The sequence below is a fragment of the Zalophus californianus genome, chromosome 6 (assembly GCF_009762305.2).
Source record: "Zalophus californianus isolate mZalCal1 chromosome 6, mZalCal1.pri.v2, whole genome shotgun sequence".
In the NCBI taxonomy this organism is placed as follows: Eukaryota; Metazoa; Chordata; class Mammalia; order Carnivora; family Otariidae; genus Zalophus; species Zalophus californianus.
In genome coordinates, this window is record NC_045600.1 from 28,380,011 (window position 1) to 28,442,116 (window position 62,106).

General features: G+C 45.5%; 1 protein-coding gene and 1 pseudogene across 6 annotated transcripts; one reads left to right on the forward strand and one right to left on the reverse strand.

The window, feature by feature from the left end:
* The first annotated feature begins 2,539 nt into the window (after nucleotides 1-2,539).
* Nucleotides 2,540-59,835, forward strand: ZFYVE1 (zinc finger FYVE-type containing 1). Of its 6 annotated transcripts, none has more exons than XM_027570923.1 (12): nucleotides 2,540-3,471; nucleotides 4,807-5,741; nucleotides 29,798-30,302; nucleotides 35,044-35,258; nucleotides 49,272-49,378; nucleotides 51,382-51,490; nucleotides 52,036-52,133; nucleotides 52,230-52,347; nucleotides 54,074-54,244; nucleotides 55,012-55,192; nucleotides 55,715-55,828; nucleotides 58,233-59,835. In XM_027570923.1, exons 2-12 carry the CDS (start codon nucleotides 5,229-5,231, stop codon nucleotides 58,463-58,465), a joined length of 2,364 nt encoding a protein of 787 aa, XP_027426724.1. In that variant the 5' UTR covers nucleotides 2,540-3,471; nucleotides 4,807-5,228; the 3' UTR covers nucleotides 58,466-59,835. The 6 variants fall into 6 exon arrangements, with proteins under 6 accessions (XP_027426724.1, XP_027426726.1, XP_027426725.1 ...); XM_027570925.1 differs by having other exon boundaries at nucleotides 5,140-5,741; XM_027570924.2 differs by lacking the exon at nucleotides 2,540-3,471 and adding an exon at nucleotides 3,612-3,720.
* LOC113909588 lies at nucleotides 26,896-27,222 on the reverse strand (annotated as a pseudogene).
* Nucleotides 59,836-62,106: the final 2,271 nt, after the last annotated feature.

Genomic DNA, 62,106 nt, shown 5'->3' on the forward strand with positions numbered 1-62,106 from the left:
ATAAGCACATGAAGAATGAAAATGAATAAAAACAAGCAACAACAGTGGCAAGTGAGTGGCTCAGTCGTTAGGCTTCTGCCTTTGGCTCGGTCATGATCCCAGGGTCCTGGGATAGAGCCCTGCATTGGGCTTCTGGTTCCACGGGAAGCCTGCTTCTCCCTCTCCCACTCCCCCTGCTTGTGTTCCCTCTCTCGCTCTGTCTCTCTCTGTCAAACAAATAATAAAATCTTAAAGAAAAAAAAAGGAACAACAGAAATGGGTCTCATAATTCCAATTATCTGTTAAATAAAAACTATTTTTTTCCATTATTATTGACATATTTGGCTTACATAGTAAAAAACTTCAAGAATATAAATTTGTTTTGGGGCGCCTGGCTGCTCAGTCTATGGAGTGTGTGATTCTTGATCTCAGGGTTGTGGGTTTGAGCCCCACATTGGGTGGAGAGATTACTTAAAAATAAAATAAAATAAAAAGTACAGGGGTGCCTGGGTGGTTCAGTTGTTTGAACGTCTGACTCTCGGTTTTGGCTCAGGTCATGATCTCAGGGTTTTAGGGTCATGGGATTCAGCCCTTCATCTGACTTCACCATCAGTGCGGAGTCTGCTCGAGATTCTCTCTCCCTCTCCCTTTGCCCCTTCCCCTTTCCCCTCTGCTCTTTCTCTTTCTCTATCTCTCTCTAAAATAAAATTTTTTAAAAAAGTACAAATGGCGTGCCTGGGTGGCTCAGTTGATTAAGCATCTGCCTTTGGCTCAGGTCATGGTTCCAGGGTCCTGGGATTGAGCCCCATATTGGGCTCCCTGCTTAGCGGGGAGTCTGCTTCTCCCTCTCCCTGGGACACTCCACCTGCTTGTGCTCTCTCACTCTCTGTCAAATAAATAAATAAAATTTAAAAAAAAGTACAAATGGATTTAAATGAAGTCTCTCTTCTTCCTCACCTTGGTTATACTCCTTGGAGGCAATAATTTTCCATGGTTTTACGGGTGCTTATTACAACTTTAAAAAAATAAACTTTAAAATGGGTATCCTTGGGGCGCCTGGATGGCTCAGTCATTAAGCGTCTGCCTTCAGCTCAGGTCATGGTCCAGGGTCCTGGGATCGAGCCCTGCATCGGGCTCCCTGCTTCGCGGGAAGCCTGCTTCTCCCTCTCCCACTCTGCCTGCTTGTGTTCCCTCTCTCGCCGTCTCTCTGTCAAATAAATAAATAAAATCTTTAAAAAAAAATAAAATGGGTATCCTTGGCTTCGGAAGAGAGTATCATTTTATTCCCAGAATATATCCTCATTTTATAATTAGGAGTATAAAGCAAAATATTAAGCCTACAAAAACTTACAGTGTCAGTCTTAGGAATTAAACCCTCTAGGGAATTTTTCTTTTTTTTTAGATTTTATTTATTTATTTATTTATTTATTTATTTATTTATTTTGTTTTAGAAAGATAGCATGGGCAGGGGGAGGGGCAGAGGGAGAGGGAGAAAGAGACTCTCACACAGACTTGGTGCTGAGCACAGAGCCCCACATAGGGCTCCATCTCACAACCCCAAGATCGTGACCTGAGCCGCTTAACTGACTGAGCCACCCAGGTACCCCTTCTAGGGAATTATTAAGAGCCTAGCTCAAGATCTATTCTCTGAACTTATTAAAAATCCCTCCCCCCCTTTATTTAAAAAGATTTTAAGTAACCTCCACACCCAACACAGGGCCCGAACTCACAACCCTGATATCAAGAGTTACACCCTCTGCTGACTGAGCCAGCTAGACGCCCCTAAAATCCCTCTTAAAAAAAAATAATGGGGCACCTGGTGGCTCAGTTAAGTGTCTGCCTTTAGCTCAGGTCACGATCCCAGGGTTCTGGGATGGAGCCCCACGCTAGCGGGGGTCTACTTCTCCCTCTCCCTTTCCCACCGCCTCTCTTCCCGGCTGTGGGAGCACTCTCTCTCTCTCTCAAATAAATAAATAAAATCTTTAAAAAAAAAGAAAAGAAAAGAAAATCTCTTTTCCTTTTCCTGCTTTGAAACTTTGAAGTTTTAAGGTGCTATAGACAGCTTAGTTTTTAATATCCTGGTTTGTGATAAGCATGGGAAAAAAAATTCTCAGTCATTTGTGCAGTTAGCCCAACTGTTGGCTATCTGCCCAGTCTTGAAAACATAATTTTCAGCAATATAACCCTTATATGTGGCTCACACATTATTACATAGATTTGGTTTTACTATTGGTCTAATTATGTCCTTTGAAACATAAAAGAGTATGTGACTAAGTCGGGAGATGGATTCTTGTCCCAGCTTTGTCAATAATTTGCTGTGTGACTTGGCAAGGCCCTTAACCTTAGTTTTCTCTACTGGGTTAACAATTATCAAGATAGAATCATAGAACGTTAGAATTGGCAGAGACTTCAGAATTGATAAAGTACAATTCCTTTATTTCATGGAGGGCTTGAGTGATTTACCCAGGAGCTTTCTAGAACAAGCACTCAGTCTCCCGCATCTCAGACCAGGGCTCTTTTTATTACATCAGGCTTACTTTCAGTGTCGTTCCAAGAAATAAACAGAAAACCCCCGAAAAGTGAAAGCACTAAACAAATATATGGCTTTTTAAGAAAAGCCAGATAACAGTGTTAACCATTAGCCTGCACCGTAGCCCGCAAGCTTGTCTGAAAATGAACCCCGTCTAACTTAAAGATAAAATGCAGAAGTTCTAAAACTATGTAGGAGGAGGTCGAAAAGTAAAAGGTAAGGGAAAAAAAATTCAGCTTGAACACCCATAAAGGGAAAACAAAACTCCAAGAAGAGTAAATTCTCTTATCATTTCTTTCTGGTCTTTTCCTAACTTGGGTAAGGTGAAATCAGGGAAGAGGAGATCGCCTGTTTCTACACATTTCTGAAGGAATCGTGTGCAATATGGGTTCGTGAAATCGAATTATTTGCCTCAACCATACTACACATTACATCAGCCGTCTAATTTAGCGCCATTCCCTCTCAGGCCACTACCCAAACCAACGCGCTGAAATCGTCGAACACCGCAGTCAATGCAAAAACTCCAAGTCCCGAAACGCTCGACGGCCAATCTTCACCGCCTCCTCACAAGAGCAGGCTTTTTGATCCTGGGAGTTGTAGTCATTCAGAGCCTTGATTTCCGGGATGTGAGTAAGGACGCACGTCCGAGGAACTACATTTCCCAGGAAGCTGTGCGCGCCCTTCTCCGCCCTCGCCGGCGTAGGACTCCACCTCCTCCCTCTCCTCTCTCCCTCGACTGCACTGCTCACGCCTTCCTGGTAGTCTGAGCTGGGAGAAGTTCACTCGATCAGCTGATCCCAACTGACAACAGGAGAGGAGGAAACCCGGGAGGCAGAGAAGGAGGAGGGGGGGCGGAGATGGAGATGAGGATGGATCCACCGGTGTCCTGAGAAACAGCCCCCGCCCCCGCAGGCGCCCTGCGGTTCCCCGACACCGCCTCACCGCGGCCGAGCTGCTCCGTGGTGGGATCCCCGGGCCGCCGCGGGCGGGGAGGGAAGGGCACGGCCCAGCGTTGGGCGAGCTATATAGTCCTGGAGCTCCGGCTGCCCCCGGTGGCGGGGGGAGCGGGTGCGGCTGGGGTGGGGGTGGGGTGGTATAAACAATGGATTCGGCTCTAGCCTCTGCTAGCGTGGGGGCGGATTTTGGGGGACCTTCTTTGTTTAGACTCTGCTCGTGCCCCTCGGGTTGTGGTGGTGTTGCCCGGGAGAAAGGTAGGGTGAGGAATCCCCGGCTGGAGAGAGGTGTCGAGGTGGGGGCCCGAGTGGGCAGATTGTTTGCTTGGCCGGTCGGGCGGTAAGGTGTTCTTTTGAAGGTTGATTTTATATTTTTCTGAATTGTGGCAAATTTCGAGTTTTGTTTCCGTTGTGGGAGCTGGTTGGGCATGGGTGAGGTTAGGGTGTAAATAAGGTCTCCTAGTCACTCCCTTGCCTTCCTCGTTTGTCTAAAAATAAGATTGATAGATTGATTACTAGAGGGAGGACTTTACATTTCGTTGGGGTATTAGAATGGAGGTCAAGGCTAAGAGGGGTTAAGAATATAATTGTAGAAGTGACAAAAGCCTCTTTCCTGCTCCAGTTATCTTTTTTCCCTTTTTTCTTTTTTAAGTTATTTTTAAGTTAGTTTTTCAGTGACAGAGAGAAAAATTATTTGTTATAACTCACTGCAGGCCTGGCTTTGCAGTGGGCCTTAGAGGAGGAATTCTGTCTCCTGTTGCTCCCTTTTTTTGCAATCAGAGAAGGGACAAAAGGAAGTACAATAATTGTTTTTTATTGTTTTTAAACATGACATGGTGACTTTTGTTTCCACGCTTAAGGTCCTTCATAGACATTTGTCTAGAGTTGAAACAACCTAACTAGATCTGTCAAAGGCTTTGATGGAGCTAAAGTCTACATTATTACCATTCCTTTAGATTTTTACAGGCCTCTTTATTCACCTCTCGAGTGTGTGCTGCAGGTTAGGGGAGTGCAGAGGGTTGTCCCTCCAAGCACTGTTTGCTTAATGATTTTGATTCTGAATTTAATAACTGGATGAATAGAGAATTTCAGTCTAAAATGAAGAGACAAAGTCTCTGAAATGCCTTGGGCCTAGAGATAGTGGCTGGTTTCAAAGGGAGGAGGCTTGCCCATGATTTTGAGAAGAAATTTCTGGGATCAGAAGTAGCCTGTATAAGTTTTATAGCAAGAATGAGATTTCTCTCAGGAGTTCTGGCCTCTTACTTAACCACAATCTTTTTTTTTTTTTTTTAAGGTGACTTCTGTTTTTGGATTAGTGAAATACTTTTCCTTCCTCTATTGTAGGTATTCCCTGAAATATTGACTTGAGGTTGGATTATATTGCAGAGCTCCTGACCACTGTCTTTCACTACCAAACCCTTGTGGCTGAGGCCCAACTGATGAGCCCACCTCAGTGAACCTATCGGATCTCTCTCAGATAGCCCTAAGAGACCCTTTAAGTAACTTTGACCACAACTTTGCTTGCACTTTATGGAGGATAAAACCATCAAACCAAATCAACGTTGCTGCTGACACAAGAATCTTGGAGGCAGAAAATTAAAAATTCCGACATTTGTGAGTGTGTGAAGAATTCTGATAGGACACCAAAGGTTTGTTTTTGTTTTTGTTTTTTTTAAGGTGTTCAGGAATCCATTGAAAGTTCTCTGCAGTCCTCAGACTCAAAAAGCCTTTGTCTTCACTCCTGGGGAAAGCCCAGGGACTGGTCTATGGTGGGTGATTTCCTTGCCAATCTGAGTATGAGTGCTCAGACTTCCCCAGCAGAGAAGGGCCTGAATCCGGGGCTGATGTGCCAGGAAAGTTACGCCTGCAGCGGGACTGACGAAGCGGTCTTTGAGTGTGATGAGTGCTGCAGTCTGCAGTGTCTCCGCTGCGAGGAGGAGCTCCATCGGCAAGAGCGCCTGAGAAACCATGAGCGGATAAGGCTCAAACCTGGCCACGTCCCTTACTGTGACCCCTGCAAGGGCACCAATGGGCATTCGCCGGGTATTAGGCAGAGGGCGGCTGTGAGGTGCCAGACCTGTAAAATCAACTTGTGCTTGGAGTGCCAGAAGAGGACTCATTCCGGGGGTAACAAAAGGAGACACCCCGTTACTGTGTACCATGTCACTAGGGTCCAGGGGCTCCTGGAGGAAGAAGAGCTGGATGAGGAGACCAGGAGGAAGAAGATGACCGAGAAGGTCGTGAGTTTCCTCCTAGTAGATGAAAATGAAGAAATTCAGGTGAGCCTGTGGGTGAAGTGCGAGTCCTGTGGTCGTGCAGCAGATCTGTTGTTGGAAGGTAGCTCTCAAAAGGAAAAGTCCAAGAAGAGCTTGCATTTTGATCGTTAAAGGGCGAGACCCCTGAAAGCTTAAGTTGGGTGGAGTCAGATTTCGGCACTTACTGGTTGTGTGACCTCGGGTTGAATTACTTTCTCTCTCTGAGCCTTAGTTTTGTCATCTATAAATTGGAGACAGTGCCTACTTCTTCGGGTGGTTGTGAGGATGAAATGATACCATGTGTGTAAAGCCTGTTGCATAACAAATGCTCAGAACATGGTAGCTGTTGTTGTTACCGTGTTACTGGGGTTATTGTGAGGGAGACCCGACTCAGATCAGCTTTCTGAGTGAGAGTGCTTGGCAAGTTAATAAACGGGACTGATGAGGGGTGCATGTGCAGGGTAGGAGACACCGTGGGTCCTCTCGGAGTGCCAGGCAGCAAGTCATAAAGCTGCTAGCTCAATTTAGAGAGGGGGGGTGGTCTTTAAAAAGTGGCTTTTGATAAGGAGAGTATTCTGCCAGTTGGCCTCTTCTTTTCCTGTATGGGCTGATGGGAAAAGCCAGTGAGGGCACCTGCCATTACAGAAGGACTGGAGAATATTTGATTGCATTCCGAGTTGGGGCAAGGGTAGGGTGTGATGGAAGCAAGCCGGGGAGATCGTGGCGTGTGACAGTTGGGGGTGACTATGGAAGGGGTGGTATAACGTTTATACTTTCCAGTGAAAGTAGTATAATGTCCAGACTTTTGAGTGAAGACTGCTTGAATTCTCTGCTTGCTTCTCCACTCAACTGTGTAATCGTGGAGAGTGATTTGAGCTTTGTGCCTCAGCCTCACTTGTACTTCCCAGTAGTAATTGAGAAGATTCTGAGAGAGAGTAAGGAATGGAAATGGAAGGGCCCTTGTCACAGGGCCTGGCACAGAGTGTCCAGTACCAGCTCCTTGTTTCTGTCAGTGTCATGGGGTATTTGTCTAAATTGACTGGGTACTTTTCAGCAGTGATGACTCCTCAAGTCTCCAGGTTGGGGGAGAACCTTTGTAAGTTGCTGTTTGACAACTCTCCAGTTGCCCACTAAGAATTTTTCAGCTCTGTCTTTTTCCTCCTTGGTAAGGTTATAGAAATGCATTACATCATGATTCCATTGTCAGCTAAATACTTTGCTAACACAGACTTCTTTATTGGCTGAGAGGGACTAATGGAGTTATGGAAGAGTGACCCAGATCCCAGTCTGCCTCCCTTGTTAGCAATAATGTCTTCATTAGGGTTATGCTCTAATTGGGTGACTGTGGACTAAATATTTTATAAATGGAACACTTGGACTTCGATGATTCTTTTTGGTTTTGCCACCAATTCAGCCTATGGAAAGCCATACTTTGGATTGGTGTCACTTTCGTAAAGCAAGAGGAAGATTTGGAATGAACCAGTAATCCTCATGGATGTTGTGTTGGCACCAAAAAGTATTTTTTGAGGGGAGGAGGGTGTGTATTTTTTTCTTTTTGTGCCATTGATACATGTTCCTTAGTAGAGAATTAGGAAAAATATATGCAAATGTAATGAAGAAGACAAATCCAGCTACCCAGAGATTATATTTGTTCTTTTTTCTTGCAGTGTACAATAATGTATGTAATTGGGTTGTTTGTAAAGATTCCTCCTGCTTTGCTTTCCTTCTTAAACACTGACCACTTCCCAAGAAGTAACAATTTCTTAAGCTTAAGCAGCCCTGGTTGGGGCTAATGGATTAGACATAGAATTTATTCTTTTTAGGTGGTGATTTGTTCTCCCAGAGTCACAGTGGAAAAATACTTTGAGAGGATGTCTGGTTCTGTTTTCTAATGTGAATGTCCAAAACAATTAGGTGATTGTCTAATACGAATCTAGATTATAAATTCAGCCAGCATGTGAACTCCTGGAGAGCAGGACTGGGTCTTAGGCCCTGTGTCATGTACAATGGTAGGTAGGCACATTGTCAGCGCATAAATACCTGTTGATAGGTCAGTGATGTCTCATTTCAACTTTGGTTTTTAAAAAAAATGGGTATCATGCACATACCTAGTTAAAACCTAAAATAACATAAAAGGGCATATGATCGCAAGAGTTTCCCTCCTACTCCATCCCCTTAGTCTCCTCCTTTAGAACAATCACCATGAGCAATGAACTACATGCCCTTTTAGAGTTTGACATGTACTTATTAACATATGTAAGTATCCTTTTTATTTTTAAACAAAAATGAAATCTAATATGCTTACTGTTCTGTCCCTGAGCTTTTTTTCACTAAAGGATACATCTTATTGCTATAGCAGTACATCTTATCAGTACATTGAGGTCTACCTCATTATTTAAAGGCTGTCTACTATTTTGTTGAATGGGTTTTCTGTAATTTGAGCCTGTTAGTGGAGACTTGAGTAGTTAAAAACAAGGATATGTTGAATATCCTGTGAATCTATTTAGAAGTGGAATCTCTTTGTCAAATGATATGTGCATTTTATTTTATATATTTTATTTTTTTAAAATTTTATTTATTATAGAGAGAGAGCACCCATGTGCAGAAGGAGAGGGAGAAGCAGACTCCCCACTGAGCAGGGAGCCCGACCATGTGGGGCTTGATCCCAGGACCTGGAGATCATGACCTGAGCTGAAGGCAGATGCTTAACCGACTGAGCCACCCAGGCACCTCTAATATGTGCATTTTAAATTTATAGATACTACCAAATTTCTGAACCTCATTTTCTTAGCCTCTGAAGTACTTCAGTGAGTTCCCTGGGTTCTGATCTTGACAATAGCTAAAATTTAAAAGCTCTTACTTTGGTTGTTAGGAACTGTTAGGAACTGTTCTTAGCACTTGTTATTCTTATTCTTATTGCTTATTCTTGGTTCTATGGTTCTATGGTTCTATGGTTATTCTTATTGCTGTGGTAGCCAATTCCCACACATTTAGCGGCTTAAAACAACACAAATTAATTTTCTTACAATTTGGAGGTCAGAAGTCCGAAAATGGGTCTGTGTGGCTGTGTTTCTTGTGGGACTCCAGGGGAGTATTTCTTTCCTTTTCTAGCTTCAGGAGGCCACCTACATTCTTTGGCTTGTGGCCCCATCATCTAGCTTCAAAGATAGCAATGTAACATCCTCCAATCCCTCTTTCTGTCTCTCTGCTTCTATTGTCATATGTCCTTCTTGGCCCTCTTGCCTCCCTTTTACAAGGACACTTTGATTAAGTTGGACCCACTTGGATAATCTAGCACTGTCTCCTGCTTTCAAGGTGTTTAATGCAGTCACATCTGTAAAGTTCCTTTTGCCACATAAAACGAGCTATTCAGAGCTCTCGGAGATTAGATCGTGGTGAGTAGGGGGTGCAGTTTCAGCCTACCACACCTCATGAAGTAAGTTGTAGTCAGTTTGGGCTGCTGTGTATGATAGAATACCATATGCCATTAAATTAGATACCATTCAGTAGCATATAAACAACAGAAGTTTATTTCTTGCAGTTCTGGAGGCTGGGAAGTCCAAGATCAAGGTGCTAGCAGATTCGGTGTCTGGCGATGACTGACTTCCTAATTCACAGACAGCCATCTTCTCTTCTCTCTATGTCGTCAGATGGTGGAAGGGAGTTCCAGAATCTCTTTTATAAGGGCACTAATCTTATTAATGAAGACCTCACTTCATGACCTCATCACCTCCCAAAGACCCCACCTCTTAATACGGTCACTTTAGGGGTTAGATTTCAACATGAATTTTGGGGGAACACAAACATTTCATTTATAGCATTGTGTTTTATAGGTGAGGACATTGAAACACAGAGATGAAGTAACTTGACAGGATCAAGTTACAGTAAGTGGCAGAGGGTTTGAACAGAAGCATCAGGCTCTAAAATCCTTGCTGTAACTATGACACTCCAGTTGCCTCTGACCAAGTCTGTTAAGCTTTCTGATTAAGCTTTATATGGCCAGTACCATCAGCTCATCAATTCCTCAGGGCTGCTGTGAGGAGCAAAGAAAGCACAGCTCTATAAAATGCAAGACAGGGTTTTTGAACTGTTTACTCACAATAGTAAAGATTCTATGAGTTAGGCCCCATCTTCATTTTTCTTTTTATGTTTCTAGGCATTTGTGGGTTTTGACCATTTTCAGTTTTGTCCATAGGAATTATTTTAGAAGCTCGTAGGCTGTAACATATGTGGGGTTTTCTCAAATTCTTTGGCCTAGTGTCCCCTAAGATTTGTTGCTTATGGTTTAAGTGTTATTCAGTTTCTTTTGGGAAACCTGAAAGTGCCTTTTAGAAACAAAAAAGTTCCTTTTAGAAGTGTGAGTTTTATCGTTATCTTGTTATTTGAGTGTGTACTCTAGTGCTAAATTTGAGGAGAGACTGGCTTTTGGTCTCAGAAGCAAGAATTCATTTGTGGCTCTTAAATGGACACCTTTGGTGTTATTAGCCAAAAGCATTCATTAATTGATCACAGTTATTGAGCATATACTGTGTGCCAGGCACTCTCTAGGTTCCAGGGGTACATGGCTAATAAGACTTGGTCCGTGGCATCATAGACTTACCATTCAAGCAGGGAAAGCGGAGTTTACATGTATAAAACGCATAAAAAGGGGTCAGGTGTAGTATTAAGCAAGAATGACTTGGAAGCTGCTTGTGCAGGATGATCAGGGAAGGTTTTATTGTAGAGATGACTTTTAAGCAAAGACCTGATGGGTACTACCACCTGGAGAAATAGACCTTCAGGCAGAGGGCAGTGGGAACAAGTAGAAGGTGGATGGGATGTTTGGGGTATAGGAGGAATGCCAGTAGGGTTGGAGAGAGCGGACAGAGAGTGGTAAGGGCAGAAGCACAGAGGTAAATGGGTTCCAGAGCATGTGGGGCCTTGCAAGCCATAGAAAAAACCTTGGCTTTTAAGTGTAATGGGAAGCACCAGACTGCTTTATGGTGGTAAGTCACATGATCTGATAGAAGTTTTCAAGAAATGGCTTCAGTGTAAAGACTAGATTGAGGTGACTGGTAGGGGTGGGGCAAGAAGAAAAGCAGGGAGACCACTTAGGAGGCCATTGTAGAAGATAAGGTGAGAGGTGGCTTCGATTTGGTGTCACCGTTGACATTGGGGAGATGGAAAGACACTGATGAGAGCTTCTGGGTTGGTGAACACATGGTCATTGTGGGGAGGGGTGTGCCTGGAGAGGGCATGGAAGCTCCTCACCCTTTCCCCATACCTCTCCCTACGCAGCTCTGCATCTTGCTGTTGATTTGTATCCTTTATCATATCTTTAATAAACTGGTAAGTATTTAAAAAAAAAAAAAGAAAGACTGATGAATTTGGGACAAAATTTGGGTGTAAAACAGGAATGCTGTTACAGAGTGGAGGGTGAGGAATGAGAGAACTTTCAGTGGTGACTTGACTCCGTGGCATTTCGTTTGTGCAGATCTCACCAGCTTAATACCCTGTGTCTTATTGATTTGATAAAACTAAAAGTCTTTAAGAACCTGATTCGTACAATAAAGAGTTAATGTCATTTGGTATTATCTAACACAGTGGTTCTCAACCAGGAGTGATTTTGCTCTCCCAGAGGGCATTTGGCAATGTTGAGAGACATCTTTGGTTGTCACAACTGGGGGATGTGCTACTGGCTAATGGGTAGAGGCCAGGGTGTTGGTAAATATGTTACAACACATAGGGCAGCCCCCCACAAAAAGAATGATCTGGTACAAAATGTCAGTTGTGCTGTGATTGAGAAATTGATATAACGGATGAAGGTTTGGTCTGATAGATCTATATTCTGGTGACATGGCAAACATACCAGGGGCAAAAAGTTTAAGCTCTGCACCAGTTTTTCCTCCCTCTCTTGATTCTCTTTGCTCCCCAGAAGTAATGTAGCTGAAATCAGTATTCTCTTTTGGCATACTTGGCAACCTCTCCAGTGAAATGGTTACTTTCTTCTGTGTTGTATTCATTGATTTTTATAGGCCTCAGTTTAACTGTGCTAGGAAAACCAGAGGACTTGCAGGTCCATTATTTTTTTTTAAATTTTTTATTGTTATGTTAATCGCCATACATTACATCATTAGTTTTTGATGTAGTGTTCCATGATTGCAGGTCCATTATTTAGAGTCCATAATAAGTAAATAGTCCACACTGATAAGTCATCCATAAGCTCTTGAACTTAGAGACAACACCCTTAGCAAATAACTCAAAGGTTAGAAGACTAAGTTCTTTTTTTTTTTTTTAAAGATTTTATTTATTTATTTGAGAGAGAGAATGAGATAGAGAGAGAGCATGAGAGGGGAAAGGGTCAGAGGGAGAAGCAGACTTCCTGCTGAGCAGGGAGCCCGATGTGGGACTCGATCCCGGGACTCCAGGATCATGACCTGAGCCGAAGGCAGTCGCTTAACCAACTGAGCCACCCAGGCGCCCTAGAAGACTAAGTTCTGACAATTGGATTTCTTAGTGGAGGAAGACGATAGTATTTTCCTATTTGTTGTGTCTTGTGAGGGATTCAGACATCCTGTCTTATCTGAATGTTTACCGGTCAGAGAAAAAAGTGAACAATTGTTTTTTTTTATTCATATGCATATCTTTAAACCCCATATAAGTTTTTCTTTTTTTCATAACCACCCCATTCTCTTCTTTGTCCCTTTTCTACAAACTTCCTTTGGCTGTCTTCTTTCTGAGAAAGTAGAGCAGCAAACTGATGAGACATTTCACCTGTTTCCCTTTCATGGTTACTGACCCCTGACTAGGACATTAGGAGAGCCTAGGAGCTTCTCATGCCAAAGACTCCTCAAGGGAAGTCCTCTCACGCTGAACGTGCAAGGTGATAAGGAAGCCCGTTGACCTAGGAACAGTCAGTGAGAAGCTAAGCAAGCGTCCACTGGGGCAGGCCTTCCTTGACTCAGAGATCTACAGTCTTGGCCCACTCCGAAATGGGAGGCCAAAGTGAGCCTTCTTCATTCCTTCTTCAGCACAGTGGTGGACTTTCTCTCACTGAGACCGTGCCTTTAAGAAGACCCATCACGTTGCTTGGCTGCTTCACTTGTTTACAGTCCCAGAATAGTGTGGCTCAAAATACTGAGACTTGGCTTTTTTTTTTTTTAATTGGTTAAAGGAGACATTATTCTTGTGAGATTCTGGAATGGAAACCAGCAGAGCATGTTTTCATACTGTATGGGAACCCTTGACCACAAACTGGCTCTGCTGGTCTGCCCCATTTTTGTTCCCCTTCTGTCTTGGACTTAATCTGCTAGTGACCCCTCTGGCCTCGTCCTCTGCTTCCTGGTCTAGGGTACCTTACCGGGGCCTGGTCTTACAGACAGGCTGGCGGAAACCCTTGAGGACTTAATTTTGGCCAACAGGTCATGAGCCAGGGGAATCAATGTAAATTGTGGAACTTCCCCATTTTTGCTCTGCACATGGCCACACCATTACAGTGTAAGGACTAGTTTTGGTGCTGTGGCTGGTTAGCCTTTGGCAAGTTCTGGTCAGTACGTGGATGTATGTGCTGCAGTATTAGTTCTTGGGTGCCGTATAAGAAAATATAACAAAAAAACCATAGATCTGCTTAGGGGCTGTCAAAATCATAAGCAATAATTGGCTGAGTAGCAGAGGCTCCCTCCCCCATCACTGTTTTTTGCTTCTAGAAACCCAAGGAAAAGCCCCTTTTGCTTGGTAATAGTCAGGAGAAGGCATTGTATGGAATTACAGGGAAATGCAGGGTTGAGGATGACTCAGGCAAACAGAAGGAGGAAAGGGCCCCTATTATGTGCTTCCGGTTTCTGCTCAGCATCTTCTGAGCTTTCTCAGCCTTGGGCTCATTCAGTTCTAACAGGGTCCTGGCATTTAACTTGGGAGGCTATTTTTTTTAGTACAGGGCTTTTTAAATTTGACCCATATAAGCCATCAAAACCACTGTGAGTCAGCTTTTTAGGGAACCTGTCTTTAACTCTTTCAGGTTACCTCCTGTTTGTGTGATTCTCTTTCTTTCTGGTCTGTTACTTCCTTGAAGTGATTGATTTTTCTGGAATTGGGCAAATATTTAGCTTTTTGAGCCAGGATTAATAGAACAAGCCGATTTCTTATTAAGCTGACCTTATATGTTTTTCCTGTGGATGCATCTCCTGCGTGTCGCATCCTTGAGTTTATCCTGGAGATTACATAGCACGGAAGTGCTTCTGACAGCTGGTTAAACTTTCGGGGGGGGGATGGGTGCTTTGGGAGGAGCTCCCATGAGACTATTTCTGAGGTTAGAACTGCTAAATGTATTGGAGAAGAAGGGAAAGAAAACAAGGACATAGGGGGCACCTGGGTGGCTCAGTCGATTGAGCTCCTGACTTTGGCTCAGGTTATGATCTCAGGGTTCTGGGATCGAGCCCCCCCATCAGGCTCCCCGCTTAGGGAGTCTGCTTGTCTCTCTCCCTCTTGCTCGGCACCTCCCCTCACTTGTGCTCTCTCTCTCTCTCTCAGATAAATAAATAAAATCTTTACAAAAAACAAAAACAAAAAAACCCCACAAGGATATAGAAAGTTCCAGGCAAGAAGAATTGGAAGGACATATGGGAAGGGATACAGAGGGACTTTTGGAGGCAGAAGAGCATGGATGTTTCCTGGGAGGCTGTTTTGTTCATTTTCCCATTTTTCCAGTGGCTTTTGGCCAGCACTTAAGAGACTCTCTTTGACTGGTTTGTGTGGTCAGCTTGGTGGTGACTGGAGTTCTTGGGCAGAGAAGTAGGTATACCAGCCATGCAAAAGCACCTGACCTCCAGCTTGACCTCACTGGAGGATGATTCTACTTTCTGGTAGCTTCTGGAATTTATTTTCTGCTTCCCAATTTCCTTCTATTTGAGACTGAATTATTGCTGTCTTTCCCAGGAATTTGACTCTAGATGTTAGAATGCTTGAAAAGAACTGACAGCCTGGTTCCTGCACGTAGTCACAGACATCCTAAATTCAAGTTAAGAGACAGCATGATCCTGAGCAATTCAGCAGTCCTAGAGTATTCTAGAAATTCCTCTGCTTTCTAGCCCAGTCCTTTCTGCCTGGTGAGTGTCATCCAAATGGCTAAACTTGTTTTCCATAATCTCTCATAACCTTTTCTTTCAAAGTGCTCAATTCAGTTTATCTGTATCACTCAGCAGCAGTCATAAACATTTATTGAACGTCAATTATGTGCCTTATTAGTGTGAGTAATCTCTATGGAAAATGTTTTAAAATGAAAATTCAGAGGTTAAGTGAGCCTCGGGTGTCGGGGGAGGAGATGGCAGAGGCTTCACTCCCGGGAAAGCTGAGCTCTCTTTTGTACTTGTCTGTGAGTAGAGGCTGTTTGAAGATCCCGTAATTCTTTTTGTACACCCTCCCTGGTCCTGCCTGGTGACCATGCTTTAGTTTGCGGTCATAGGTTATAGGTGACCGCATAGGCACTGTTGCTTTTTTCCCCTCATCTCTCTCGCAGTCAACTTTGTTAATTAGATCTAGACTATGACTGATGGACAGATGGACAGCCTGCTTGCCTGTCTTTTTCTGTCTTCTCTGTCTTCTTTCGTTCGTTCTTACCCTGTCTCCTCCCTCTCTCCCTGCCTTCCCTCTCCCTTCCCCTCCCCTGCCTCTCCTTCCTTCTTCCCTTCCCTCATCATTCTCTCCCACTGTCCTTTCCTTCTTCCTCCCTCTACTTCCCCTTCCCCCCTTCATGAATTAAGAAGTTAAATCTGCCAGTGCCAGGGGAGAAAAGTTCCTTTCTAGAACGAAATAGAAATGATTTTAGGTTTATGTTCTGTTTTGGGTTGTTCACGACATTTCTCTTCCATTTTCATTACCACGGAAAATTGCATTCACTACATCATTTTTAAAAGGATTGACCTAGGGCGCCTGGGTGGCTCAGTTGGTTAAGCGACTGTCTTCGGCTCAGATCATGATCCTGGAGTCCCGGGATCGAGTCCCACATCGGGCTCCCTGCTCAGCGGGGGGTCTGCTTCTCCCTCTGACCTTCCCCCCCTCCTGCTCTCTCTCTCTCTCTCTCATTCTCTCTCACAAATAAATAAATAAAATCTTAAAAAAAAAAAAAAAAGGATTGGCCTAAAAAGGTTTTGGCTTCATAGTGCAGCCTTCCTTGAGCACCATATTTAAAAGAGGAACCCCTGCCCTGGCCTTGTATTTCTAGTCCTCTCCTGATTTTTTCACACTGCTTACCACCATTTGACATAACATGTACTTTTATCTATCTATCTATCTTTCTATCTATCTATTTATCTATCTATCTATCTATCTATGTATCTAAAGATTTATTTATTTGAGAGAGAGAGAGAGTGCCAGCGTGCATGGGAGCGGGAGGAGGGAGAGAGAGAGAGGGAGAGAGAGAGAATCTCAAGCAGACTGCCTGCTGAGCATGGAGCCCGATGTGGGACTTGATCTCATGACCCTGAGGTCATGACCGGAGCTGAAGCCTTGAGCCAGATGCCTAGCTGACTGAGCCACCTGGGTGCCCCTAATATGTACTTTTAAAAATCAGCTCTGTTGTGATATAGTTTTTATGTGATACAATACATGCATTTTAAGTGTATGGTTCTGTGGGTTTTGATAAATGTATATCCACATGTATAAAAAGTGCCACAATCAAGATACAGAACATTTCCATCCCCCAGAAGGGTTCCTCAGCAGTCACTGATCTGTTTTCTATCACTATAGGTTTGGTTTTCCTAGAGTTTCATGTAAATAGAATCATGCAGTACTGTTTTGGGTCTGGCTGCTTTCAATCACTGTAATGTTTTGGAGCAGGGGATCATTCATGTTGCATGTCCCAGGTCAGTTCTTTTTATTGCTGAGTAGTATTCCATTGCATGGATCTACCATAATTTGTTCATCTGTTGACTTGTTTTTTGGTGTGTGTGCTATATATTTTAATTGTTTGAATATGGTCTTTCTTCCTCCCCATTAGAATATAGGTAGGCTCCATGAGGGCATTTATTTATTTTTTTTATTGAGGTGTAATTTGCATCACATGAAATGAACCATGGCAAAGTGAATGAGTTAGTGGTGTTTAGTGCATTCACAGTTTTGTGCAGCCACCACTCTGTCTAGTTCTCAAACATTTTCATCATCCCGAGTGAAAACCCTATGCCTATTAAGCAGTCTGTTCCAGGGAGATGGCTTTTTTGGTCTTTTCTTATGTAACTTTTATTATTTTCCTGTTATAAAAACGATAGACTCTGCATGTTAAAATACTGAAAATACAGAACTACGGAAAAGTATAGAATTTTATCTTAATTTTACAATAAAAGAAGGCCACTAGTATCTCATTTCTTTTTAATGTTGCATTTACTTTTTTTAAAGGTTTTTTTTTTAAGATGTTATTTATTTATTTGACAGAGAGAGACACAGCGAGAGAGGGAACACAAGCAGGGGGAGTGGGAGAGGGAGAAGCAGGCTTTCCGCCGAGCAGGGAGCCCGATGCGGGGCTCAATCCCAGGACCCTGGGATCCTGACCTGAGCCGAAGACAGATGCTTAACGACTGAGCCACACAGGCGCACCTTAAAAACAGTTTTCTTGAGGGGCACCTGGGTGGCTCAGTCGGTTAGGCGTATGACTCTTGATCTCTAGATCGTGAGTTCAAACCCTGCATTGGGCTTCATGCTGGACTTGGAACCTACTTCAAAAAAACAAAACAAAACAGTTTTATTGAGATATGATTCACATACTATACAATTCACCCATTTAAAGTATACAGTTCATTGGCTTTTAGTATATTCATGGATATGTACAACTATCACCACAGTCACTTTTAGAAAATTAAAAAAAAAAACACATCATTTTCGTTGGGCAGTGATTTTTGCCTCTGCTGTTCATCAGCATCTAGAACGGTGTTTGGCATATAGTAGGTACTCGATATTTGTTGAATGAATGAAATGCACTCATGAGGATAAATCAGCTTAATCATTAATTCAGTAAACATTTAATCAGGGCCTCCTATGTGCTGACAACTGAGGACAGTAGGAAGTGGCACTCAGATACTGAGCTTGCGCTCAGGGAGTGGACAGTCCAGCGGTAACAGAAGACAAATACATGGAAATAAGATGGATGATGTCAGAGTGGTATAGAGAGGATGTTAGAGAAGTTCAGAGGAGGGGGATACTGCTGGAGGGGTTACTATTATTGACTTTGTTTTTATTTTTTTAATTTTTTAATTTTTTTTACATTTCTTGTATTTTGTTTTCTAATACATTGCTTCTAGTGTAAAAAATTAAGTTATTTGTATTTTGACTTTGTATCTTGTGACATTGCTAAATTTATTAAGAACTTTGAGTGCTTTTTTTCTTTTTTAAATTTAAATTCAGTTAACATAATGTATTATTAGTTTCAGAAGTAGAGGTCAGTGATTCATCCGTCTTTTTTTTTTTTTTTAAGATTGTATTTATTTGAGAGAGAGACAGCACAGAGGGAGAGGGAGAAGCAGACTCCCCACTGAGCAGAGAGCTCAGTGGATGCGGGGCTCGATCCCAGGATCCAGAGATCATGACCTGAGCGGAAGGCAGATGCTTCACTGACTGAGCCACCCAGGCGCCCCCATCAGTCTTACATGATACCCAGGGCTCATTACATCACATGCCCTCCTTAATGTCCATCACCCACTTATCCCTCCCCTCCAGCAGCCCTCACTTTGTTTCGTATGATTAAGAGTTTCTTATGGTTTGTCTCCCTCTCTGATTTCATCTTGTTTTATTTTTTCCTCTCGTCCCCTATCATCCTGTTTTGTTTGTTTGTTTTTTTTTGGTGCAAAAAGGTGATTTTATTAAAGCGCAGGACAGCACCCGTGGGCGGAAAGAGCTGCTGATCCTGTTTTGTTTCTTAAATTCCACATATGAGTGAAATCATATGATAATTGTCTTTCTCTGATTGACTTATTTTACTTGGCATAATACCCTCTAGTTCCATCCATGTCGTCACAAATGGCAAGATTTCATTTTTTTGATGGTAGTATTCCATTGTATATATATATATACCACTTTTTTTTTTTAGGATTTTATTTATTTATTTGACAGAGAGACACAGCGAGACAGGGAACACAAGCAGGGGGAGTGGGAGAGGGAGAAGCAGGCTTCCTGCTGAGCAGGGAGCCCAATGCAGGGGCTCGATCCCAGGACCCTGGGATCATGACCTGAGCCGAAGGCAGACGCTTAACTACTGAACCACCCAGGCGCACCGAGACTGAATTTTTAACTTTTAATTCCTGTCTCACATTTAGGTCTTTCATCCATTTTGAATTTACTTTTGTAAAATTTTTGCTTCTCCCTCTTCCTCTCTCCCTGCTCATGCTCTCTCTCTCTCTCTCTCTCTCTCTCTCTGTATCCCTGTGTCTCAGATGAATAAATAAAATCTTAAAAAAAACCCCAATATTTGTTCTTCCAATCCATGAGCATGGAACACTTATCCATTTCTTTGTGTCTTCCTCAATATCTTTCATGGGTGTTCTATAGTTTTTCTGAGTACAGATCCTTTGCTCTTTGGTTAGGTTTATTCTTAGGTTATGGTTTTTGGTACAGTTGTAAATGGGATCACTCCTTAATTTCTCTTTCTTCTGTCTCATTGTTAGTGTATAGAAATGCCACAGATTTCTGTGCATTTATTTTAGATCTTGCTACTTTGCTGAATTCCTGTATGAGTTCTAGCAGTTTTGGGGTGGAGTCTTGGGTTTTCCACACAGAGTATCACGTCATCTGCGAAGAGTGGGAGTTTGACTTCTTTGCTGATTCGGTTGCCTTTTATTTCTTTTTGTTGTGTGATTGCTGAGGCCAGGACTTCTAGTACTATGTTGAACAATAGTGGTGAGAGTGGACATCCCTGTCATGTTCCTACCTTAAGGGAAAAGCTCTCAGTTTTTCCCCACTGAGCATGATATTTGCTGTGAGCTTTTCGTACACGGCTTTTATGATATTGAGGTATGTTCCCTCTGTGAAGAGTTTTAATCAAGAAAAGATGCTGTACTTTGTCAAATGCTTTTTCTGCATTTACTGAGAGGATCATATGGTTCTTGTTCTTTCTTTTATTAATGTATTGTATCACATTGATTGATTTGCGGATGCTGAACCACCCTTGCAGCCCAGGAATAAATCCCACTTGGTCGTGGTGAATAATCCTTTTAATGTACTGTTGGATCCTGTTGGCTAGTATTTTGGTGGGAATTTTTGCATCCATGTTCATCAGGGATATTGGTCTGTAATTCTCCTTTTTGGTGGGGTCTGTCTGGTTTTGGGATCAAGGTAATGCTGGCCTCATAGAAGGAGTTTGGAAGTTTTCCTTCCATTTCTGTTTTTTTGAAACAGCTTCAGAAAAATAGGTATTAATTCTTCCCATTACTGACTTTAAATAGTTCTAGCAGTGTTCTTACTTCACCAGGGCCTCGCTGTCGCATCCGTGTAGCGCAGGATGCAGGCCCTGCTCAGTCTCTGCCTCAGATGCCAAAGATTTCCTTGTGAGGCTGTGTCATCTGTTAAGATCTTTGAGATAAAGTATGAGAAGAATATTTTTAGTGAATCTGTGGTATAGTAATAATTCTTGGAATCACGTCACATCATTCTTCCGAAGACTGAATGCCTTCTTATGCATAATGTATTATGTGATCTCATAACTGCTTTTTCTTTAATTGAAAAGATCTATCCTTTTGAGGGAGGGAACAGTAAGTATTGAGTGAGCATCTTGTTCATATCTCTTCTTTTTTTTTTTAAAAGATTTTATTTATTTATTTGACAGAGAGAGAGATAGCGAGAGCAGGAACACAAGCAGGGGGAGTGGGAGAGGGAGAAGCAGGCTTCCCGCCGAGCAGAGAGCCCGATGTGGGACTCGATCCCAGGATCCTGGGATCATGACCTGAGCTGAAGGCAGACGCTTAACGACTGAGCCACCCAGGTGCCCTTTGTTTGTATCTCTAATTCTTTAATGAGAGTGCACTGGAAGCCTTCCCTCGGAAGGGTTTTTACTTGGGATGATGGAATGAAATTCTGTGGTGGCAGTGGTGACTCTGGCCTAGAGGCAAACAGTGTAGCTACAGCCATGATGTTAGCCAGGTCTTCTAGCATTTACTGCCTGATTGCACCGTGCCCAGTGCCCCACGTGCAGTGATCTCGTTTAGTCCTCACAGCAATCCTCAGAAGTAGATTGTGTTATCCCCATTTTACAGGTGAGAAAACTGAGGCCTAGGGAAGTTAAAGGACTTCTTTAAGGTTATTCTAAAAATCAGCAAGTGGTATCGAGGCAGGTTGGTTGAACCCTTCACGGTAAAACTATACTGTTCCCTTCCCCAGAGGGAATATGGCATTTAGATACTCATTTATTTAACAAATGTATGTATATTGATTTCCTGTTACGTGTCAGTCCTTGGGCTAGGGCTGCAGTGGTGAAAACAGAACAGACCCTGGCCAGCACGGAGTATGTTGTAGTTGGGAAGCTCAGAACTAGGAAGGAACGGAAAATGTTAAAAGAGATGGGTGGGAAGGGCGCCTGGGTGGCTCAGTTGGTTAAGCGACTGCCTTCGGCTCAGGTCATGATCCTGGAGTCCCGGGCTCGAGTCCCACATCGGACTCCCTGCTCAGCAGGGAGTCTGCTTCTCCCTCTGACCCTCTTCCCTCTCATGCTCTCTATCTCCCATTCTCTCTCTCTCAAATAAATAAATAAAATCTTAAAAAAAAAAAAAAGAGATGGGTGGGGAACGGAGACTTTGAGCAGGAGAAGGGTTGAGTGAATTGCGCATGGTCTGATCCAGGTAGAGGTGGACCTGAACCTAGCTCTCTTGTCTTCTTCCTGGCTTGGTGCTTTTATTGCTAAGTCTTTTATAGCTGGCCAGATATGGGTATGCCGTGTCACTTAAGAGGGGGCTGTGTCTCCCATCTGGAAGTTCTTTGGAAGAGTCTTCGGATGATGTGGATCTTGAGGATGACTCGGTATTTCCAGTCTGTCCTCAGATTTCAGCTTTGCTTTGGAAAGCTTTTTGTTCAGATACAAAAGGATAGCTGAACAGGGTGAGTTGGGTAAGGTCAAAGAAACTGATCATGGAGCTAAAAATGACTCTCTTTAAAGAATTCATTTTGTGGATCATTTCTACATACAGACACTCTTTCTTGCTGGAGTAGGAGGGGAGCTGCAGGTGAGTCTGAGAGGCTCTGTGTCAGAAGCACCGCTGGTGGTTCTAAGACACGGGAGAATTCCTGACCTCTCAAGTAATGGAACACTTTGGGGACACTGGAGGGGAAGAAAGTGATCTTTGCCCTTACCAAATGTGCTCAGTGTGTTTGTGAAGCTAATCTCATGACTTTAGTGGTCTTAAGAAAACATTTGATTGAGAAACAATTGTGTTTTTGTATGAAATTCTGTGGACACATACATGGATAAACACAAAGTTACACACTCCTTTTAGGATAGAATGAAAGGAAATTTTCTGGACTTGCTGGGGTGGAGAAACAGGTTTGGTAGAACTTTCTGACAGGGTTTTCCTATTGGAATGGAACCACCTTATCGTTTGGGTTGTAAAATTAGACCGGCTACTGATCTGTTTGACATTGTTTTAGTAAAATCTTGTCTGAAAATTAGACCCTGGAGTTTAAACCATTGCCTGGAGTTTTTTCCAACATGATGAAAGTGGCTCTGGATTTTTTTTTTTTTAAGATTTTATTTATTTATTTGACAGAGAGTGAGAGAGCACAAGCAGGGGGAGCAGTAGAAGGACAGGGAGAAGCAGGCTCCCCACTGAGCAGGAATCCCAACGTGGGGCTCGATCCCAGGACCCTGGGATCATGACCTGAGCTGAAGGCAGATGCTTAACCATCTGAGCCACCCATGTGCCCCTGGATTTTTTTTTAAGATTTTATTTATTTATTGGAGAAAGAGAGTGAGAGAGCGTGCATGAGCAGGGGCAAGAGGCAGAGGCAGGGGCAGAGGGAGAAGCAGACTGTCCGCTGAGCAGGGAGCCTGATGCCAGGCTTGATCCCAAGACCCCAGGGTCATGACCTGAGCCGAAGGCAGACACTTAACCAAATGAGCCACCCAGGTACCCCTGTTTTTTTGTTTTTTGTTTTTTGTTTTTTTTAATCAGAGAGAGAGAGAATGGGGGGGAGGAAGGGAGAGAGAGAATCTTAACCAAGTTCCTTTCCCAGCACAGAACCTGACATGAGGCTTGATCTCACGACCCTGAGATCATAACCTGAGCCAAAATTAAGAGTTGGACACTGAACTGACTGAGCCACCCAGGCGCCTAGCTCTGGATTTTTCTAGGAAGAGTTCTCTCACCTTCCACTTCTCCTTTACCTTCCCAGGAGAAGGAAAATGTTACCTAAGTTCTGTAACTGTCTTGGTCTAACATCATCAGCTCAGTGCCAGACACTAGAGGAAGCTCAGTATGTGTCTGTTGATTAAAAGAAGCAATCAAAAAAAATAAATAAATAAAAGAAGCAATCAAGTTCTAGTTTCCTTTTGGGATAGTGGTCCCAGTTCTGGTGAGAGTGAGAATTTGGTTTGGTTTCTTTGGGTTCTGTCTCTTCCTCTGAACCCAGCTAAAAATAGATGAAAGTAAGATAAATCAGAGACCAATATGTAAAAGTAATTAGTAGGAAGTTCCCTTTGGCAATAACTATTGAACTAGGCTAGTTTTAGAATCTTGGTGGGGAGGTATAAAATAATCTTTGGTTCAGAGGTGGGATCTATATAAGCATTGGGTTGTTAGGATGGGTTGGTAGGAGAAACCAAGCTTCTCTTAGCTGAGCAACCAAGCTTTAATTAGCTCTTTCTGTGACTTTGGGGAAGGAGCTGGTTTTTGCCCTCATCCACAGGGAACATCTTCATAAAAATTTAAAGGACTGTATAATTTTAGTTGACACAGATTAGATCCTTTTTGTCTCTAGAGGCCAGAATTGAAAGGACCTCGGTGCTGAGCTACTTTCCTCTGTAGTGTTTTCGGGTGCCTTTGGGATTTCGCTTCCGTGGTCTCTGTACTTTGTTGAACTTTCCTCCTTTCGAGGCTCTTTATTTCAGTTCCTTCCTCATCTCTTGCTTTTCCCTTTGCAGAGAACAAAGCTGTTTTCCCTCAGAACAAAGCTTATGTGGTTATTCTTTCTGGAATGATTCTCTAAGGGCTAAGAAGGAATTTCTTGATGGAGATTGTCATCATTACCATTGCTTGCTTGGGTCAGAGGTTGACTGCTGGACCCCTTTCACTACCATAAAGTGCTCTGAATTCTAACTTGGAACAATGGAGATAGTGAGTACTGTTAATATTTCATTTTAGAAACTCTGCTTGGAACCCAATGCAAAGGGAAAAAGCTTTGTGGGTGAGATAGAGAGGTGTACTGTTTGGTTTCTTAAAAACTGTGGGTGTTAGACGGTCACTTTACTAAGAGTCAGCTGTAAAGCCGGTATTAATACCATGTTGTTTTGATGAGGGGGAGAGGAAAGGAGTTATCAGAGCCACTCAGCGAGTTCTTTCATTTTCAGGTGGAATCAGTTTAGATCTTTGTTTTTTTTTAAAGATTTTATTTAGTTGACAGAGGGACAGTGAGAGAGGGAACACAAGCAGGGGGAGTGGGAGAGGGAGAGCCCGATGTGGGGCTTGATCCCAGGACCCTGGGATCATGACCTGAGCCGAAGGCAGCCGCTTAACGACTGAGCCACCCAGGCACCCCGGAATCAGTTTAGATCTTAGCACATGGCTGATTTAGTCCCTGCATGAGCAACTTCTGGGCCACAAGCGGGTGCAAGCCTGGCCGCTACTGCGGTGCCCCCGGATGCGTTTGCAATGGGCTGGTCTTCAAGTAAGAATGGGTCCTATTTAGTGAGTGCTTCCCGTGCACCGGGCAATGCGCTGTGCCCTTTACCTGCTTTATCTCCGTTAGCCTCTCAGGATCCCGAGGGATTGCGGACTCTTACTGCCTCATTCCCCTGACGCGTCAGTAGTGAAGTCACTTCTCCAAGGCCAGCAGGGGCAAAGCCAGGAGTGGAATTTGGGTGTTTCTTACTTGTCTGACGTCCAAGAGATGGCCTAATGAGCTCAGGGAGAGCAGAAGGTGGAAGTTGGAGAGGGCAGGCTTTCCGAGAAGCATTTCAGACATGTAGAGCTGGGTTCGGGAATGGAGCAGAGTGGGGTCATTGATTGCAAACTGGCAGAACCAGTAGAGCTGGAGCCTTGTTCCCTTCTGGCTCCTTCCTTCCCTCATCAAAGGGAATCTTCTTATCTTTTCTTTACCTACCCCCCCTTCCCCCCCCGAATCAGTCTCGCTACTGCCTAGGCTGCTCTCTGCTTTCTGGCTCAGCGGAAAAGGCCCACAGATTAGGATGAGCTGAGTAGTGTAACAGAGAGCAAAATAATGTAAAAGGCAGAAGAAGGAAAAATGAAGTACAGCGCCAGTTTAACAAGCATTTTCTCCGTTTATCTCTTTACTTGACTAGCAATCACCACCCAGTCAGGGGAGGCAGCGTTGGCTCTGTCCTTATTTTACATGTGAAAACCAATACAGTCGGTGCATGTTGTGCATGTTAAATGGTTATCCAAGGCTTGTCAGAATCTGTGGCGTAGGCCTGACACGTGAGCAGGTATGTTTAACCTGCCCCAGGACACTGGGTGCCAAAATACGCCCCCCCCCCCCGCCCCCGCCGTGTGCTGACAGAGAGTGTTTTATTTTCATCCCATATGAGTTGTTTCTTTTTCTTTTTTTCTTTTTTCAAGATTTTTTTTTTTTTTTAAAGATTTATTTATTTATTTGAGAGAGTGAGAATGAGAGAGAGAGTACGTGAGAGGGGTGAGGGCCAGAGGGAGAAGCAGGCTCCTCGCCGAGCAGGGAGCCCGATGTGGGACTCGATCCCGGGACTCCAGGATCATGACCTGAGCCGAAGGCAGTTGCTTAACCAACTGAGCCACCCAGGCGCCCTTTTTTCAAGATTTTATTTATTTATTTGACAGAGAGATAGTGAGAGAGGGAACACAAGCGGGGGGGGGGGGAGGGAGAGGGAGAAGCGATGCGGGGCTCGATCCCAGGACCCTGGGCTCATGACCTGAGCCGAAGGCAGACGCTTAGTGACTGAGCTACCCAGGCGCCTCCCAAATGAGTTGTTTCTTGATATATGTTCTGTGCATCGTGTGGTGGGTACTTCATAGGGATCCTGAGACAGTTAATCGTGTACCGAAAGGCCCCCACGTGTCCCTTTTCCAGGCGCCCGCTCTTACGTAGCCCCGAGAGCAGCGACCTGATCAAACTCCTTGCCAGTAGAGCTTTAGGGCGCTTTTGTTCTCTTTCTCTTGCAGCTAGCCTAGGCCGTTTGGGACCAGTGAGTTAACACCAGTCCCAAATGGGCTGTTCTGTGTAACTTCTTGTTCCTCTCAGTTGTCTGGGACAGTGAGCCCATCACCGGGTTTATCGAATGCTGCTGTGTGTGAGGCCCTGTGGAGGATAGAGGGTGGAGAAAAGTGATTATGGTACCTAGCAACATGCAGGGCATTCATTCATTTATTCATTCAATAACTAGATATTGAGCTTTTCCTATGTTCAGGTTGTGTCCCAGATACTTGGGATGAAAAGATTAGATAGACATGGTTCTGCCCTCGTGGATCTAGCAAAGGCAGTGTCATTGTAGTGGGCATTTAAATTATTAGCATTGTCATTAACATTAATGCATTAATAATGCAACAATAGTGATGTTATTAATAGGATCGTGAGTAGTCTACTATCTTGATGAGCTTATGGGAAATGAGGGTATTATCATACTCATGGTCTGTCTACATTTCTCTTAACTGCTCATTATCAAACCAGCAGACTGTTGAGAATCAGGAAGGTATGTTTTCTCTTGTGGCTGGAGGATACTAAGTGTAAAGGTTTATCACTCCTTGCTGGAGTAGAACATTGCCTGTATGGATTAGGAGCTTTGGCTCTGAGGTTCTGTATTCTGAGATTTGGGGCCCTGAGCATCTTCCTGGGGGTCCAGTCTGGGATCTCACTGGCACCAGGTCTCTTTCCTCCTGCTGACTTTTTAAAGAATTACAGCATTCTTTAACTGTAAACAGAGGAATTATGGATGGATGAAGTTTGACCAATACATTTTTTAGTATAATCTCCATTTTATTTTTTTTCCAGAGAACAGTTTTTCTTTAGTTCTTAAGGACTTAGCTCCTTACATGGGCTTCAGTGGAGGTCGTAGGGCAGCATCTGTCTGCAGGTCTAAATCGGGGTGGGGATGTTTGGTCCTGCAATGCTTCACGAGAGTGATTCCTGACTATCTTGCTGTGGATGTATGTTTCACATACAGCTTGGGCAGCACATAGGCATCGAAGACACTTGCTTTGGAAATGTCCCTGACGGCGGTGGCCTCTACTATGTTCCAAATAACGAACTTCTTAGTGGCCTTGGGTAAGCAACAGGCACAGTTGGTGCGGCAAATAGGCTGCATGTGGCCTTGGCCCTTTTTGGCATGACCATTATTCCTTTTCTTCTTGGTCATCTTAGAAGTGAGGACCCAAGAGAGCCATTTTTTTTGAAGATTTTATTTATTCTGAGAGAGAGAGGGTGCACGCAAGTGGGGGAGGGGTAGAGGCCGAGGGAGAAAATCTCAACCAGACTCCATGCTGAGCGCAGAGCCTGATGCAGGGCTCGATCTCAAGACCCTGAGATCATGACCCTAGCCCAGATCAAGTCGGATGCTTAACTGACTGAGCCACCCGGGTGCCCCCCACCTTTTAATAACCGCTTCATTGAGATGTAATTCATATACCATATATTTCACCCTTTTTTTTTTTAAGATTTTATTTATTAATTTGACAGAGAGAGAGCGAAAGAGGGAACACAAGCAGGGGGAGTGGGAGAGGGAGAAGCAGGCTTCCTATTGAGCAGGGAGCCCGATGTGGGGCTTGAACCCAGGACCCTGGGATCGTGACCCGAGCTGAAGGCAGATGCTTAACGAATGAGCCACCCAGGCGCCCCTATTTCACCCCTTTAAGAGTGGATAATTCAGTGGTTTTAGTATATTCTAAAGTTGTGCAGCCCTTAGCACTAATTCCAGGACATTTTTATCAACCCAGATAGACACCCTATACCCATAAGCAGTCACTCCCTAGTCCCTCCTTCCCCCAGGCATTGATAGTTCCTAATATACTTTCTGTCACTGTGAATCTGCCTGTCATGGATATTTCATATAAATGGGATCCTAGAATATGTAGTATTTTGTGTCTGGCTCCTTTCACTTAGCATGATGTGTTCAAGGTTCCTCCATGTTGTAGCAAGCCTCAGTACTTCATTGCTTTTTATGGTTGAATAATACTCCACTGTATGGATACACCACATTTTGTTTATCCATTCATCAATTAATGGACATGTGGGTGTTTCCACCTTTTGGCTATCATGGATATTGCTGCCATGAACATTTGTAGTCACATTTTGTGTGGACATGTTTTCAGTTCTCTTGGATACATACCTGGGAGTGGAATTACTGAGATACACGCTAACTCTCTAACTTTTTGAGAAACTGCCATACTGTTTTCCAGAGTGACTGTACCGTTTCACATTCTCAGCAGGGCATGAGCATTGCAGTTTCTCCATACTCTCATTAACACTTGTTATCTTTTTTTAATTTTTAATTTTTATTATTTATTTATTTTTAAAGATTTTATTTTATTTTAAAGATTTTATTTACTTGAAAGAGTGGGCAAGAGCAGGGTGAAGGGCAGAGGGAGAAGCAGACTCCCTGCTGAGGAGCCCGATGTGGTACTCGATCCCGGGACTCCAGGATCATGACCCGAGCCAAAGGCAGACGCTTAACTGAAGGCAGATGCTTAACCAGCTGAGCCACCCAGGCGCCCTAAAGACTTTATTTTATTTATTAGAGACAGAGAGCTCACGTGTGAACATGAGCATGAGGGGTGGGGGGAGTGGCGGAGGGGGAGGGAGAAGCAGACTCCCCGCTGAGCAGGGAGCCCCATGTGGGGCTCAATCCCAGGGATGACCTGAGCCAAAGGCAGATGCTTAACTGACTGAACTACCCAGGGGCCCCAATTTATTTAATTTTTTTTAAAGCTTATTTAAGTAATCTCCACATCCAGTTCAGGGCTCCAATCCACAACCCTGAGATCAAGAGTCACGTGCTTCACCAACTGAGCCAACCAGCGGTGCTGGTTGGTGCCCCCAATAGTTATGTGAAGATTTTTGTTGTTGTTGTTACTATCTTTTTGATCATAGCCATTCTAGTGGGTGTGAAGTGAGACCTCAGTGTGGTTTTAATTCACATTTCCTTAATGACTGGTGGTGGTGAGTGTTTTTTCGTGTGCTTATTGGCCATTTTTAAATCTTTGGGAAAATGTCTATTCAAATTTTTTTGGCTTAATTAAGTTTTTTTTCTTGTTAAAGGAATTCTTTTTTTTTTTTAAAGATTTTATTTATTTATTTGACAGAGAGAGAGATAGCTAGAGAGGGAACACAACCAGGGGGAATGAGAGAGGGAGAAGCAGGCTTCTTGCCGAGCAGGGAGCCCAACGCAGGACTTGATCCCAGGACCCTGGGATCATGACCTGAGCTGAAGGCAGATGCTTAACTGACTGAGCCACCCAGGTGCTCCACTCCTGTGTCATCTTTTAAGAGTTTTATAGTTGTAGCTCTTTCATGAGCACTAAATTGTACTACTAAATCTTTGAAAGTTCCTCTTAGCTGTTTGCTGGGAGTTAGGCTAGGTGGGAGCCTATCATCCTGGAGTTTCTTTTCTTTTCTTCTTTTTTAAAGATTTTATTTAATTCACAGAGAGAGAGAGACACACATGAGAGGGAACACAAGCAAGGGGAGCGGGAGAGGGAGCCGGCTGAGCAGGGAGCCCAGTGCGGGGCTCAATCCCAGGACCCCGAGATCATGACCCGAGCCGAAGGCAGTCGCTTAACCAACTGAGCCACCCAGGCGCCCCATGGAGCTTCTTTTCTTTGCCACCTTGACCGTTCAATCAAGGACCTTGACCTTGGGAAGCAGTTGTTGTTCTTGCAAGTTTTCTAACTATTATGCAGTTTGTATTTCTTTCTTTCTTTCTTTTTTTTTTGAAGGTAACGAATGAAGAGGACTTTATTAGGAAATTGGACTGTAAACCTGATCAGCATTTGAAGGTGGTTTCCATTTTTGGAAATACTGGTGATGGAAAGTCTCATACTCTCAACCACACTTTCTTTTATGGCCGTGAAGTCTTTAAAACTTCCCCTGCCCAGGAGTCTTGCACCGTGGGGGTATGGGCGGCATATGACCCAGTCCACAAAGTAGCAGTGATAGACACAGAAGGGCTCTTGGGGGCGACGGTGAATCTCAGCCAGAGAACACGACTGCTGCTTAAGGTCCTGGCCATCTCAGACCTCGTCATCTATCGAACTCATGCAGACCGGCTGCATAATGACCTCTTCAAGTTCCTTGGGGACGCCTCAGAAGCTTATCTGAAGCACTTCACCAAGGAACTCAAGGCTACCACTGCCCGCTGTGGCCTGGATGTCCCTTTGTCCACCCTGGGCCCTGCTGTTATCATTTTCCATGAGACTGTGCACACTCAGCTGCTGGGCTCTGGTGAGTAGACAGAGGACTGTGTCACAGATTCACCTTTCTGGGTACAAGGAGGCAGCCATTGGGCTTCTGTAGTAACTTGGTGGAGGGCGATTGCCCAGCAAAATTTCTGCCTGGGCAAGACCTAAGGGAGTGTTTGAAGAGGCGTGGATTGAGCAACAATGTCAGAATCCTGTCAGGATGAGGGTTGAGGATTACCGATTGGCTTAGGCAATAGAGAGAGCCTTGGTGATCCAGATAAGACTTGTTTCTCAGGGGTGATGGGCGTGAAAGCCTGATCAGGGTAGGTTCAAGAGAGAATAGGAGGAGGAGAATTAAGGTTGTGTGTATATTCCACTCTTTCAAAGAGTTCTGTTATAAAGGGAAGCAGACAAATGAAATGATAGCTAGAGGCTGATGTGGGATTTCAAGGCGTTTTCCCTCCTTTAAATTGAAGCTGGGAGGTAATGCAGATATTTGTGTACTGGTGCAAATGCTTTACTAGGAAGGGACCAATGCAGATGGAAGCAAGCAGAACAGTTGGAGTGAGGCCCATGTGGGTGGGTTGGCCTTAGAAGCATGGACAGTCCCTCCGTTAGCACAGGAGAGAAGGCAGAGTATATGGACATGGTTGCAGGTAATTGGTAGATGTGGTATGTGTGTGGGGCTTGTCTTACTGGTTCTGCTTCCTTAGAGAAGTAGGAAGCAAAATCATGACCTGAGGGTAAGGGAGCAGTGCAGCAACAGTAATTGGACACAGGTGGGGACAGTAATGTTAGCCCCAACTCACTTATACCATTTACCTGTTCATTCAGTCAACGTAGTTTCTTTCTTTCTTTCTTTCTTTTTTTTTTTTAAGAGAGCGGTGGGACGGACAGAGGGAGAGAGAGAGAATCTGAAGCAGGTGCCATACCCAGTGTGGAGCCCGACACGGGCCTCCATCTCACAACCCTGAGGTCATGACCTGAGCCAAAATCAAGAGTCGGATGCTTAACCGACTGAGCCACAGGCGTCCCATCAGTTAACAAAGTTTCTTTTCTTTTTTTTTTTTTTAAGATTTTATTTATTTGAGAGAGTGAGCGAGAGAGAGAGCATGAGCAGAGGGAGGAGGAGAGGGAGAGGGAGAAGCAGACCTCCTGCTAAGCAGGGAGCCTGATGTGGGGCTTGATCCCAGGACACTGGGATCATGACCTGAGCCGAAGGCAGACACTTAACTGACTGAGCCACGCAGGCGCCCAGTCAGCCAGATTTCTCAAGTGGCACAATGCCATGTGCTGAGCACTGGGGCGCAGAGCTGAGAAAAGCAGTTGTCACCCTCGAATACCTCCCTGTCCAGTTGGGGAGCCCACACGTGTTCTCTTCTATAGTGGATGTGGGTCCTGGAGCTGCGGGAGTGTGGTAGAGGGACACGTTACACTTCCTGAGGGGGTCTGGGAAAGAGGAGAGGAGGTGGGGCTTGAACCTAGACACGTGGCTTGCTAGGGCAGGAGAGGAAGGATGCTCTGGAACGTGCAAACCCTTGGTGGCTTGAAGGGGCAGCTTGTGTCCCGGAACCCGCAGGGTTCATGCAGGTAGTTCTGCCAAGCCTCCTGAGCCCCCTCTAGCCCCTCCGTGCGTGCTCCACGCAGCAGCCAGGTACTCTTTCCTAAGCTTTATTTATGCTTTAGATCATGCCGTACTCCTGCTTACAAGCTGTCAGTGGCTTTTCCTACAAACTCATGACGGTGTCCTTACTCTGAGTCCTGTCTGTGTCTCTGAACTCCTTCTCTGGTTATCCCGTTCCTCCCCTCCCGCTGCCCCCACATGCCCCCACCGCACATGGGTGTGCACACAGCACCTCTGTGTACGCTCCGTCCGGTAGCCACACCAGCCTTTTCTGTGTTTCCACCTTTGCATATGCTGCTCTGTCGGCCTGGAGCACTGTTCCCTCCGCAGGCCGTACTTCAGACTCAGCTCAGCTCTCACCCCTTTGGAGCCTTGGGTCACCATCCCCTGTAGAGTGGTCCTTCCTGCCCCCGAGTTTGCACGCTTACTGCATCTCTCTGTTCTTTGCATCAGGACCCTTGTCACTATCTGAGATCCTCCTGTGTGTTTGCTTACTTGTTTTTGTTTCTCTCCCGTTACAACAGAAACTCCATGAAGGCAGGAACCTTGCCTGTCTTACTCACTGCTGTGTCTAAAGAGCCTGGATGAGTGCTTGACGCTCAGTGTTGTTGAATGAATAAATGAAGAGGTTCTCACTGTGTCTGAAGCACAGATTGTATGGGAGGGAATGGTGGAGATACTTGGGGGTCAGATCATGGGCTGCCTTGACTCCGTTCTCAAATAGGACAGGAGCCCCTGAAGGATTTTAAGCAGGGAGTTACAGGATCAGATCTGTATTTTACAAAGATCGCACGGCAGCCTGTTGCAGGATGAACTGTAGAGGCATGGCTAGAGGCGGGGAGACCAGCCAGGACATTGCCATGGTGCTAGATGAGGGGTGATAGGGGCCAAGCCTGGGCAGTGGCATAGGAGGGAAGTGGACAGACTGGGGCTATATTAAAGAGTTAGAATCAGAAGGACCAGAGTCTAGCGGGAGAATGAGAAATCTAAATGTTCCAGCAGACACTCCTGAGCAGGTGACTCTGAGGTAAGGAGAGAAAGTTGGAAATACTGACTTGAGGATGCTTCCCGTGATCTACATTTTTTTGTTTTTGTCAAGATTTTATTTATTTATTTGAGAGAGAGCTCATGCGCGCTAGAGCACAAGCAGGCGGAGGGGCAGAGGGAGAGGGAGAAGCAGATTTCTTGCTGAGCAGGGACCCCAATGTGGGATTCGATCTCAAGACCCTGGGATCATGACCTGAGCCAAAGGCAGACGCTTAACCAATTGAGCCACCCAGGGGCCGACCCCCCCACCCCGTGATCCACATTTTTATGCCACTTTGGATTTTTACAACCTTCGTAAGGGGAAGGTTTAATTTCTAGTTCAGGATTTTGAAATAACCAGCCCTTCACAAATAACTTTTTTTTTTTTTTTTGCTTTGTACCGTACCATGTTAGGTGGCGCTTAAAAAAATAAACGCTAACTTACTGTATCCTTGTTATTCGGCCCACTCAATAGCAGCCCCATTTTACAGATGAAGCTGAACTCAGAGAGCTTGAGTTATGTAACCAAGAGTTTTCCAGCTAGTAAGTTGCAAAACTGGGGTTCAAAATAAGGTTTCCTACCTCCTAAATCCGGAGCTCTTTGTGGAATACTGTTGCTGCTTCTTGAAATTTGGAGATGGAACCAAGGCAGCCAGAGTTTACACAGGGTAAAGGAGAGGTGCCAGAATTGTGGGCAAATTGATAATTAGAGTTTTGTGTCTCATACTTTCTGATTTTATTTTGTTTTATTTTGATTTCTTTTTTAGAGAGAGAGAGTGAGTGAACAGTGGGGAGGGGCAGAGGGAGAGGAAGAGAGAGCATCTTAAGCAGGCTCCATGCCAGTCAGCGGGGCTCAGTGCTCGATCTCATGACCCTGAGCTCATGACCTGAGCTGAAATCAAGAGTCGGACATTCAACCGACTGAACCATCTGGGTGTCCCATTTTCTGAGTTTATTTGATCCTGTTCGTTTTCTGGACTAAGGATTCTAGGTGGGAGTTAGAAGGCAAATGAATTCTCTCTTTTACAAATGAGGAGAACCCAGCTCCCATAATCATTTGGGAGCAGAGATTGTATGTCCAGAGACAATCTGTGAGATGATGTTGGGACGGGGGGAGGGGGGCCAAGCCGGTACCTGGGTGGCTTTGGGAGGAGTCACTCCTTGATGGTTGACCCTGGGATACCCTGGGACCCAAAATTATTGCCACAGGAAAAATTCAGGGAGAGATGGATTTAGGGATGAACTACAGAATTTTGACTACTACTTTTTGATGACTGTACTTTTAAATTTGAGTAAGGCTGTATCTCCAGTATTAATTGGAGTGATTTTGTTGTTGTTATTAAAATATTAAAGGAAATTAAGAAGTCCTTCTAACATTTATCTCCAGGATATTTATTGAATTCATTTGTATTATGACTCCACAAATTTCTGGATAAATATTCGTGAAACTACCCTCAGATATGTTGTCAGTTTGTCTGTAGCTTCACCAGCATAAGACCAGCATGTTCAAAGTAGCCGTTTATTTTAAATGTGCATTTGTAGGTGACTGGTTAAATATGTCCGTAGGATGGTGGACTATGTAGCTATTAAAAAAAAAAAGAAACTTCTCAGAGCATCATGAAAAGAGTAGGTACTTACAGTATGTAATTAAGTGATACAAGCAAGTTGCATGTATGTGTTGGTATGTGTGTAGGAAAAAGAAGTCTGAATGGGCAAACAAGCACTGAATTGTAGTCTCCTCTGGGAAGTAGGAGGGGGCAGAGGAAATCTGTTTCTTTCATGCTTTGACCTGTTTGGATTTTTTTACAATGAGCACATTAAAAAAGACTTTCCCTTGAAGTATGTACATACAGAGAGTGCACATCCTATCACAAATGTATTAATATGATGAATTTCACAGTCTGGATGTACCCGTGAAATCAGTAGCAGAAAATGACATGAAATGCCAGCACCCTCTTCGTGGGGAAGCCCTGCTCATGCTGCCTTCTAGTTAACGGTAACCTGAATCCTAACAGCGTAGATTAGTTCTGCCTGTTTATGTACTTTAGAGAGTCAGATTGTATATTTTATTGGCAAGACAGATCTTTTTTTTTTAAAGGAAGGTTATTGTTTACGTATCTGTTTCCTTGTCCAGATCACCCCTCAGAGGTGCCTGAAAAGCTCATCCAGGACCGGTTCCGGAAGCTGGGCCGCTTCCCTGAAGCCTTCAGTTCCATTCACTACAAGGGAACGAGGACTTACAACCCTCCCACCGACTTTTCTGGGCTGCGGCGGGCTTTGGAGCAGCAGCTAGAGAATAATACCACCCGTTCTCCCCGGCACCCGGGGGTCATCTTCAAAGCCCTGAAGGTCAGTTGGCTTCTGCCCTGAGTGCTTCTCGTTGGGGTACCAGTGGGTGGTGAGAACACTCAGCTCCCCTTTTGTTGGTGCTGGGGATTGGAAACTGAGGCTGGAAAGTGAGGTTGTCAGGAAAAAAGCACAAGAGTGGAGTTCTCACCTGCCGAGTGAGAGCTCATTCTGCTAAGAGCACGAGCACAGAGGGATCTTGGGTTATAGTTAAAAAGTGACAGGTCCCCATATCGGAGAAAAACCAGGCTTTCAGACAATAGGAAACAGCATTCATTTCCCGTGGTATGGCCCTCCCTGGTGAGTTGACCTTGTATTGAGGCTCAGTTATCTGAACAGGATTCACCTTTTTTTTTTTTTAACCTATATTTATTCAAGAGGGCCACTTTTTGTTATCACTATAAATGGAAAACCAGTACCACAGGTAGAAATTTCCCAAGACAAAAAACAAACACAGACACACGATAACAAAAATTGCTGTTTATTATATACCAGTGTTCAGGGGACTCTGTATGAATTCGTTCATTTAATCCTCCTTACACCACCAGTGGGCTTGGTTGGCTCAGTCGGTAGAGCATGCAGCTGTTGATCTCGGGGTTGTAGGTTCAAGCCCCATATTGGGTGTAGAAATGACTTAAAAATAAAATCTTTTTTTTTTTTTTGGTGTTACTTATTTATTTGACACAGAGAGACATAGCGAGAGAGGGAACACAAGCGGGGGGAGTGGGAGAGGGAGAAGCAGGCTTCCCGCTGAGCAGGGAGCCCGACACTGGGTTCGATCCCAGGACCCTGGGACCGTGACCTGAGCCGAAGGCAGACGCTCAATGACTGAGCCACACAGGTGCCCTTAAAAATAAAATCTTAAAAAAAAAAAAAAAAAATCCTTACACCAGCTTCATGTGTTAAGTACTGTTACCCATCCTCATTTTGCAGATGAGGAAACTGAGACACAGGGAAGTAAAGTGATTTGTTACACACAGTTACTAAGTAGCAGCTCTGGCTGGTTTACTCTAGAGCTCCTTACAACCAGGAAGAATCTCCTGCCTCTCAACAAATATAATAACATATTATTTCCTCTCTAGGGACTGTCATTCATGGAAGGTTCTGAGACTGGGGCTTGTTTTTTTCTTTAAAAGGGGGATTAGCAAGTGTTCAGGAGATGATAAAGATAATGCTGTTACCTGAGACTTTCTCTTTTAACAGAATCTGAAATTTTGAAAATGAATTTAAACAGGAGTAATTTCTTCTGTGGAACTTGATGCTGTTTACTGTATCACCTACAATCCTGTCCCGTGCCCCTAAAATTCATCTTGTAAACACCAGTGATGTGAGGCCTATCTTTTGGGAAACATCTCTAAGCATTGTATCTTTGTCCTTTACAATCAGGCGAGTTGTTTTTCTTGTGTATCTCAGCAGTACTGTCAATGTATTGTTTTGATGATACAGTAAAATCCTGTTATAAAGTACCCTGCTTCTAAGGATTTTGTTTCCCCATCCTTTTTTTTTTTTAAAGATTTTTTTTTTTTTTTAATTTGACAGGGAGTTAGCGAGAGCAGGAACACAAGCGAGGGAGCGGGAGAGGGAGAAGCAGGCTTCCTGCCGAGCAGGGAGCCCGATGCGGGGCTTGATCCCAGGACCCTGGGACCATGACCCGAGCCGAAGGCAGATGCCTAACGACTGAGCCACCCAGACGCCCCTTGTTTCCCCACCCTGATGGTTGGTGCTTCTGTCTTTGTAACAGAGACCCTGCCATCTGGGTGAGCTGCAAGCCCACCAACCACAGCAGATGCTGTATAACCTGTCTGGGGCCCTCAAGGGTTAAACTATTGCTCCTTCGTTATCAGATCGCATCTTAGGCCTCACAAGTATCTGGGTAGGTGGGATCACTGTGCTAGGTAGTATCACTTCACTCCAGTAGCAGTATGGCTACTCTGCCATTCCTACATCATTGTGGCATCAACAGGCAAGAAATCACTAAAACAGTGGTAGTGGTGGTGGTGGGGCAGAGAATGGGATAATCGAAAAGTATGACCTAAAAAGTATTTTCCATTATTGAAAATTGCCATTTTAGAATTGACTAGGTAGTCTCAGTGAAATCTTGATGTCTTATCACAGTGCATTGATCAAAGCATTCCCTGGGCCCAGTAAAAGCTGGGAAAAGACTTCCCAAAAGGAATGTCAAAGTTGTTGATACCATTGTGGGAATAAGAATTCTAAGTTTAGGACAGTTTGTTCAGTGATCCGTTTATATTGTGTTTGTCTAAATTCATATCCTCTGGCTTATGTTAGGAATACATGTTAAGCGTAGAAAACATTGGATACTATAGTGGAGTTACAGCAATGAAAACAAGAACCAACTACAATCCCTCCACCTGGGGATAGCCATTGGTAGCATTTTAATATGTGCTCTTATAGTGTGTATTCTGTGTGTTAAAAAATATATACATAGAGCTTGTTATCACATTATAGATGTAAACTTGTAATCCTTTCCCCCTTAAACTTCATAAACATTTTACTGTATTATGTTTTTAGCGTGAGAGTGAGCGGGGGAGGGGCAGAAGGAGAGAGAGAGAGAGGGAGAGAGGGGATCTTAAGCAAGCTCCACACCCGATGCAGCCCAGTGCAGTACTCTTGTCTCACTACCATGAGATCATGGTCTGAGCTGATATCAAGTGTCAGACACTTAACTGACTGAGCCACCCAGGGACCGCAACATTTTACTATATTATTATATGGTTTTTATAACTGCACAATATTTCTTTGTCTCAACATACCAAAATAACAGTTGTTGGATAAGAGATTATAAGTAAAATTTCTCTATTAAAAATAATACCATGGGGGTGCCTGGGTGGCTCAGTTGGTTAAGCGACTGCCTTCGGCTCAGGTCATGGTCGTGGAGTCCCGGGATCGAGTCCCACATCGGGCTCCCTGCTCAGCAGGGAGTCTGCTTCTCCCTCTGACCCTCTTCCCTCTCGTGCTCTCTATCTCTCATTCTCTCTCTCTCAAATAAATAAATAAAATCTTTAAAAAAAAAATACCACGGGGCACCTGGGTGGCTGAGTCGTTAAGTGTCTGCCTTTGGCTCAGGTCATGATCCCAGGGTCCTGGGATCGAGCCCCGCATTGGGCTCCCTGCTCGGCGGAAAGTCTGCTTCTCCCTCTCCCACTCCCCCCTGCTTGTGTGCCCTCTCTTCGCTCTCTCTCTCTCTCTGTCAAATAAATAAAATCTTAAAAAAAAAAAAAAACCACAACTAAATATCATAAAAGCTCTTTCTGTATTTGGAATTATTTTTCTAGGTTATATTCTCTTGAAGTAGATTGTGTCAAAAGTGTGTGTGTGTGTATAAATATAAATATATATGTGCATATATAAAAATATACTCATACACAGTGAATATCACATTTCTGTCATTTCATATAACTGGACATGGAATCCTATTTAAGTACTTTTGCTTATTTGGTGTCTTTTTTTCTGTTTTGCCCATTTTTAGTATTTCAGGGATTTTACTTCAACAGTCTCTGATCTTTACTATGTACATATTTACTTTAGCATTCTTTATATACAGCTTCCTTTTTACAGTTTACTTCGTGCACAGCTCTGTGTTACCATGCCTGCAGGCGCAGGACAGAGGAGCAGGAAGGGAGCAGGGCCTTTGGGGCAGTGCTGGGTGGGTGGGATCTGGAGAGAGGCTGGGAAATGTTGGCAGAATCGGAGCTAGGGATGTGAGGATGCCCTGAGGACTAGGGGATAGAGACTGGGGCTGGGAGGGATAGGAAGGAAGCAGTAGGAGCCAGGTGAGGCAGGCTCTGGCATACACAGGAACAGACTTCGGGCATATGCGGATTTGCTCAGTCCACTGAGGTTTTTAAAAGGTTTGTAGTGGGATACAATGTAGACAGTTTGTGAATCTGGGTAAATTGCGGATCAGAGTTCCTTGTACCATTCTTGCGACTCTTCTACATGTTTGAAATTATATCAAAAGGAAAAGTTTCTTTTTTTAATTTATTTGAGAGAGAGCACAGGCAGGGGGAGCAGCAGAGGGAGAGGGAGCAGGGACCCGAAGTGGGGCTTGATCCCAGGACCCCGGGAGACGCTTAACGACTGAGCCCCCCAGGCGCCCCTCAAAATGAAAAGTTACCCTTTAAGCAAAGTTTGTAGTTTTTGCATTGTGGTTGCTTTAGGCCGGATGTTTGTGTCCTCCCAAAATTCATATGTTGAAACCCTAATGCCCAATGGGATGATATCTGTGGGCCTTTGGGAGGTGATTGGGTCATGAGGATGGAGCCCTCACGAATGAGATTAATGCCCTTGGAAAGAAGCCCCAGAGAGCTCCCTTGCCCCATCTACCAAGCAGGATACAGTACAGAGCCACCATCTGTGAACCAGGGAGGCAGGTCCTCACCAGAACCTGACCTTGCTGGCATCCAGATCTTGGGCTTCCAGCTTCCAGATTTGTGAGAAATACATTTCTGTTGTTTAGAAGCTATCCGGTCTGTGGTATTTTGTTTTAGCAGCCTCAACGGAGTAAAGACAATGGTTAAAAGCTTGGGGTCTGGAGTTAGACAGACTTGTGTTGGAATCCCAGTTCTTACCAGCGGCTTGGTCTTGGTAACTTAATTTATTTGTTCGTTGGTTCATTCATTCAACAAATAAAAGAGTGCATCCATGTGTCAGGTAGAGTTTGAGGTGCTGGAAGTACAGTGGAGAACAAGATAGACAATAACCTTTGTCCTCCTAGTACTTCTTCAAACCGTTTTCCTCATCTGTAAAATAGAAATAATAAAAGAATGTTCCTAATGAAGTTGAGCTGAGGATCAAATAGAACAGCACACTCGAAGAAACAAAGTACGTGGTATATAGTAAATGTTCAGTACATGTTGTTAGTGTGGAGAATATTAAGGAAAAAACTGAAAAATGATTGTATTTGAATAATTCATGAAATACTTTTAATTAGATTTGAGGTTAAGGTCTACTTAGATGTACTGGCGTATGTCCTTGAAATGGCTTAAGTGGAGGATTACACTCAGGTATTGCAGACATCCTCAAGAGAGGCTTAGGCCATACCATGGTATACGAAGGGCTGTGAATCTGATCAGTATAAATTTTAATGATGAGGTCAATGGCTGGGTTCTAGAGTTCCTTAGGTTTTCTCTAAGCTAACCCAGCTTAATGTTTAAATTAGACTGTCAGGGACACTGAGTGCTGTAAGCAGTAATTAGCGCTCAGGGATTTTACCCTCAGGGGACTTGGATGTCCTACTCCAGGCCAGTTTGTTAGGCAATTTTGAGAAAAATAGTTACACTATGCTTATGAGGTGGTATGAGTCAGGAAGTTTTCTGTAAATACACTGAGCCTGGTCAGCTGGAGTTGTAATGATTCGTGGTAACTGGTGTCTGAAGAGTTTCACCTGGACCCTATATTTAGTTCTGTTCTCTGGGGTAGCGACTGGGATGCAGGACCTGCTGCTTCTGTCCGTGGGAAGGAGTTACCGGTTTCAAAACTCACGTGTTTTTGGCTCTCCCCAGGGAATTGTGGGGTGCTTGCAACTTACTGAAATCCTTGAAAAATTTGATTTTATCTTTTTTGGTTTTGTTTTGCTTTTAATCTCTTCTTTAAATTAGAAGTTTGTTAATTTTCCGATTATCGTTCTAATAGAAAGCTACTTGTGAGGTGTGCATTAGGCAAATTTTGACCCACTAGAGTTTTTATTTTTATTTTTTTTTAAGATTTTATTTATTTATTTGAGAGAGAGAATGGGATAGAGAGAGAGCATGAGAGGGGGGAGGGTCCGAGGGAGAAGCAGACTCCCTGCTGAGCAGGGAGTCTGATGCGGGACTCGATCCCCGGACTCCAGGATCGTGACCTGAGCCGAAGGCAGTCACTTAACCAACTGAGCCACTCAGGCGCCCCCACTAGAGTTTTTATAGCTGTTAAGACACACTAACTGAAGTTTTCATAGTTCATAGCAATGTGTAATAGAATGGCTGTCTTTTCTTCATTGATTTTATTTGGCTTTACGTTGTATTTATTTCTACAAGGAACTTTGAATTCTTTTTGGAACAGAAGAGTGGGGATTGGAGTAAACAGATAAATTATCAGTGTCAGACTAATTTGTTTGGCTTCCTGCTTCCAGTTTTTTCTTTCTGGTATTTTTAGCCTTGTCCAATTCCTCACTAACTCACTGAGTAAAACCACTTTGTGAAGGCCAGGGCTGTGTTCTAATATGATAAATGTAATTTTTTTTTCAATATGATTTTCTCTTTATTTTAGGTAAAACATACAGGAATATGGTCAGGAAAAAGTACATAAGCTTTTGGGAAAATGGAGAGACACATCACCTAAGAGGTGATCAAAACCGTGATGCACAAATGAAGAAATCTCAACTCTCTAGTAATCAAAGAAATGCAAATGAAAACCACAACATTAGGAGGGCAGACAGTGATAAGTCTGGCAATAAAATTTTAAAAAGGATGTGAAGCGATGTAAACTCTTACAGACTGCCAGTTGAAGTTCAAATCAGTACAACCACTTTGAAATGCCATTCAGAAATATCTAGTGGAGGTGAAGATATTCCTAATATATATTCTAGCCATATCATTTCTAGGGATTTGCCTTAGAGAAACTCTTCCACCGGAAAACAGGGAGACCTTTATGAGGATATGAATAGCAGCTTTCTTTGTAATGGCAAAATAATGCAAATTAAGTATGTAAAAAATGGATAAATGGTGTTAAGTGATTCTTTGCTACTTAATTTTATTTTTATTTTAATTTTTAAAAAAGATTTTGTATATTTATTTGACAGAGCGAGCGTACAATCAGGGGGAGCAGGAGAGGGAGAAGCAGGCTCCCCACTGAGCAGGGAGGCTCTGTCCCAGGACCCTGAGGTCATGACCTGAGTCGAAGGCAGATGCTTAACCGACTGAGCCACCCAGGCGCCCCCTGCTACTAAAGAGAGAATTGGGGTCTTAGTGTATGTATGTGCAGTTACATACTTTGCTTTTCTCATGGAACATTGAAGCCTAGTATTTGTTCCCCACACCATTAAATATTATGAAAATATGTCTTTAAAGTAGCTGTATGCTTTTTATATGGATGGATCATTTTTTACATTTAATTTTGCCCTTGTTTTTAGTAGTGGTTTTCATTTTTTCCTGCTTATAGTTTCCATGTATTTAAAGGAATGGTCCACATTCTGCCTATTTCCTTAGGATCAGTTACAGCTCCTAGTACTATTTTGGACTGATGTTGGAGTGCTTACTGTACACCGTGTACTATGCACTGCGCATGGAGTGAAATCACTTCATGCTCATGCCAGCTTGATGAGGTAAAGACGTGGAGGCACAGAGAAGTTAATTAATTTGCCTAATATGACTCACGTAGTAAGTGGTGGAGAATTTGAACCAGCTAGTCTGGCAACAAGTTTATGCTTTTAACCCAGTGCTATATATTTCTTCTCAGTGTTATTCTACTTCTAAGAAGGTCACTGGGTGCAGCCATCTTTAAAGGTTCCCGAAACATATTGCCAGTTGCCTCTTGAAAGGATATTCCCATAAATTGTATTTGTTTGGTTATTTTAATGTTTAAAAAGTCATTCTTTAATTTCTAAAAGCAATATGTGTTCATGATAAACAATTCAAATAGTACAGAAATGTGTAAGGTTCAAGTTAAGGTCCCTCCCCACCCCCATCATAACCATTGTTAATACTTGTATATGCTTCTAGAAATTTTTAATCCTACATAAGTGCATACATATGTATGTGATGTATATATTTTTCTCCCTAAATGGGGTCATATGATTCCTACTGTTCTACAACTTGCTTTTTTTCACTTAATTATGCATCTTGGTCATCTTTCTATAGTAGTACATAAAACATACCGTATTCTTGGGGCACCTGGGTGGCGCAGTCAGTTGAGTGTCTGCTTTCCGCTCAGGTAATCTCAGGGTTCTGGGATCGAGCCCCACATCGGGCTCTCTGCTCAGCGGGGAGCCTGCTTCTCCCTCTCTCTCTGCCTCTGTTCTCTCTCTCTCTCTCTCAAATAAATAAAATCTTAAAAAAAATACCTTCTTAATGCCATTAGTATACATTAAAAAAGTTATTAGCTGTATCTTACTTATGAGGTTCCACCTGATTCATATAGCACTGTTGGATTCAGAGGGAGCCCAAGTGCTACTTTTCATGTTCATTATTGAATAGGAAATGTGTTGATGAGGAGGGAAGACTTTGCAGAATGTATGCAAGAGAGAGGTCTGCAGGCCTCTTCTCTAGTGGCCTGCTCAGTTGTTTCCTGGTGTATCATGCTGACCTGATCATTCTTTTGCCAGTTGGCCACGGTGTGGTCCAGGCTCCAATCCCTCTTTTCTAGCAGGATTATTTCCCACTTCTTGACCACTCAGTGCTTTGCTCAGGTTCCATGGGAGCAATAGCTCAGAAAACTACCAGTAGAGTGTACCCTCACTGAGCAGGTAAATCTGTTTAAAGAGCTGCTCAGGTTTCTATTGAATAAGGGAATTGAATATTGAATTAACTGTTGTCTGTATTTATAGTTCTGAATATGTGAGAGAACCATTTTATAGTTGAATTTGTATAGGTTTTATATTCTACCTTTTAGTCTCTGATCTCTAAATGTAGAAACTCTGACTTTCCAGTTCTGTCACTTCAGGAAGTATCTATTTATAAAGTTATTATATTTTGTGGGGAGAGGTGGCATCAGTGATTACATAAGAGTCTCCATTTTGAATCAGAAAATTCCCTGCTGGCCCTTGATGACTGGGACTAAACCTTACAGGTTCAATAGAAAGGGCCATACTGTTGCCAAGGTGACTAAAGTTCAAGATCATCTGGTCTCCAGGCAACCTTTTCTAGAGTTGCTTCAAATGCTTTCCCTAGCTTTCTCCAGAGAGGTCTCCCTGCCTTCCTCTAACAGCCTGGGGCCTCAGGAGGAGGAGAGCCCAAGAAAACCTGGGATGATGTGAGGTTTGGAATTTTTTTTTTCTTAAAGATTTTATTTTTAAGTAATCTCTACACCTAACATTGGGCTCGAACCCATACCCCGAGATCAAGAGTCCGTGCTTTACCGACTGAGCCAGCCAGGCGCCCCTGAGGTTTTGGAATTTTTGAAAGACAAAGTATGTGGCTTAGGTGGCAGTGTCTACATTGGAAAGGAACAATCAGGCTATAGAAGAAGGAGGGTAGTTTCTCTTTACCCTTGTATCTAAAACACGCTAACATCAGAATTTTTTTTGTAAACAGTTCTGTTACATTCCCCTACTCTTGATTGATGTGAGTCCTCCTGAAGCTTGTTAGGGTCTGATTCATGACCAGCTGCCAGCTCTTCATTGACTTGTGAGGGAGGTGAGATGCTTATTGTGTACATACCCAGTGGGTGAGAGGTCAGGTGACCAGTGTCTGAGTGAGGAGGCTGGTTAGCCGGGGAGTTCTTCTCTTTCTGATGTCATAAGAGATTATGGCTGCCCTGGGCAGCACAAGCCAGCAGTTAATTTCTCTAGGGCAGGTGACAGTGGAGGTTCTGTGGGCACATGCTCCATGGAAATCAGCCTGCAGATTGTTCCATGCCAAGCTTTGAGATCCTTGCTGCCATTTTTCTTTTTTTTTTTTTAAAGATTTTATTTATTTATTTGAGAGAGAGCATGAGAGATAGAGAGCACGAGAGGGAAGAGGGTCAGAGGGAGAAGCAGACTCCCTGCTGAGCAGGGAGCCCGATGTGGGACTCGATCCTGGGACTCCAGGATCTATGACCTGAGCCGAAGGCAGTCGCTTAACCAACTGAGCCACTCAGGCGCCCATTGCTGCCATTTTTCTGGAGAACTTTCAGAGAAGTGAGCAGGCCACTTGGAACAGAAAGAACCTTGTGCTGCCACGGTTACTGGGCTGCAGTTGTATATTTGCTGGGGAGTGCCATCGCCCCTGATTTCAGCCCTGGTGAACGCATGCCAAATTTGATATGTTCCCTAAGGGCAACTAGTACTTAGGTTATCCTTTCAGTTACCTGTTTAAAAGAAAAAACCCTGGGGCTAAAAATATTCTTTTTTTGGTTTCCCCTATACCTCTTTAGTAGCTTTTACATTCCTTAGTGATCTCTGTTTTCCCTTCCTCTGTTTTCCCATTAGATACATAAGCATCTTTTTTTAAAAAAAGATGTATTTTTATTTATTTTTTTAAAGATTTTATTTATTTATTTGACAGAGACAGACATATCGAGAGAGGGAACACAAGCAGGGGGAGTGGAAGAGGGAGAAGCAGGCTCCCCACTGAGCAGGGAGCCCGATGTGGGGCTCGATCTCAGGGCTCTGGGAACATGACCTGAGCCGAAGGCAGATGCTTAACTATCTGAGCCACCCAGGCACCCTATTTTTATTTTTTTTACACTTGATCTTAGCCAAAAGGCCGAGAAGCAATTATTTTTATTTTTTTAAAGATTTATTTATTTGTCAGAGAGAGCTTGCACGCGCACAAGCAGGGGGAGTGGCAGGCAGAGGGAGAAGCAGGCTCCCCGCTGAGCAGGGAGCCCGATGCCGGACTCATTCCCAGGACCCTGAGATCATGACCTGAGCCGAAGGCAGACGCTTAACCGACTGAGCCACCCAGGCGTCCCAAGATTTATTTATTTTCAGAGAGAGAGAGCCTGCGCCACCCAGGCACCCTGATACACAAGCATCTTTTTGCAGCTAAATATTTGCCCACTGAGTTCAAGCCCCACATTGGGTGTAGAACTTATTAAAATAATAAAATAAAATGTTCACCAGCAAATGCAAGCAGCTGTGATGACCGGTGAGCTATCATGGAAAGGATGGAAAGGAGCGAGACCCCTGCATTACCTGGATTAGGTAGGAGGGTATCTAAGGAAGAAAATAAGAAAATTAGCAGCATAAAAAAAAACAATAAAAATGATGGTTAATAATGGCAGTGAATGTTTTCTGAGCTCTTAATTTATGCCACATGCTCTTCATGTGTACGTTCCATTGATCTTGACCGTGTAATCCGTGAAGACGCCTACTGAGGAAGGTACTCCTAGCAGCCGCTTGTTATAGATGAGGAGATAGAAGCAGAGAGGGGCAGACCCACCAGCGACAAGCTGAAATGACTGGGGGGGGGTCTTGTTTATTTATTTTCTTAAAGATTTTATTTATTTGACAGAGACACACAGCGAGAGAGGGAACACGAGCAGGGGGAGTGGGAGAGGGAGAAGCAGGCTCCCCGCTGAGCAGGGAGCCGGATGCGGGGCTCAATCCCAGGACCCTGGGATCATGACCTGAGCCGAAGGCAGACGCCTAACGACTGAGCCCCCCAGGCGCTCCTTATGTTTTGTTTATGCAGATTGTCCATTCAGTTTCATACTGTACCCATGTCTGCTTTATCTCTATCAAACTTCCTCCCCTAATCTTTCAGTAAATTGATGCATTAGGAAGATAATGCTCTATTTTCCCACCAGCCAGTCCCAGACAGCTATGCACCTGCCTGTTTGAGAAATACAGCCTTAAGAGTTCTCAGTAATTTGGCCAATCAGGGAGCAGCTAGCCTTAAATTTGAGACGGTCTGTGGACATGGGATGAAGCCTGGCACAGAGGCAGGGCCAAGGTGAGGAGGGGAGGGCGGGGTTGGTGTGCACATGGGGCTTGGTGCTGGACCACTTCATTCCAGAGGTCCTAGTTGAGAACCTGTTAGGACCTTGGCTAGGAGCAGTGGAGGATACAAAGGAGATGACTTTCACAGCATGTGTGATCTTGTCTGGGAGGTAATATCCATACAACTGGGCCATAACTTTGCATCATCGCCCAATTACTCAATATGTACTTCAGGTATTGAATATAGCTGGTGTTCAGAGAAGGCAGAGTGTGGTATGTCTAGAGTGGTTGGGAAGGCTTCGTGGAAGAGGTGAGACCAAAAAAAATCCTGGTGGGATAGGTTATTTAGAAGTAGGATGGGGCACCTGGGTGGCACAGTCTGTTAAAGCTTCCAGCTTTTGGTTTCAGCTCAGGTCTTATCTCAGGGTCGTGAGATCGGGCCCTGCATGGGGCTCTGAGCTCAGCGCTGAATCTGCTTGAGTTTCTCTCTCTCCCTTACCCTCTGCCCCTCCACACCCACCCTTGCGCGTGTGCTCTCACATAAATAAATCAACCTTAAAAAAAAAGGGGGCGCCTGGGTGGCTCAGTCCTTAAGCGTCTGCCTTTGGCTTGGGTCATGATCCCAGGGTCCCGGGATCGAGCCCCGCATCGGGCTCCCTGCTCGGCGGGAAGCCTGCTTCTCCCTCTCCCACTCCCCCTGCTTGTGTTCCCTCTCGCTGTGTCTCTCTCAAATAAATAAATGAAATCTTAAAAGAAAAAAAAAAAGGACAGAGGAGGGCAGTGTAGGCTAGTGAGTGATTCTACTTTTGATTATTATTAATATTCATATTTAAATTAATTTGTGTCCTCTCTCTCAAAGCTCAGTGTTTTCCTAGGTTACTCCTCACAAAATACCCCTAAGAGGACAGGACTTATATATATTATTTGTCAGACCTTTTTTGTTGGTCTGAGTCAAGGATTGCGACCTGCTCGGCCATGGCTGGCAGATCCCAAGTGTGATCCACGCAGAAGCTGTTGGAACGTGCCTGGGTGAGTCATGCACCCTCACTTTGACACACTCCTTGCCACTCCTCCTGTCTTACACCTGACCTGACTCAACATTGACTCCAGGTGCCTTTGTCAGCACTTGAGTTTGCAACTTGGGATATTATGATTTCACTGAGAAAAGGAAAAGGAACTTTAACAAGTTCCCATTAAGTGAAATTCCCTTCAGAGCTTGAGAACCTAGGTTTAAAACCAAATCTGCCCTTTTCCCAAATCTGCTCTTAAATTTTCTTTTTCTTTTTTTAAAGATTTTATTTATTTATTTTAGAGAGAGAGAGCACAGCAGGTGGAGAGTCAGAGGCAGAGGGAGAAGCAGACTCCCCGCTGAGCAGGGAGCCCGATGCGGGACTCGATCCCAGGACCCTGGGGCCATGACCTGAGCCGAAGGCAGACAGCCAACCGGCTGAGCCACCCAGGCACCCCTCCTCTTAGATTTTCTTTTGCCTTTTTACTAAAGGAAGTAACATCTTGTCTTTTTGTTGTAGGCCACTTTTCCCCCTGAATAGTGCGTGGCTGCCTCAGAACGGGAGATTGAAACTTGGAAGCTGGGAGCTGCATGCATATGATGATTTTTAAAGCCTGAAAAGGCCATTTCTGTTGAATTTATATAACTTTTCCCCACTGCATATGAGTAAGGGCCTGGGGGGAAGAAATCAGCCTGAAGGATACTTTGTGTGTAAAGTAGTGAGTGAAAACAGAGGACTAGACGTGGAAGCTACCTTTCAACATAAAATTTTCAGTTTGCTTTTGCAAAGACTTTATCTTTCTTCTCGGCATTTATTTTGGCCATTTGCTGTGTTTTAGGTTACTGTTGTTGATAAAAGCCTGCCAAACACTACAATAATTCTTCCTTGTTTTTTGGCTGATGACTTTTTTTCTACATCAAGCTAGTTCTGTGGCCTAGTAAACTCCAAAAGAGCGCCCGTGGTTAGAACTGGGATGGAAGCCCAGGGAACTCCCAGCTCACCACTTAGCTCTGCCTCTCTCTGACTTAAAGACCGAGGCCTCTTCTCGGGTCTCCGTTTCTTGGTTCCAGCTTCAAAGGATGAAATGGGCATGAGTCAGTATCTGTGGTGGTTTTGCATGAAAGACTGAGTGTGTGAGATGTTTGTAACTTCCAGGGTAATTAAGAGAGCACAGTAACATTGCTGGTTCCTTCTGACCTCCGGGGGAATGGGCTGGTTCTTCTGAGGTTTCCTGTGGCAAGGATGGGTGCAGGTTGGGCCAAGAAGGTAAGGAGCCGAAGTCATTGGGTTGCCTCTTCCAGCAGTGGGGACTGTAAGAAGTAAGCCAGTGACGAGGGGAACTTAGAAAGGCAAGTGGCGGAAGGGCCAGAGCGTGGGGCTCTCTGCCAAGTGCCTTCATGTGTCGCCTTCCCTCCTCGGCAGGCACTGAGTGACCGCTTCAGCGGTGAGATTCCCGATGACCAGATGGCACACAGCTCCTTTTTCCCAGATGAATACTTCACCTGCTCCTCCTTGTGCCTCAGCTGTGGGTAAGTGAGGCTGGCCATCTCGGGCAAAGAGACACAGACTTCAGACTTCAGCGTGCGTGCAGGTCCCCTAGGGTCTGGTTAAATTCCAGATTCTGAATTAAGGGTGGGTTGGGGTTTGAGAAGGTGTATTTCCAGCAAGTTCCCAGGTGAATCCCGGTGGTCGGGGGACCACACTTTGAGGTTGTAAGGGATTCTAGGATACATGGCTGTGAAGAGTCCTCTGACGAGTCCGAACTGGTTTAGATGTGAAATTGGCTGGCTTCTGGCTTGGACAGGTTTTTACTACAGAAAACATTAGGTTGCTTTGTTTTTCTACGTTTCTCCTCCCAAGGCTTTTCGTTGTAGTCGTTCCGCTTGCTTATTAACTCACATTTGCCAGCCTTGTGTGTACAAAGCTCTGTGGTAGTAGGTGTCAGTCCTGGTTGATTCTTTTCACTGTGAGGGCAGACTCTGAGAGCACATTAGAATTCTCCAGGGAGCTTTCAAAGTTGTCAAGGCCTCGACCTCACCTCCAAGGATGCTCACTTAACAGAGCTGGGGTGGGGCCCTTCGTGTTGGTGCGTTTGAAGGGGTCCTCAGATGATTCTGATGTGTTGAGAACATTGAGTTAGGGCAGTGCTCCTCAAACTGTAATCTGTGTGTGCAGCACCTTGGGGTTTTGTTAGAATGCAAATTCTGCATCAGCGGCCTGGGTGAGATTGTGCATTTCTGACAAGCTCCCGGGTGTTGTGGTGCTGCCCCGTCTGTTGACCGCACTTTGTTCCAGGGGTCTTGGAGCCGCGATTCTCACATTTGGTCATTCGTCAGAAAAACCCGATGGACATGTTAAAATACGTTGTTGGGCCTTGCCCCCCCAGTTTCTGATTCAGTAGGTCTGATGTAGGGCCTGAGAATTTGCATTTCTGATAAGCTCCCAGGTAATGCTGATGTTTCTGATTGGGGCCACACTTTGAGGATCCCTGGATTAATTTGAGCTGTTGACGGCTATTAAATCACAGTCTGGTGACTTGTCTGATAGAGCTCAGGGGACTTGAATGCAGTGTGTCGGTGAGATCACAGTCTCTGGGTCCCCACCCCGCCGTCCTCTTCACCATCGAATTGTCTTCACACCCGTCAGGACCACTGCCCCACATCCTCCACGTGTATCCCTCTAGAGGAGGAGACCTGAGCCTTTTGTTGTGAACGGTCTTTCTGCGTTGAACCCTGTATGCAGGCTACCTGCTGGGCACTGAACTGCCACCACCTTGGCTCTGAATCTGTAAAAAGGATTTGCTTTTAGATTATACGGTCTGGGCCGGGGAGAGCTAAGGATTATGGTGGAGAGGAAAGCGGGATGTTAGTTGCCAGTGTGACTTACCTTCCTTTTTGTTTACCCCATAGCCCAGCATGAGGGGCTTAGGTTCTGTTGGATCATCACTTTTCCATTCTGACAGCCTCACCAGGGTTTCCAGAGCTTTCCCTTCTATCATGGTGAAATTCTAAAGTCCTGTTCTCTTGTTTTTGCGTTGTCAGGATGGCAGAGCTCACTGTTCGTTTGGAAGGTTTTCTTGTTCAGCCTAAGCCTCCTTTTAATGCATTGCCAAATTTTGGAGGTTGGTTTTTGTTTTACATCTTGGCAGCCTGTTCTGGTTAAACTTCCCATTTTGTGCTTTTTTGGATTTTGGGGTTTCCTGAGTGCCATTCAGGTTTTATCTCCTGTCGGGGCGGTGTCTTCTGGCTCCTCCGTTCCTTCTGTGGGACCGTCCACGTGGGTTTTCCAGGAAGAGAGTCCTCCCTCTCTTCTCCTTTCTCTGCACACAAGGGTAACAGTGGCCTCACTTCTGTAGTGCTGTTGAGTCTCGTATCAGAGAGGCATGTGGATTTCTGAGACACACACGGCACCCTCTGTGCTCAGGATTCGGGGCCCAGTTCATAACCCTGGGTCCGGCTCAGGGTCCCACTCCCCCGTGTAAGTGCCGGGGCTCCTTTAGCCACCTCACTGTCAGCTTTTGGGCTTCACTCAGGGCTGGATGTAAGAACAGCATGAATCATGGGAAAGAAGGAGTCCCTCATGAAGCCAAGAGCCGCTGCAGATACTCCCACCAGTATGACAACCGAGTTTATACCTGCAAGGTGAGTGCTCTGCTCTGGCAGCTGGCTTGCTGTTCCTGCTCTGCTTTTGGGAAAGACTAGGGGACCACCCTTTGCTGCGTCCCGAAGTATTTGATGTTTAAATCAGTATCTCTGGGACTTCTCCCCAGCTCTAACCAGAGGAGCTCCCATGCCTCTGTTGCTGGGGGCCCCTTGGTTTATTTATTTATTTACTGATTTATCTCCCAGCCTGTTTTCCCTCATTCTGTTGAGCTTTGTATGCCAGGGGCATATACACTGACTGTTCATTCTTCAGAGCAGGAGTGCTCTGCAGGAACCCAGTCTAATGGATTTTCGGTGGCGGGTGTAAATTACAGCTCCGTTTTGGGGCCTGGGATGGGTACACATTCAGTTGGTGATCTTTTAGGGCACTGGCTTTTTTAGAGAAACAACCCTTCCCCTGATGCGCTGAACTCAGGGTCTGCAAACCCTGATACGGTTTGTGGGGAGGGGGCTGGCCAGGGACACGAAGCGGCCAGGGGCTCTGGTGTACAGAAAAGAAGCTGGCAGAGTGCTCCATGTTTCAGGCGTGTTATGAGAGAGGCAAGGAGGTCAGCGTAGTGCCCAAGACATCTGCTTCCACGGACTCCCCCTGGATGGGTCTCGCAAAATATGCCTGGTCTGGGTGAGTTTAAATGGCGACGATGTAGCTGAGGGTTGTCGGTGTGTCGGTCTGCCAGGCACCTGGCCCGGTAACAGTATCTCTTCACTTTGCTTGTAGGTATGTGATCGAATGTCCCAACTGCGGCGTGGTCTACCGTAGCCGGCAGTACTGGTTCGGGAACCAGGATCCTGTGGATACGGTAGTCCGGACGGAGATTGTGCACGTGTGGCCTGGAGTAAGAGCGGCTTCGTTTTTCCTCTTGTATCGTTCAGTTATTCGTGTGTGGGGAGAATGGAACTTGGATAGCATTAAGGTTCACCTTGAATTTTAATATAATGGTGGTTTAGGGAGGCAGGATCTGGAGGGCCTTTCTTGTCCTAGACCCTTAATTATTTTCATTTCTTCTCGCCTGAATATTAGAAGCACAACTTTAAATAAACTAAATGTTGATCTATTGTTATACTGCCTTAGCAAATAAGATATTTTTTCATATTCTCATTTCCACATGCATGTGTGTATAGATGCAGTTATAATTTATGTGCCATTTACCTGCTTTTTCTCATACCTCCGTTTTACTTCCACATTGCTTCCACTTTTCATGATTCTCCTTTGTAGTCACTGGAACATTCTGTCTCATGTTCTGGTTTGATTCTCCATCCCCTTCTTTTTGAACATTCATGCTGTTTATGATTTTTCTTTTATTATCAAAATGCTATAGTGACATTCTTTATGTGTGAAAGCCTCTGCTCTGGGAAATTCTCTTGCACTGTATTCTAAGAAGGGGGATTTCTATCGACCCTTATTATTTTTTAATTTGACTTTTGAATTCAAGATGTTGGAAAAACAAATCTGTTTGGAGGCAGTGATGCGCTCTCGTTCTTACCAGTAAATCACAACACGCCCCAAACCTTGTCTCTTCGCAGAAAAAAGACGAGTGATTTTCTCAAAGGGACTTACCTTACTTGGTGCTGTTCCCCTTGCTGGGTGACTCCTAAAGGTACCGGTCAGCCCCACAGGCCTACCTGCAGAGCCGTCTTGAGCTTTCTGGGGTCCTATAGCTCCCATAAAACTGAAGATTTCCTTCTTGTTTGTTCTTCTCTCCAGTTTCCAGTCCCACCAAAATGTGTTCCTGTGGTATGGTCTCATTTCCGGAGCCCACCCTCTGGGCACGATGGGCCGGGCCATCCTGTCCCAAACACTTAATGTGGTCTTGACTTTCTCACTACACCTTTTCTGACTAATGTCTTTTGTTTTTGGATCTGGGTTCTTTCTTGTGAATGCCGCTGTCTGCATGGTAAGATCTGTTCCAAGAAAGCAGTGATATCATCGTTCCCTTTTAGGCCACGTTCCTCGTGGTCCTTGGGATTAGGGGATACAGGTCCCTCCCCTTCTGTTCGTTCACTCAGTCATTATTGTCAGCCCAAGTATTGGTTGAGTACTTTGTGCCCAGAATTGAACCTGATACTTTAAAAATACAAGAATGAAAAAGGTAGGTTATTTTCAGAGAGCTCAGTCTAATAGCGAGTCAAATACATAAACAGGTACTGTCTTTACACATGGAAACAGGATTCTTAACAATGTACAGGTATTAGAGGAAGCCAAGAGGAAGGGCTCCTAACCCAGCCTGGGGTGGGGTGGGGGGCTTCCCGAAGGAGGTGCTCTTTACTCGAATATCTCCTGGATTGCACATCTTGCTAATGGGCAGGTAAGGCCTGAATTGAACAGTTGTGCACCAAGTCCTGTGGTTGCCTTGAGGGAATAAGTCAGTAATGACTGGTTGGGTGTGATACTGCCTAGAAGCCGGAGGCATTCTTGATTTGTTCCCACTCTTCTCTGCCAGGGAGTTTGTGGTTTCTGAGTTGGCCATTGATGAGTCTACAACTCACCTGAGACCCCGTCTCCCTCCTTTGCCTTTACTCCCTTCGCTCGGAGCATGATGGGAGCCTGCATTTTCATTTCAGACTGATGGATTTCTGAAGGACAACAATAATGCTGCCCAGCGCCTCTTGGACGGGATGAACTTCATGGCTCAGTCAGTGTCTGAGCTTAGCCTTGGGCCCACCAAGGCTGTGACTTCCTGGCTGACAGACCAGATTGCTCCTGCATACTGGAGGCCCAACTCCCAGATCCTGGTATGGTGCGGCAGGACGCCCCTGCATCCCTGGCGTGGCCCCTTCTGCTGGTGCCATTTTGCCCTGTCCTAAGCTTGCTCTGTGAGGGAGGCATGGGATTTCTCTTTCAGTCAGGTTCATTCCCAGAGCATTAGAAAGGGTGAGGCACATGAGGCAGCCATGTTCTCTTGCCCATTGATTTCTCTTTGTCTTACTCTGCGGTTATTCTTTTTGGTGGATTATAGTTTCTTTGCCTCCAAGGGCTAGTTCTTATCGGTCAGATGTCTGAGGTGGTAGATAACAGAATCTGGAGGAAAAGGGGCATTTAGAGGTCATGTGGCTTGATGCATAAATCTCTGCCCACAGCAAGGGAGCCCCCAGCTTTGGCCCACACACTTTGGGACAGGAAGCTTGCTCCTCACCCCCTTCCCAAAGGCTCTTTTGAGAAGCCATGGGAAAAGAAATGAATTCTCATAGTTTTTTTTTTTTTTTTTTTTCCTCATTGGTCTTCTTGCTAGACTTAGCAGAGTCCTTTCTGAGGACGCTGTGACTCAGCCAGGTAGATTTGAGGTGGCTTTCTAGGCACGTCTCAGAGGAGAAAATGGGTCACAGCTGGGCCTCCGTGGGTGTGCTCTGTGTGACTGGAGGTCCCAGGTTCTCTCCATTACTGCTGTCGGGGTCCTGCTGTTCTCAGTGGTCCTGGGGTCCTCTGCTTGGGTCTCGCTGGCTTTCTCGGCTGGTAGAAACGAATAATATCTGCCTCTCTGTTTGTTTTGGGCTTGGAACAGAGCTGCAACAAGTGCGCTACATCCTTTAAAGATAACGACACCAAGCATCACTGCCGGGCCTGCGGGGAGGGCTTCTGTGACAGCTGTTCGTCCAAGACCCGGCCTGTGCCGGAGCGGGGCTGGGGCCCTGCGCCTGTGCGGGTGTGTGACAACTGCTATGAAGCCAGGAATGTCCAGTTAGGTAACGTGGGGCCCAGGAGCTGCGGCGGGGTGGGGGTGGGGGGCCTCTGTCCTTGGCGCAGTGGACTCCCACATGCCTCGCCCCGTTCCAATCCCATCACTGTAACGATGGCAGCTGCCTGCCTGGCCCTGGCCGGCGTCCTCTAAGCTCTTTGTTAACAGAGTCCTAGGGGTGCGAGTCCTGGGGGTGGGGGGTTCACCCTGTCCTATGTTTACCAGACATGGCTTAGACTGGGTCTTCTTCCTGGAGAAGGTTCTTGGTCATGCTCCTAGAACCTTTCTGGCTTACCCTGAAAGGAAGGTTATAAAACAGCTCCAGAGGGTTGAGGCCAAGGACTACCAGAGCTCACTTGGTGTCAGGGTCTGACCTGCCTCACAGCCCAGACCCTTGTGGTCATTGCAGGGCAGGAAGCACAGTGGTATCCTGGGAGAAGAATCCAGAAGCGCTCTGCGGTTGCCCCCTGAGTTTTCCACTGGGGAAATGACTAAGAGGTGATGGCTTTTCCTTTCTTGCTGTCTACAGATGTGACTGAGGCACAGGCTGACGATGAAGGCGGGACGCTGATTGCACGGAAGGTGGGCGAGGCCGTGCAGAGCACTTTGGGAGCCGTGGTGACAGCCATTGACATACCACTAGGTGGGTGTAGTATATGTGGGATGAGGGGTTTCAGAGTGCCCCGGGCTGTCACTGTGTCAGGGGCTTGCTGACCTAGATTGAGCTGGGCAGCAAGGCGTTGACTGAAAATTTACGTTTGCTTGCTTCTGAACCTTAGTGGTTTCGTGTTTAATCCTGGAGGCCATCTCTTACACCATCCATTGCTGCATAACAAACTACCTAAAAATGTAAAGACTTGAAACAACCGCCATTTTTTTTTCAAGATTTTTATTTATTTAACAGAGAGAGAGAAAGAGCACAAGTAGGCAGAGTGGCAGGCAGAGGGAGAGGGAGAAGCAGGCTCTCTGCTGAGCAGGGAGCCCAACGTGGGACTCGATCCCAGGACCCTGGGATCATGTCCTGAGCTGAAGGCAGCCAGTTAGCCGACTGAGCCACCTGGGCGTCCCTGCCACCATTTTTTTTTTTAATTAATTTATTTGACAGAGAGAGACACAGTGAGAGAGGGAACACAAGCAGGGGGAGTGGGAGAGGGAGAAGCAGGCCTCCCACCGAGCAGGGAGCCCGACGTGGGGCCTGATCCCAGGACCCTGGGATCATGACCTGAACCGAAAGCAGACGCTTAACGACTGAGCTTCCCAGGTGCCATGAAACAACCGCCATTTTATCATGTCTCACAACTTTGAGTCAGGAAGGGTAATTATTCCGGTCTAGGTGGCATTGCCTGGAGTTACCACCTGATACTCCAATATGGCAGCCTGACCTGTCCTGAGGGGCCAAGCCAACCTTGCTTACATGCTGGGCACTTTGGCAGGGCTGCCTGGAAGGCTGGGCTTGGTAGACCCCATCTCCGTGTGTTCTCCAGGCCTCTCTACATGGTTTCTCCAGGGGTCGTTGGACTTCTTACATGGGGGCTCAGGACTCTTAAGAGCCAATATCCCAAGAGATAGGAGGTAGAAGCCACCAGTGTCTTGAAGGTCTGGGCCTGGAAGTGGTACCTCGGCCGTAGACTCCTGTAGTCACAAAGCCTGCCTGGATTTGAGGGAGGGGGCAGGAGTGTCAGAGAGTTTGTGGCTGTCTTTAATCGACCACACCAGCCAAGCCAAGCTGTTACTCATTAAGGATTTAAGATCCTTATTCACCTCCAGTTGTGAGGGGTACTTGTAACTAGGAGGATCAGAGGGAGGGGAAGGGAAACCCTCCAGTGTGTGTGTGTGGAAGGCTTAGGCACGGTTGGCTGGGCCTGGGGTGTTTCTGCCCATTGCAAGGGAGTGACTGAAGGTTCCTGGGTGGGTGGTGGTGGAAATCACTTGGATCTGATTTACCGTCCTTGTGGCTCAGAGGTGAGCAGATGATAAGCTTTTGACTCAAGGAATAGATTTGGTAGGAATAGATTTGCCCAGGCTTGAAGCTCAGGTTGCATCCGCTCTCAGGGCTGCCTGGGAGAAGTGGCGCTGCCCTCGGCACAGAGAGCCCGCCACCTCTGCTCACCAACGGCTCACCTGCGCAGTGCTCACTGGCTGTTGGGTCCCAGGTCAGTGTGTCAGACATGTCACGTTATTTCTTGTAATCCCCGTAACCGCTCTTGAATGTGGGTTGTTGAAGAGGAGGAAGCCAAGGCCCTGAGAAGTTAGGTAACTTCTCTCGATCCTGCAGCCACTAATTAGCACGTGCTCAGTGGAACAGGGATTTGAATGAAGAGATATCCTGACTCCCAGAGTCTGGGCTTCTTTATCATTATTCCAGTGGTTCTTTTTTTAATTTCTTTTTTTATTTTAATTTTTTTTAAAGATTTTTATTTGAGAGAGAAAGAATGAGAGCACGAGAGCGAAGAGGGCCAAAGGGAGAAGCAGACTCCCTGCTGAGCAGGGAGCCCAATGTGGGACTTGATCCCAGGACTCCAGGATCATGACCTGAGCCAAAGGCAGTCGCTTAACCAACTGAGCCACCCAGGCGCCCAGTGGTTCTTTTTTTTTAAAGATTTTATTTATTTATGTGAGAGAGAGAGAGAGAGCGCAAGCACAAGCAAGGGGGGAGGCAGAGGGAGAGAGAGGGAGAAGCAGACCTTCCGCAGAGCAGGGAGCCTGGATCCCAGACCCCGGGATCATGACGTGAGCCGAAGGCAGATGCCTAATGACTGAGCCACCCAGGTGGCCGGCCCCAGTGGTGCCTAATGCAGCTGCGCTTCAGGATCACCTTTGAGCTCAGTAGATAATGCAGATCTCAAGGCCTGGGCCGCAGCTCCAGATCTTCTGACCTGCATGGTGCGGGGCGCAGGCCAGGGCTATGTGTGTTTTAAAAGCTCTGTAGGTGAGGGGTGCCGGCGTGGCTCTGTAGGCGGGCGCGTGGGCCGTAGTTGGGTAGTCTCTTGGGGAAGAGCCTGACGGTGCCCTCTTGCCCCGGGGGCCTCGGTGTTGTCTCGCCGCAGGGCTGGTGAAGGACGCGGCCAGGCCGGCGTACTGGGTGCCTGACCACGAGATCCTGCACTGCCACAGCTGCCGGAAGGAGTTCAGCATCAAGCTTTCCAAGCACCACTGCCGGGCCTGCGGACAGGGCTTCTGTGACGAGTGCTCCCATGACCGCCGGGCTGTCCCCTCGCGAGGCTGGGACCATCCTGTCCGAGTCTGCTTTAACTGCAATAAAAAGCCCGGTGACCTTTAACCCCAGCTCCCTCTCCGCATCCTTCACAATTCCTTAGGTTCTCAGGGTTAGAAACAGAAGTCTCATTGAGGTCGGCCCTCCTCCCGGGCACCTGTCACGGTGTGTGTCCTCTACTCCCGGGGCCACTTTCCTGGGGCGGGGGGGTGCAGGTGGCCAGCCGGGGCGAGCCTGGCGGCCGGCCCGAAGGTGTGAACCCCTCAGCGCAGGGGTCCAGGCAGCTTCCCGCAAAGGGGAATGAACCTGAATCCGTTGCGTTTATTTCAGTTAAAAATAATAAAGATATAAATATACATGTAGATACATCTGAAGGGAACGTGGAGCATATTCAGGCTGCTGCTGGCTCTGAAGACTTATAAGTCTATCCCCAGCATGGGGACAAGGTGGCCACGGCTGCAGATCTTCCCCACAGAACAGAGCCAGGTACAGAGCCACTGTGTCGCTAGTCACCTTTTGCTTCTTCTCTGTGAGCCTTTGAAGCCTCTCCTTTCCTTGCCTTTTCCCAGGTACCTCTTGCTTCGAATGGCCTGAAAGGAATCTCCGGGGGCCCCCTGGGGTTGGATCCCTACTCTAGGCCTCAGCCGATGTCAGTCATCAGAGACTACCCAACTTAGTGTGCAGGTCACCGGCGTGGGTGGAGGGTAAGGGGTAGGGTCCTTGGCCCTGAGTACTGGGGAGAGCACGGGAGGAAATGGGCCTTCCCCAGCGGGGTTTCCTACTTCGTGATGCTTCTTTGTCCACTTGGCTTTCCCAGAGGCTGCACCCTGCTCCTAAATAGAGCACCTGCTTCCTTCCCCCCCACCCCTGCGAGCCCACCATCTGCTTCTGAGTGTTGCACTAGGATTTTTATTGCTTATTTTGAAGTGTCTTAATTCTTTGTACCCTGATACATGCCCCCTCTGGCTATTGGAGGGGTGATACAAGAATCTTCCAGGGAAACAGTGCACCGAATGGACTGTTAGTTGTTTTAAATATATATAAATATTTCAACGGATCATTAAGAAAAAAATTCTCTCTCTGGTTCTTGCAAGAGAAGTCAAGTGAACTTTTGTTTCTCACCAAGAGCCAGGACATCCATCTCTCGTGACTGGAAAGAGACTGTTGTGCTGAAACCCTGTCATCGGGACGGATTTTATCTTCAGTGGCCAAACACGAAGAATGAAGTGCGACCTAGTTCTTGACAGAGCTGGTGGGTGGGCCGAGCTTCAGGGAGGGACGTGGCAGGCACTCCCGGCATGAGTCAGTGTGACGGGAGCCCTGGCACGTGCTGGTCCTCGTCAGACCTGCGTCCTGTGGCCTTCCGTGGCCCAGTGACTCAGACCCTACTCTCGGACTGTGTATTCTCCAATTCGCCATGATAAACGAATCTTCCTGCTGAACACGGACTGTGCTCTTTCCTTTAACCTCCTCAATAGACCGGGCCTCTTTCTAGTCGATAGGAAAGCAGCTGGTGGCTTTCAGAGGATAAGCCAAGCAAGAGGCACGCTTCTGGGGTAATATTTGACCTTTAATACCTATTACTCTAATAAGAACTTAGAAAAAAGCAGAGCTAAATAATCACAAAACTGTGATAGGGGTTTTCATCTCACGATGGGCTGTTTTCCCTCAGCTTTTAGACAGATCGCCGCCTCCAGCTGTTTGCTAACAGGGAACTTGGTGGCTATTCCTTTAGAGAGGGTACTAACGGACGCTCACAGAACTTTCTGGTGGTGAGGGCTCCACGCGTGCTCCCTGGCCATGCCACGGTCCTGCACTTGGGCAGTTCATCAGAGCTTTCCCCAGCGGGCGGCCACTGGCCGTGGGGTGGGGGAGCCACGTCAGCCCGGCCCCGAGTAGGGCCACCTGTGTCAGACGCAGCGGGGGCCACTGCCTGGTGACTTGTGTGCTCGGCTTCGCGCGGGTAGCTGTGGGGCCTCAGTCCACGGGGAGTCCTCTCTCACGGAACAGTCTAGGTGATGCTACTGACCTAGGGAAAGGCTGGAGAAAACTTTTCTACCTTTTTATCTGTCGCTTCCCTCTTCATTCCCTTGCCCTGCCTTCTCTGTTCACCTCCCGTGTCCGTCCTTCACAGTCTCCTCCTCCTCCTCGTGGGCACGGACACTCTTGTCTTTGTCCTTACCCTTACCCTTGACTTTACCTGTTCTGCTGCCATCCCTTTCATCCTTACCCCTGCTTTTTGGGTGAGTGGAGCAGGGGGGTGTATGGTGGTGGCCCTTTGTCCTGTTGTCGTGCGGGGGTGGCCCTGAGCACGCGTCTGCCAGGCCACACAGGAGTGATGCAGAACACTCTTCTGCACGCCCTTCCTTACGCTGGTCAGACCAGGAGAGTAAAGGAAGAGAACCGACCCAGTGTTGAAGTAATAGAAGGTTCGCTTTTCTTCTTCTCTACCTCCAATCCCAGCCTCAGCCGAAGGGGTGAAAACCAGCTAAACTCAGGATGAAAATGGCTGAAACTATTAAACTATCATAATACAAATTTCCACTTGATAAATCTTCTGAACCTGAACATATAATGAACCAACGTCCAGATAAATAGGACATAATTGCAACCCCAGAAACTGCCCACCCGCCAGCCCCCACCCAGAGAGCCCACTATCCTGACATCTAATAGTGCAGATTAGTTCCCCCACCCTTTAGGGGGTGGCTGCATAAAGGCTTTAATAAATTTCTAGTTTGGGGCACCTGGCTGGCTCATTCGGAAGAGTGTGCAACTCTTGATCTCAGGGTCGCGAGTTTGAGCCCCATGTTGGGCATAGATTACTTAAAACATATTTCCAGTTTGAGAGACTTGCTCTGAGGTGGGGATCACTGGTGAAGCCCTTGGAGAGCTGGGATGGAAGGCTTCAGCTGTGGCTGAGAACCACACGGTCTCCTGAGCAACAGGACCCAGGGGTACCCTTCCACATCCGTTGGGTTTCGCTCTGCTGGTTTGACTTCCCAATACACGGGTGCCAGTTAACGCCAGGGACTGTGCTGGGACTAAATATGGTTGATATTCTAACAACCACACTGGAAGGGAGGGAGTGGTGTTCGTGTTTTATAGCTGAAGACACTGGCTCAAAGAGGTTTGGAAGCCCAGCGTCGCTTGGCCAGTGAGACTTGAAGCTGGGGGTTTGATTCCAGGCGGGCCTGAAAAGCCTCAGTGCCTTCTGCGCTCCGCCGCCCTGTGTCCCCTGCCCAGGTAGAGCTTAAATTTCCTTCTTCCTCCTTGGGTTGTGAATTCTGCATTTTCAGATAAGAGAAAAAGGTACCTGCTATATTGTATCAGGAGGACTTAGCTTTACATCTGCTCGTCATGGTAAAGGAGAGCACTACTTCCCTTTCATAAAACATCACACAGAAACTGGCTTACAGATTAAGCAAGTTGATCTGGCTTGTACTATTGGAGCTCAGCTTCTGGTTGTAAAAAAATGGTAATTTTCCCCACTATATTTGCGTTTTCAATTTCAGAATTTCCATCAACCAGGGGGAGAAAACTGAACCCATAATGGCAGCCCGTAACTCTTACCACCGATGGGGTTCGTTTTAGAATCTTGAGTTCTGCCTTCTGTTAAATTACACCTGGTGCAACTTTTTCCTTTTTTGTGTACCTGGGACACTCAGACTTGTGAGCACTGAAGCACAGATGGTACGGGGTATATGGAG

Bases quoted from the DNA above. Each gene is read 5' to 3' on its own strand.
- ZFYVE1 (XM_027570923.1), top strand. From the start codon at position 5,229: ATGGTGGGTGATTTCCTTGCCAATCTGAGTATGAGTGCTCAGACTTCC. The intron at 52,134-52,229 runs GTGAGTTTAAAT...CTTTGCTTGTAG, and splicing joins GCAAAATATGCCTGGTCTGG to GTATGTGATCGAATGTCCCA. The intron at 52,348-54,073 runs GTAAGAGCGGCT...TTTTCATTTCAG, and splicing joins TTGTGCACGTGTGGCCTGGA to ACTGATGGATTTCTGAAGGA.